We start from the raw sequence: 72,089 nt of genomic DNA, 5'->3' as shown, positions 1-72,089 counted from the left end.
TGGGTGTTATACCCAAACAATGAAGTGTGGAACACTATATCAAAAACCTAATGGAGCATCGAACTTTACATCGGAATCTGGGGGTGTACTGTATGGTGACTAACATAATATAATAAAAAATCATTTAAGAAAAAAAAAGAAAAAATATTTGCAAGCCTTATATCTGATTAACTATTAATATCCAGAATATGAAAGGATTTATATAACTTAATCGCAAAAAACCCCCAAATACCCTGATTTTTAAATTGGAAAAGTACCTGAATGGACATATTTCTAGAAAAGAAATACTAACGGCCAGCTGGCATATAAAAGGTGCTCAACATCACTAATCACCAGGGAAAGTTCAAGATTACAATGAGATAGCATCTCATACCTGTTTGGATGGCTTTTACCAAAAGACAACAGATAAGTGTTGGTTAGAAATTAGAGAAAAAGGAACATTTGTACACTGTTGGTTGAAATATAAAGTGGTACAGCCACTATGGATTACAGTGTGGATATTTCTCAAGAAATTAAAAATTGAACCACTATATGATTCAGCAGTCCCATCTCTGAGTATATAACCTAAGAAATCAAAATCAGTATCCTGAAGAGATATCTGCACTACCATGCTCATTGTAACTGCAGCATTATTTACAATAGCCAAGATATGGAAACAACCTAAGTGTCCACTGATGGAACAATGGTTAAAATAGATGTGAGATATTTTTTAGACATCTACTTGGATGGATAGATAGATAGATAGACAGACAGTGACATATAGTGGAATATTATTCAGCCATGAGAAGGAAGGAAATCCTGCCATTTGCAAAAACATGGTTTTATCTAGAAGATATTATGCTAAGTGAAATTAGCCAGAGAAAAGCAAATACCGTAATGATCTCACTTATGTGTGAGATTAACAACAACAACAACAACAACAACTCCAATTCTCCAAAGCAGAATAAAGTGGAGGTTACTAAGGACTAGGTTGGAGGAGATAGGGATATGCTGGTCAAAGGGCACAGGCCTTTGGTTATAGATGAATAAACTCTGGGAGTCTAATGTACATCATGATGATTATAGTTAATCATGCTGTGTTATGTACTTGAAATTTGCTGAAAGAGTAGACCTTGGGGCGCCTGGGTGGCTCAGTTGCTTAAGCATCTGCCTTTGGCTCAGGGTCCTGGGATGGAGCCTTGCCTTGGGCTCCCTGCTCAGCAGGGAGTGTACTTCTCCCTCTCCCTCTGCCCCTCCTCCTTCTCATGCTCTCTCCCTCTCTCTCTCTCAAATAAATAAAATCTTTTTCTTTTATTTTTCTTTTAAAGATTTTATTTATTTATTTGACAGAGATAGAGACAGCCAGCGAGAGAGGGAACACAAGCAGGGGGAGTGGGAGAGGAAGAAGCAGACTCCTAGCGGAGGAGCCTGATGTGCGGCTCGATCCCAGAACGCCAGGATCATGCCCTGAGCCGAAGGCAGATGCTTAGGGACTGCGCCACCCAGGCGCCCCAATAAAATCTTTTTCCTAAAAAGAGAAGTAGACCTTAAGTGTTCACACACACACACACACACAAAATAACCATGTGAGTTGATGGATGTGTTAATTAACCCAATTGTGGTGATCATTTCACAAAGTATACATATGTCAAATCATCATATTGTATACTTTATTTTTTTTTAAGATTTTATTTATTTATTCAACAGAGATAGAGACAGCCAGCAAGAGAGGGAACACAAGCAGGGGGAGTGGGAGAGGAAGAAGCAGGCTCATAGCGGAGGAGTCTGATGTGGGGCTCGATCCCATAATGCCGGGATCATGCCCTGAGCTGAAGGCAGACTCTTAACCACTGTTCCACCCAGGCGCCCCCATATTGTATACTTTAAACATACAATCCATTTGTCAATTATACCTGAATAAGCTGAAAAATCTGTCTTAAATAAAAGAATAATGTGCTATATGTTGGCTAATTGAATTTAAATAAAATAAATAAATAAAAAATAAAAGAATAAAAAACAACAAAAGAGAGAAGGTGCATAGGAGATACATATTTGATCCCTTGCTTCTCTAGAATCGTATTATACAACCTCACATTTGTATGAATTTTGGCTGCATAAATGACTCTAGTCAAGGGTTCATTCTCAGTATTGCAAAATTTGTTATATTTTTATTTTGTTCTGTTTCTTCATTTCAGGGCACTATTGAGAATGGCATTATGTTTCTATTTTCTGGTACCTTTCATGTGACCTGCTTTCTGATTGTTGAAAATGTCAGGATCTTCTTTATATTCTTATTATTCTAAAATTTTATCCTCTGACACCCTTCCAAGAGTTTACCAATTATAACTTGATTTTTCAAGGGGGAAAGGGAAGCATAAGGGTACTTCTCTTTACTGAGAAAATACTATATGCCAGTTAGCTGTTTAATGAGATGTTCCTCTTAATTAGATTTAGTATATTTTTATTTCTTTAATAATAATATTTTTTAAAAGATTTTATTTATTTATTCGACAGAGATAGAGACAGCCAGCGAGAGAGGGAACACAAGCAGGGGGAGTGGGAGAGGAAGAAGCAGGCTCATAGTGGAGGAGCCTGATATGGGGCTCGATCCCATAACACCGGGATCACGCCCTGAGCTGAAGGCAGATGCTTAACCGCTGTGCCACCCAGCTGCCCCTGTTTTTTATTATATTATGTTAGTCACCATACATATTTAGTATATTTTTAAAGAAGAATGGATCTTGGAATTCTCTCATTGTGCACAGGAGTTTTTTATCTGCAGGAGTTGGGTTGTGTGAAGCCTGGTCATTGATTAACATTAACTCTGGTTTTCACCCACATCACAGGTATTGAGCCCAACCTGTTTGTGCTCCATTTCTCTCCTTTCCTGTAAAACTCTCCTTTACTTCTTCTCCTTTTATGTTTGTTTTCTCTCCTTCCACCTTGAAGTCATTTATTTGCATTACACAAGTATAACTCAGGGTTTTTGTTTTAGGGATTTGTGATATTCAGAGACGTGTCTATAGACTTTTCTCAGGAAGAGTGGGAATTCCTGGACTCAACTCAAAGGAATTTGTACAAATATGTAATGTTGGAGAATTATAGCAACCTGGTCTCAGTTGGTAAGTATACCTTTCTCCAAAAAGTGTAGAGCCCTTTGGAGTATTTGCTTCCCCTGAGAAGATCTTCCCAACTCCTTTCATATATCCTATGCGTTTCTTCTCCCTATTCCTAAAGACATGGCTTGAGCTTTGTAGAGTTGAGAATGTATATCTTCATTGAGCCTAAGGCCAAGGCTACACCTTCTCTGCTTTTTTGTGTCCCTTCCAATTTATTTGCTGGTCACAGGATAGGATTTTCTTTTTTTTTTTTTTAAGATTTTATTTATTTATTTGACAGAGATAGAGACAGCCAGAGAGAGAGAGAACACAAGCAGGAGGAGTGGGAGAGGAAGAAGCAGGCTCATAGCAGAGGAGCCTGATGTGGGGCTCAATCCCATAACGCCAGGATCATGCCCTGAGCTGAAGGCAGACGCTTAACCACTGTGCCACCCAGGTGCCCCAGGATAGGATTTTCATCCTGGAACAACAACAACATAAAAAGTCTTCTTATCTTATGAGTAGGACTTTGCATTCCCAAGCCAGATGTGATCTCTTTATTGGAGCAAGGGAAGGAGCCTTGGAGTGTTTTTGACAGTGAGCTGACAAGAGGCCTGTACCTAGGTAAGTGATTGATGATTATATAAGGGAAGAGGAATGTAGGATATAAACCAGCTGCTCGGTGAGAAGACCACATCTTTGAGATGTTTGGAGGTATCTCCCCTCAAAGGCCCACAACTATTAAGAAAAGTAAACTCATCGTGAACTTCCAAATGCCCACATTTTCACGTTCAACCTAATACTATCCATGCTTCTTTTCTCTCATATTTTCTGCCTATTCCTAGTAAGTGATTCTAATGAGAAACATCTACTTTAATGTGAGATCTAATTCCCATTAGTTCTCTCTCTCTTGCCTCTTGATCTATGCATTTGTCACTCCTTTAAACATTTTGGTATTAAATATGTTCAGTTTTTAATCCACTTTATTAATGTATTCATTCTTTCAAACAACAATTCCTTTTATTCTATGTTGTGGAGAATATTTTTCTAGGAGACATAGACATTATTAAATATATCAGCTATTAAGAAACTTATAGCCTAGGTATTGAGAAAAATAAGTGATGGGGATTAAGGAGTGTACTTGCTGTGATGAACACCAGGTATTGTATGGAAGTGTTGAATTGCTATATTATTCACCTGAAATTAATATTACATTGCATGTTAACTAACTGGAATTTAAATAAAAAACTTTTAAAAAATCCATAAAAATCTTTCAAAATGTAGAATTAATTGTCATTGTAGAATTAATTAGAGTTCAAATACCACAACCAGAAAAAATGGCTAAAGATTGAAAGGTGGACAAGCCTCACAGAGCTATAATAGTTGGAGCCCTGGGAGTGATTGTAGTCACCTTGGTAGAGAGTTTTGGGTATAAAGGTTATATGTTTGCAATGGAATAGAGGTTGCAGACAAGAAGAGATTGAGGTGAGAGAGGAGGATCAAGCAATTGCATGATGCATGGAATCAGCATAAAATAGAATAGGACAGAGGGAAAGGATTATAAACATGGATGATTCAGGGTAGAAGGCACAGTAAGTACAAAAGACCTGAGGCAGGCAGGCTTATTGTGTATAAGCAGCATCGAGGTGTCCAGTACGGGGGGGGGAGAGTAAACAAAGAGGAAAGGATCTGCGATCTGTGATCAGGGAAGTGTGTGCTGGAAAGAGTCATTTTATGATGAACTTGTAAACTGTGGTTGAACTTTTTCTGAGTGAAATGGAAATAAGTAGATTTTAAGCAGAGCTATGACATGATTAGATTTTTATTTTTCAAAAATACTATTTTTTCCTATTTACAGAAGAGGAAACTGAGACAGAAAGACTTGAAGTAACTTGTCCAAGGTCAACAACTAGTAAGTGTTGGAGATAAAGTTTAAACCCAAGCTGTACATCTCTTAGCTCATAAGCTATTTTGCCTCTCCAAGTCAAATCAGGGGGAGTAGATAAGAGTGGACATGATTTCATCTGAAATGCAGATGAACAGATAGAAGTTAACTTTTTAAAATCAATTTTTAAAATAAGTTCTTACATCCCATAATAGCTAACTATAGCACACATATTACATGCATTTATGTATACATTTACACATTAGATGTGTATAAATGCATCATGAATTTTCTCTAAAACACTGTATCATATGCCTTCCTTTCTTAATAAACTTTTAGATATATTATATCAATATTATAATATAGATAAACTTACATAATGAGGTTGTCTTCCAGATTCTTCCAATTTCAATTTCTAATTGAAATTTCCTTTTTTTCTATACATTCTTTTGTAAATAAAATTTTCCCATTTTTTTATGATTGATTTTTTAAAGACAATTTTATTTTATTTTATTTTTTTTAATAAAAGGTCTTTTTCTTTTTTTTTTTTTATTTATTCGACAGAGATAGAGACAGCCAGAGAGAGGGAACATAAGCAGAGGGAGTGGGAGAGGAAGAAGCAGGCTCATAGCAGAAGAGCCTGATGTGGGGCTCGATCCCATAACGCTGGGATCACGCCCTGAGCCGAAGGCAGACGCTTAACCGCTGTGCCACCCAGGCGCCCCTAAAGACAATTTTAAAAGCTTTTTCCGGCAATGTGTATAATACATATGTTCAGTTTTATTACATCATCTTCAGGAATGTGTAACTTTTTTTTTAAAAAAAGATTTTATTTATTTATTTGAGAGAGAGAGGTAGAGATAGCAACAGAGATAGTGAGAAAGAGCACAAGTGGGGAGGAGAGGGAGAAGCAGGCTGTCCCCTGAGCTGGGAGCCTGACATGGGGCTCAATCCCAGAACCCTCATGACCTGAGCCGAGGGCAGATGCTTAACCAACTGAGCCACCCAGGTACCCCAAATTTGAACCTTTTAAAAAATAAATTATTCTGCATTGTTTTAGCCTTGGAATCAAGAACAATATTTTGCCTATTTTTTGTTGTTTTTCAAAATAAGAATATTTTTAATAGTGAAAGTCAAATTGTCCTGTAATGTTTTACATTCAGGATTTATCTAATTGTAACCCTGTGATTAGATTCACATTAAGCAATTTCGTCTGTTCTGATATTTAATTAGGGTTGTGCACTTTTTTAAAAAAAAAGGTTTATTTATTTTTGAGAGAGAGAGAGTACAAGTGGGAGGGACAGAGGGAGAGGAAGAGAGAATCTCAAGCAGTCTCTGCACTGAGCGCATAGCCCAATGGGAGACTTATCTCAGGATCCTGAGATAACAACCTGAGCCAAAACCAAGAATCAGATACTTAACCGACTGTGCCACCCAGGAACCCTTAGAGTTGTGTACTTCATCATATCAGGAGGCCAAGTCAAGTTTTCTCATTCTAGTGATGGTAATTTTGATCAGGTGATTGAAGATGACTACCAGGCCTTTCCATTGAAAAGTTACATTTTCCCCCTTATAGCTACTAAATAATCTGTGCAGTGATACTTGGAGACTGTGTAATTGTCCTCTAGAAATCTTTCACCCAAAATGTTTGGTATTCATTGGTTCTTATTCAAAACAATTATTAAATTTAGCTTTGGAAAAAGTGAAATTCTATCACTTTCTTTCTGCATTTATTAGTTGGCCTTGCTTTGTTAAAGAAAAGCTTTTCCTCTCCACTTTTGTTGAGAAACATTACAGATTCATTGATTTTTTTTAAATAGCAATATCTTATGATCCATTGTAAGCATTCTTCTTTTTGATGATTAAACTATCATTTATAGTTGGCCATTGAAAGCCCCTTTCAGCTGGCTTCTGCATCCTTTTTCATGTGTGCATGAGTCTTTAATGACCTTCTTGTTTTCTTGCACAAAAATATGTTCTAGTCTCATCTTGTATTTTTCTTTCTCCAAACTTGGAATTAGCCAGCTCATTAAGAAGCTTTAGTTTCTTTTAATAGGGAATGGTGTTCATTGACCAATATCAGTGTTCAGTGTACTCTTTACTACTGGATTGTCATTGCTTTTATATCCATTAAGTAGAAAGAGACAGAGAACGTATATTTTATAACTGAATCATACTATTAACTCTAATTGAAGTCCAAAAGACAAGATTCTGTCTCACTTTTCTGCATTTCAATTTTGTAACTTTCTTGAGCAGTGGAAAACCCTATTTCCCACAACTTGAGTATATTTATTCAAGTCTTCTGTTCCAAATGCCACTGAATAGTTTCAAAATTAGAATACCAAAACACCTACCAACTGAAAAACCTATCTGAAGTTGTATTTAAGATTTATTACAGTTTTCTTTTCCTTTTTCCCTTAGAATATGTTACAATAAGGATTTCCAGTTAGAGTACAGTTTGTAAAGTTGCTAGATTAATTCTTTCTTGTGCATTTTCAACTTAATATACCATATATCTTAACTGTTAGGTTTAGATTTTTTAGTTTATAATTGGAATATATAAAACATTTGTATGCTTCAAAAGTCATTATAAAAATATACTTAGAGAAGCTATGTTTGCAACCCTATCTGCTTCATTCATTGCCACCCTCACTGTAGGTAACATTTTGGGGAGGGGGGTTGGAGGTAATCTGATTAATCATTTCTGCCTTTATTTTTTTCAGAAATACAGCATGTTCATATTTATAGTCCCAGTTCTCTTTCCCTCTTTTACATTGGATATTATTCTCTCTGCAGTCTTTTTTTTACTGTCCTGGTTTTTTTCTTTTTTGATTGAGAGAAAGAGAGTGGGTGCAAGTTGGGGGAGGGACAGAGAGGGAGAGAGAATCTTAAGCAGGCTCCAACGTGGAGCCTGATGCTGGGCTCCATCTCATAACCCTGAGATCATGACCTGAGCAAAAATCAAGAGTCGGACACTCAACTGACTGAGTCACCCAGGCACCCTGCCCTAGTTTTCTTATTAAGTTGTTGTGGAAATCATTCCATATAGATACATTGGCAAAAATAAAAAAGGTATATAAAATTGACTTATCTTTCTTGGTGTTATATGTTGATTTTTGCCATCACTCATTAATTATTGGAATTAATAATTCCAATAGTAGAGTTTCCATGAAGACAGTCAAAAAATTTGTAATTTTTTTTCAGTTTTGTTTCTTGCTTTCCTATGCTTGTAACTTTGATACTCCTTTCTAGTCTTATCACTGTGGCTACACCTGTCAGGAAGTGTTCAAAAGAAATAGCACTACTATGTGTTTTCATCTTTTTTCATGATTTTTATGGGCATGACTTTTTCATTCTCTTTTCAAAAAATGTTTAAATTTTTAAATAATTCTATATTTACCAAAAAAGTTGCAAAAATAGTATAGAGAGGTCCCATATTCCTCACCTAATATCAATTTCATTTACATATTTGTGATATATTTGAATTTACCCCATCCCCATTGTTTTCATTCCCTCCATCATAGTATATCTTTCATAAACTTCATGATTTATCCTTTCTTTGTTTTAATGTGAGCACCTATGTGTATATCTTCATATATCCCCTTTCTTATATAAATGATAGCAGCATATACTATCCAGTTTACTCCACTTTGTTCTTTTACTTTAAAAAGTCATGAAAATCATTCAGTAGGAATATATAGATACTTCTCATTTCTTTATACAGTTATGTAGAACTCTACTGTGTTCATATACTATACTGAGTTCAGGTAATAGTAAGTTGGTGGCTATTTGGATTCATTATAGTCATTTGCTTTTACAAATAGTTCTGTAGTGGATAACCTTCTGCATAAATCTCTTCAGATTCTTTCCAGAAAGTATATGTTTGGGTTTCTAGAATTGGGATTGCTTGGTCAAGGGATAAATACTTATGTAATTTTGCTAGAAACTGGTAAATATCCCCAAATGGTAGTTATATCATTTCTATTTGCTACACTGAATGTGTGAGAGAGGTTACGTACCTATAACCTTCAAACAGACTAGGTTATCAGACTTTTGGGTTTTTGCCAAAGTATACTTTGAATTTATTCCAGAATTTAAGAATCATTGACTTCATATTTTTCTGATCCCTTCCCCCATGCCTTTCCTATATCACTTTCCTATTTCTATACTTCATCTCTCAAATTGCATCACCATATAAGAACCATAAATCCTATTTACATTATAAACATTAATGTCAATGTAATTATGTCTTTTCTAAGTTTTGTGCCTTCTCCCTCCCAAAAAAGTGAATGTTTTTATTTGTGCTTTCTTTCAGAATATAAATATAGGTGGGAGAACAAGAAATTATCTCTGAAAAAGGATAACTATAAAATAGATTCATCCCAATGGGTTATAATGGAAGGATTTACAAAGCATGGACTTAAACAGGGATCTCAGGAAAGACATTTTAGCCAAGTCTCATGTACCTCTGAAGACATATCCCCTTTCATTCAGGATACATCTCTGCCTCTGCATCAAACATTTAATACCAAAGAGAAATCTTATGAATGCCAAAAATATAAAAATGCCTATGGACAGGACTCAAAAATTACTACACATCAAGAAGGTCATACTGGCAAGAAATTCTATGACTATAAGGAACATGGGAAGGCCCTTAGTAGAACTTCAAAACTTAGTTCATATCATTTAGTGCGTATTGGTATGAGACCCTATGAATGTGAGGAATGTAGGAAGTCTTTGAACAGTGACTCAGACTTTATGCAACATCAGATAATTTTTACTAGGGAGAAATCTAATGAATTTAAGGAAAGTGAGGAAAATGCCTCACAGTTTTTTCTACATCATAGCATTCATACAAGTGAGAAGTCCTTTAAATGTAAGGAGTGTGTTAGAGAATTTAGTAATGGTACAGCACTTATTCGTCATCAGAGGATTCATACTGGTGAAAGACCCTATGAGTGTAATGAATGTGGAAAGGCTTTTAGTACTAGTTCAATATTTAGAGTACATCAGAGGATTCACACAGGTGAGAAACCCAATGAATGTAAAGAATGTGGAAAAGCCTTTCGTCATTCTTCATATCTTACTCAACATCAAAGAATTCATACTGGTGAGAAACCTTATAAATGTAAGTATTGTGTCAGGGCATTTACTAATGTTTCAGCCTTTATTCGTCATCAGAGGATTCATACTGGTGAGAAACCCTACAAATGTAAGGAATGTGGAAGGGCCTTTAGTACTGGCTCAATACTTGCAGCACATCAGAGAATTCACTCAGGTGAGAAACCCTATTTATGTAAGGAATGTGGGAAGGCCTTTCGTCAGTCTTCAGACCTTACTCAACACCAGAGAATTCATACTGGTGAGAAACCCTATGAGTGTAAGAAATGTGGAAGGGCCTTTCGTCGTTCATCAGAACTTTCTCGACACAAGTTAATTCATGCTGATGAGAAACTGTATGAATGTAAGGAATGTGGAAAGATCTTGAGTAGAGATTCAATACTTATACAACATCAGAAAATTCACACTGGTGAGAAAGCCTGGGAATGTAATGAATGTGGGAGAGTTTTTACTTGTGCAACATATCTGACCCGGCATCAGCGAATTCATACTGGTGATAAACCATATACTTGTAACAAATGTGGAAAAGCCTTTCTTCGTTCTTCAGACCTTATTCTGCATCAAAGAATTCATACTGGTGAGAAACCCTACGAGTGTAAGAAATGTGGGAAGGCTTTTGCAAGAGGTTCAAATCTTAATCGCCATCAAAAAGTTCATAATGGTAAAAAATAGTATGAAAGGAAGCTTTGTAAGACCTTTAAGCATGTCTTTCAGGTAACATGACATGAAAGAGAAACCCTAGAAATGTAATAGGAGAAATCCTAAGAATTTATTGGTAAGAAAATATAGAAATATAATTAATATGAGAATGCCTTATGTGTTTCACGTTTAACTACTATAAGAATAAAATGAATATTGGAAGACCTCTAGCAATAGCTTATTCCTTTCTAAATTTTAAAAACTTTCTGATCATGAGTGGAGAAAAGTGAAAAATCTTTTTTGTTGCTTTTTTCATATTTTAAAATACTTTGAATCCACTTTATTTTTTAGATAGCTGTAAGTAGTTTGGTTTATACATAGCTAAAATAGTCTATTATTATAAGTTGTACATTAAATTTTTGAATTTATTTTGTCCTCACCGAAATTCTTATTCCAGTACAACTTATTTAGTAACTATTCACTAATGTTATGTATGTACTTTTGTGACATTTTATATTTTTAGTGTTATAAGCTTGAAATTAATGACAACCTTTTTGTATCCCAACATCCAATTTGGGAACTCTTCAATTGATCTTTTTATAATAAATTTTTATCTGCATATCTTTGCATCTCTACTATTTTATTTAAAATATCATTACTTTAAGGGGTGCCTGACTGGCTGTCAGGGGAGCATGCAACTCTTGATCTTGGGGCTGTGAGTTTGAGCCCCAAGCTGGGTGAAGAGATTACTTAAAAATAAAATCTTTTAAAAATAATATATCATTACTTCAAGATATATATTTTAATATTGATAAAGTGATCAAATTATTTGTATATATAAATTAATATTTTATTTCATAAATGTGATATTTTATTGTAATAATTTTCTCTAAATTTTTAAATTTTACAAAGAAGCCAACAAAGATAGCTTTCATTCCCTGAAGGGGCTGTAACTATTGTCAAATTGTTGGAACAAATCCTTTTATAAATTTTTTAAAGCAAATGTAATAACATTATTAAAATTGTCTCATAAATTCCCTTTTCAATGACAAGATTGTCACATGGGACATTCCATGTGATTAAGCGTATTATTAGTGTTAATACACATGACTGTACCATTATTTTTTACCAAACATCTATGGTCAAATAATGTGATTGACTCCACTTTGTGTTTATAAGGAATGCCATGTTTAGCATCCTACTTGGCACACTGTATTTGCTTGTCTTCTTTTCATTGTTTTTGAAATAATCTATGCATACCTTTTAACATGTACATATTTTGAACATGACAAATTAAACTGGCTTTCCTTTTGACCATACTGTGCTATGTCATTCTTCTCTCCTTCCCTCCATGTTACTTATTCTTGCAGAGTTTTTCCTAATGATTTTGCCCAAATATAATGTAGGGACATTTAATTTTTTTAAAAAATAATTCATTTCCTTTTTTTAATATATAATGAGTTTATTATTGTCATTTAAAAACAAATTAGTAAATCTCAGTTTTAATATCTAATATATAAACACTGATTGATACAACTCATAAACAAAAGCTCTTTGGGACTCTCAATAAATTTTAAGGGTATAAACGGATCCTGAAACCCAAAGAGCCTTCTTGGGCATGCCTTCATCACTGTATGCCATGGAAGGGACACGCTGCCCGCTTTCTTTTTTTGGCTATCTTCTCTTCACAGAGCTCTCATGTATTTGTTATGTCTGTACATTAAGAGCTGTGCAATAACTTTGCACACCCACCAGTTTTCTGGCTGAACGACTGGGAAAGTTTTCTTCATACAATGTTATGTGGTATCTTTGGCCTCGATTTGTTTATGTATTACATATATCTCTATTCTTTCTTCCTGTGGTTGTGATAAGTCACATAGCATTATCTGGCCCCAATACTATCTACTGCCATGCCCATCGAGACAATGAAATCATGTTATGGTATTCAGTGGCTGTCCAGGTGACCCAGAATCTGCAAACACTGATATTATTTTATTAATTAATTAATTAATTAATTTTTTATTTCACTCATATGTGGAATTTTTTTAATTTAATGTTTTTTTATTATGTTAGTCACATACAGTACATCCCTGGTTTCTGATGTAAAGTTCGAAGATTCATTAGTTCCGTATAACACCCAAGACATAATGCAATACGAGCCCTCCTTACTACCCATCACCAGTCTGTCCCATTCCCCCAACCCCCTCCCCTCTGACCGTCAGTTTGTTTCTCAGAGTCCATAGTCTCTCATGCTTCATTCCCCCTTCTGATTACCCCCCTTTCTTTATCCCTTTCTTTCCCATACAGATCTTCCTAGTTCTTAATGTTCCATAGATGAGGGAAATCATATGATAATTGTCTTTCTCTGCTTGACTTATTTCACTTAGCATTATCTCCTCCAGTACCGTCCATGTTGCAGCAAATGTTGAGAATTCGTTCTTTCTGATAGCTGAGTAATATTCCATTGTATATATGGACCACAGCTTCTTAATCCAGTCATCTGTTGAAGGGCATCTCGGCTCCTTCCATCAGTTAGCTATTGTGGACAATGCTGCTATGATCATTGGGGTGCATATGGCCCTTCTCTTCACTACGTCTGTATCTTTGGGGTAAACACCCAGTAGTGCAATGGCTGGGTCATAGGGTAGTTCAATTTTTAACTTTTTAAGGGACCTCCACACTGTTTTCCAGAGTGGCTGTACCAACTTGCATTCCCACCAACAATGTAGGAGGGATCCCCTTTCTCCACATCCTCTCCAACAATTGTTGTTTCTTGCCTTGTCTATCTTTGCCATTCTAACTGGCGTAAGGTGGTATCTCAGTGTGGTTTTTATTTGAATTTCCCTGACGGCTACTGATTTTGAACATTTTTTCATGTGTCTGTTAGCCATCTGTATGTCATCATTGGAAAAATGTCTGATCATATCTTCTGCCCATTTTATGATTTGTTAATTTGTGTCTTACATATTGAGTTTGAGAAGTCCTTTGTGGATCTTGGATACCAGTCTTTTATCTGTAGCATCATTTGCAAATATCTTCTCCCATTCTGTGTGCTGCCTCTTAGTTTTTGTGACTGTTTCCTTGGCTGTGCAGAAGGTTTTTATATTGATGAGGTACAACAAGTTCATTTTATCTTTTGTTTCTCTTGCCTTTGGAGATGTGTCATGAAAAAGGATGCTTTGGCCGATGTCATAGAAGTTGTTGCCTATGTTCTCCTCTAGAATTTTGATGGATTCCTGTCTCACATCGACGTCTTTCATCCACTTGGAGTTTATTTTTGTGTATGGTGTGAGAGAGTGGTCAAGTTTCATTCTTTTGCATTTAGCTGACCAATTTTCCCAGCACCATTTCTTGAAGAGACTGTCTTTTTTCCACCAGATGTTTTTTCCTGCTTTATCAAAGATTAGTTGCCCAAAGAGCCGAGGGTCCATTTCTGGGTTCTCTATTCTGTTCCATTGGTCGATGTGTCTGTTTTTGTGCCAGTACCATGCTGTCTTTGTGATCACAGCTTTGTAGTACAGCTCGAAATCCGGCATTGTGATGCCCCCAGCTTTGTTTTTCCTTTTCAACAGTTCCTTGGAGATTCGGGGCCTTTTCTGGTTCCATACAAATNAAATTCCTTGGCGATTCAGGGCCTTTTCATTTTCCACACAAATTTAAGGACAATTTGTTCCAGCTCCTTGAAAAATGTCCTCGGTATTTTGATTGGGATAGCATTGAAAGTGTAGATTGCTCTGGGTAGCATGGACATTTTAACTATGTTAATTCTTCCAATCCATGAGCATGGAATATTTTTCCATCTTTTTATGTCTTCCTCAATATCTTTCAAAAGTGATCTATAGTTTCTAGGATATAGGTCCTTTACGTCTCTGGTTAAGTTAATTCCAANCAGAATATAGATCCTTGACGACTCCAGTTAAGTTAATTCTAAGGTAACGTATGGTTTTTGGTGCTAGTGTAAATGGGATGGTTTCCCTAATTTCTCTTTCTTCAGTCTCATTATTCGTGTATAGAAATGCAACTGATCTCTGAGCATTGATTTTGTATCCTGCCACCTTACTGAATTGTTCTATAACTTCTAATAGTTTGGGAGTGGATTCCTTTGGGTTTTCCATATAGAGTATCATGTCATCTGCAAAGAGAGACAGTTTGACTTCTTCTTTGCCGATTTGGATACCTTTGATCCCTTTTTGTCTTCTGATTGCTGTTGCAAGGACTTCTAGTACTATGTTGAATAATAGTGGCGAGAGTGGGCATCCTTGTCGTGTTCCTGATCTTAAGGGAAAGGCTTCCAGCTTTTCCCCATTGAGAATAATGCTTGCAGTAGGCTTTTCATAGATGGCTTTTATGAGATTGAGAAATGTCTTCATCTGCAAAGAGAGATATTTTGACTTCTTTGCCAATTTGGATACATTTTATCCCTTTTTGTCGTCTGATTGCTGTTGCAAGGACTTCTAGTACTATGTTGAATAATAGTGGCGAGAGTGGGCATCCTTGTCGTGTTCCTGATCTTAAGGGAAAGGCTTCCAGCTTTTCCCCATTGAGAATAATGCTTGCAGTAGGCTTTTCATAGATGGCTTTTATGAGATTGAGAAATGTACCCTCTATTCCTACACTCTGAAGGGTTTTAATCAGGAAAGGATGCTGTATATTTTCAAATGCTTTTTCTGCATCATTTGAGAGGATCATAGGTTTCCTGAGTCTTTTTTTGTTGTTGTTGATATGATGTATCAGGCTGATGGTTTTGCAAATGTTGAAACACCCTTGCATCCCAGGGATGAATCCCACTTGGTCATGATGGATAATCCTTTCAATGTACTGTTGGATTCTATTAGCAAGGATCTTGTTGAGGATTTTGGCATCCATATTCATTAGAGAAATCGGTCTGTAATTCTCCTTTTTGNTTTTTGATGGGGTCTTTGCCTGGTTTGGGGATCAAGGTAATTTTGGCCTCATAGAATGAGTTTGGAAGCTTTCTTTCTGTTTCTATTTTTTGAAATAGCTTTAGGAGAATAGGTATTATTTCTTCTTTTAATGTTTGGTAGAATTCCCCCAGGAAAACTGTCCTGGCCTGGTGTTTTGTTATTTAGAAGGTTGTTTATCACTGACTCAATCTCTTCATAATTAATTGGCCTGTTTAAAAAATCATTTTCTCCTCTTTCAGTCTTGGTAGATCATAGGTTTCCAGGAAGGCCTGCATCTCTTCCAATTGCTTAAGTTATTGGCATAAAGCTGTTGATAAAAGTTTCTAATAATCCTTCCAATTTCATTGGTGTTCGTTGTGAACTCTTCATTTTCATTCATAATTTTATTAATTTGGGTCCTTTCCCTATTCTTTTGGATAAGTATTTCCAGTGCTCTGTCAATTTTATTTTCTCTTTCAGAGAACCAGCTTCTAGTTCTGTTGATCTGCTCTACTGTGCTCCTGGTTTCTAATACATTTATTTCTGCCTTAATCTTGATCAACAGCTTTCTCGTGTGAGGATTAAGTCTGTTCCTCTGTTGCTGTTCCAGCTTCTTGAGGTGAAAATATAAAAACTGCCTTTTATTTTTTCTGTTCTTTTGAGTGAGACTTGGATGACTATGAATTTTCCCCTTAGGACTGCCTTTGCAGTATCCCATAGGTTTTGCACCGTTGTGTTTCATTCTCGTTGGTCTCCGTAAATTGTTTAAATTGATTTTTGATTTCCTGGTTTATCGAATTATTCTTGAGCAGGATGGTCCTTAGTCTCCAAGTGTTTGAGTTTCTTCCAAATTTTTCCTTGTGGTTGAGTTCCATTTTCAAAGCATTGTGGTCTGAGAATATGCAGGGAATAATTTCAGTCTTTTGGTATTGGTTGAGACCTGTTTTGTGACCCACAACATTGTCTATTCTTCAGAATGTTCCATGGGCATTAGAATAGAATGAGTATTCTTTGGTTCTTGGGTGCAGTGTTCTATATATATCTGTGAGGTCCAACTCTTCGGGTATGGCATTCAGAGCTCTTGTTTCTTTGCTGGTTTTCTCCTCCGGTGCTCTGTCTATTTCTGATAGTGGAGGGTTGAGGTCCCCTACTATTTTTGCCGATATATCTCTTTATTGTGGTTAAGAGTTGTCTTGTGTATCTTGCTGCTCCCCTCTTGGGGGCATGTATATTTATAATTGTCATATCCCCTTGTTGGATACATCCTTTAAGAATACGATAGTGCCCTCTTGTGTCTCTAACTATAGTGTTTAGTTTAAAATCCAATCTGTCTGATATGAGAATTGCTGCTCCAGCTTTCTTTTGAGGTCCATTGGCATGAAAGATTGTATTCCATCCCTTTACTTTCAGTCTGAATGTATCTTTAGGTTCAAAATGAGTCTCTTGTAGACAGCAGATGGATGGGTCATGTCTTTTTATCCAATCTGCAACCCTATGGTGCTTTACGGGAGCATTTAGGACATTTACATTGAGACTGACTATTGAGAGATATGATTTTAATGAGACCATGTTGCCAGTAAAGTCTTTGTTTCTATAGATTGTCACTTTCTGTTCTGTATCACTCTTGGGGCCTTTTTACTTTTTTAGAACCCCCCTTAACATCTCCTGTAAGGCTGGTTTTATGGTAACGAAATTGTTCGATGACTGGCTATTTTGGAAGGTCTTTATTTCTCCATCAATTCTGAATGACATCCTTGCTGGATAAAGGATCCTTTGTTGAATGTTTTTCTCTGAAAGAGCTTTAAAAATGCCCCCCGAACACTTTCTCTCATTCCAGGTCTTTGTAGACAGGTCTGACGTAATTCTGATACCTTTGCTTTGGTACCTAAGAAATTTCTTTGCCCTGGCCGCTTTCAATACTGTATCCTTGGATATAATATTTGCGAATTGCACTATGATATGACGTGACGTGGCGTAGGTTTGTCATGGTTGAGCTTGGAAGGGGTCCTCTCTGCCTCTTGGACATGAATGTTTGTTTCCCTTGCTAGATTAGGGAAATTGTCAGCTACAATTTGTTCAAATACCTCTTCTAGACCTCTTTTTTTCCCCACCCCCTTGGTGATGCCGATTATTCTGACATTGGAACATTTCATTGATTCAGTGACTCCCGTAACCTCCATTCATGTGTGTGGATTTTTTTGAGTCCAGATTCTATTTTAGTTTTTTCTTCTACTAACCCATCCTCCAATTCGCTGATACGTTCTACTGCCTCATTCACCCTGGCTGTCAGAACCTTTAGGTTTTGACTGCATTTGGCTCACAGAATTTTTAATTTCTGCCAACTTCGTTCTCATTTCCGCCCTTAGGGATTCTATATTCTCATTACATTTTCATTAATACTTTTTTCAGGCCTACACTCTTTTTCACCATTGTTACTCTGAATTCCATTTCTGATAATATGGTTATATCCATATCCGTAAGTTCTGTCTCAGAGGCCACAGACTCATTGTCTTTTCTTTGCTGGGGGGGATTTCTCCTTCTCATCATTCTGATGAGGAGAGGGTGCAGGGTTGTCCACAGCCCAAATGATTGACCAGGATGCAGGCCGTGTGCCCTTATTTTATAGGGATATTAGGGATGTAGGTTTCTTGATTTTTCAGCCTGCCTTCTGGGGGAGGAGCCTGCCACACCAATACTCAGGCAACCCTGTTTGGGTAGAGTCTCCGTGTCCCCTGCGAGGGGGGGATGGGGATGGGCACCCTGTGAGCCAGTTTTTCCAGGCTTTTGTTGTCTGGTGGCTTTTCCTGGTGGTTTGCTGTGCCTCTTCTGAGAATCAGAGCAGCAGTGGCCGAATCTCAGTGTCTGTCTCAGAACAGAGGGATCGTGGACCATTCTCCACTGATGTTCTGGCCACGTTAACTCTGTTTCTGTTGGTGCTGCTCAACCCTGCAGCGTCCTGGGATGTGCGCCCCACACCCGGCATCCCAGCCCTCACTTCCAGAGCCGGCGTGTCTCTGTCCTTTGTGTTTCTAATGCCGTCAGCCACCAGCCGCCCGTCGCCAGCCGCCCCCGCACGCTCCCAGTCCTAGCCTGGTTCCAGTGAGCACACCGGAGCTCCATTTCAGTCTGGTGTTGTGTGTTCCCCAGCTCACGGTCTCAGTCTGCTCTCTCACGGGTGCCGGTCCTTGAGTCTGCCCGCTCCCCCATGCAGGTGGCTACCGCTTCCCGATGCCAGAACACGGTGGCTCCCTCCCCTTCCATTTATCTTCCGATATCTGTGCGAGGTTTCACGGTTCTCTGCTTCATACCCCAATACTCAGCACTGGAGATGTTCATTTGTAAAGATCGAGATGTATCTTCCTGTGTCACTGGCTGATTGTGTGGATGTTCAGGCTGGTCTGGTACCTATCCAACTCTACTCGGGACCGGCTGAAAAAGGTGTCCCCTACTCCTCCACCATCTTAACTCCCTATCGAGAGTGTGTATTGTAACAGTTGACGGGAATAAAGGTTTCTTTTGTGCTTTCTGAAATTCCCTTAAAAAATTTAAAAAAATGTTAATATTAAAAGGAACTCTCTTCAAATTTTTGGAGAGGATGTGGAGAAAAGGGATCCCTCTAAATTGTTGGTGGGAACGCAAGTTGGTACAGCCACTCTGGAAAACAGTGTGGAGGTCCCTTAAAGAGTTAAAAATTAAGCTACTCTATGACCCAGCCATTGCACTACTGGGTATTTACCCAAAGATACAGATGTAGTGAAAAGAAGGGCCATATGCACCCCAATGTTCATAGCAGCATTGTCCACAATAGCTAAATCATGGAAGGAACCAAGATGCCCTTCAACAGATGACTGGATTAAGAAGTTGTGGTCCATATATACAATGGAATATTACTCAGCTATCAGAAAGAACGAGTTCTCAACATTTGCTGCCACACAGACGGCACCGGAGGAGATAATGCTAAGTGAAATAAGTCAAGCAGAGAGAGACAATTATCATATGATTTCTCTCATCTATGGAACATAACAACTAGGATGATCGGTAGCGGAAGAAAGGGATAAAGAAAGGGGGGTAATCAGAAGGGGGAATGAAGCATGAGAGACTATGGACTCTGGGAAACAAACTGAGGGCTTCAGAGGGGAGGGGGATGAGGGAGTGGGATAGGCTGGTGATGGGTAGTAAGGAGGGCACGTATTGCATGGTGCACTAGGTGTTATACCCAACTAATGAATCATCGAACATTACATCAGAAACCAGGGATATACTGTACGGTGACTAACATAATATAATAAAAAAAATTAAAATAAAAAAAGGAACTCTCTCCAAAAAGCAGTACAATAATATTTGTATTTAGACTGCAAAAAGTAGGGTAAGATGTCGGAGGAGTAGGGGTCCCTTTTTTCAGCTGGTCCCCTGAGTCAAGCAGGATAGTAACCAGACCATCGTGAACATCCATGGAATCAGCCTGAGATGCAGGAGGATACATCTGGATCTCTACAAATGAACATCTACAGCGATGAGTATTGAGGTACGAAGCAGGGAGCCGTGAAGGCACACAGAGATATCAGAAGATAAAGGGAAGGGGGAGGGAGCTGCTGTGCTTGGGTCCCGGGAAGCGGTAACCACCTGCACTGGGGAGCGGTCTGACTCTCGGACCGGTACCTGCAAGACAGCAGACTGAGACCATCAGCTGGGGAGCACACATGACCAGTCTGAAAACTGGAGTTCTGCGTGTGTGTGAACCACACTGAAACAGAGCTCCAGAGCACACGGGGGCGGTGGCAGTGGCAGTTGGCGGTGTTACAAACAAAAAGGACAGGAATGAGTTAAGATGGCGGAGCAGTAGGGGGCCCCTTTTTCAGCCTGTCCCCTGAGTCAAGTTGGATAGGTACCATACCAGCCTGAGCATCCACACAATCAGCCTGAGACACAGGAAGATACATCTGGATCTCTACAAATGAACATCTCCAACTCTGAGTATTGAGGTACAAAGTGGGGAACCCTGGAACTGCACACAGATATCGGAAAATAAATGGAAGGGGGAGGGAGCCGCCGCATTCGGGCGCTGGGAAGCGGTAGCCACCTACACGGAGGAGCAGCCGACTAGCGGACCAGCACCTGCGAGAAAGGAGACTGAGACCGTGAGCCAGGGAACACGTGACCCCAGACTGAAACAGAGCTCCAGTGACTCACTGGAATGAGACTGAGGCTGGGAGCTCCGGGAGCGCAGGAGCAGCTGGCAACTGGCAGCTGGCAGCGTTATTAACACAAAGGACAGCAACGCGCTGGCCCTGGAAGTGATGGCTGGGACTCCGGGTGTGGGGCACGCATCCCGGGACACTGCAGGGTTGAGCAGCACCAACAGAAACAGAGTTAAAGTGGCCAGAACATCAGTGGAGAATGGTCTGCGATCCCTCTGTTCTGAGACAGACGCTGAGATTCGGCCACTGCTGCTCTGATTCTCAGAAGAGGCACAGCAAACCGCCAGGGAAAGCCACCAGAGAACAAAAGCCTGGAAAAACCGGCTCACAGGGTGCCCATCCCCATCCTCCTTCGCAGGGCACATGGAGACTCTACCCAAACAGGGTTGCCTGAGTATCAGTGCAGCAGACCCCTCCCCGAGAAGGCAGGTTGAAGAATCAAGAAGCCCATGTCCCTAATATCCCTATAAAACAAGGGCGCACGGACTGGGTCCCAGTCAATAATTTGGGCTGTGGGCACCACCGCACCCTCTCCTCATCAGAATGATGAGAAGGAGAAATCCCCCCAGCAAAGAAAAGACAATGAGTCTGTGGCCTCTGCCACAGAACTAATGGATATGGATATAACCAAATTATCAGAAATGGAATTCAGAGTAACAATAGTCAAGATGATGTGTAGACTTGAAAAAAGTCTTAACGAAATGTTAATGAGAATATAGGATCTCTAAGGGCGGAAATGAGAGCGAACTTGGCAGAAATTAAAAATTCTATGAGCCAAATGCAGTCGAAACTAAAGGCTCTGATGGCCAGGGTGAATGAGGCAGAAGAACGTATCAGCACAATGGCAGATGTTTTAGTAGAAAAAAAAGCTAAAATAGAACCTGGACTCAAAAAAATCCATGCTCAGGAATGTAGGTTACAGGAGATTACTGACTCAATGAAACGTTCCAAATTCAGAATCAATGGCACCACCAACGGGGTGAGAAAAACGGAGGCCTAGAAGAGATATATAAACAAATTGTAGCTGAAAACTTCTCTAATCTAGGGAGGGAAAAAAACATTCATGTCCAAGAGGCAGAGAGGACCCCTCCCAAGCTCAACCACGACAAACCTACACCACGTCACATCATACTGCAATTCAAAAATATCAGATGCAAAGATACAGTATTGAAAGCGGCCAGGGCAAAGAAATTTCTCACACACCACAGCAAGGGTATCAGACTTACGTCAGACCTGCCTACACAGACCTGGAATGACAGAAAGTGTTGGGGGGCCATTTTAAAGCTTTTCAGAGAAAAACATGCAGCCAAGTATCCTTTATCTGGCAAGGCTGTCATTCAGAATTGATGGAGAAATAAAGACCTTCCAGAATCACCAGTCATTGACCAATTTCGTAACCACGAACCAGCCCTACAGGAGATGTTAAGGGGGATTCTATAAAAGTAGAGGGCCGCAAGAGTGATACAGAACAGATAGTCACAATCTATAGAAAAAAAGACTACTAGCAACATGGCTTCATTAAAATCATATCTCTCAATACTCAGTCTCAAAGTAAATGGCCTAAATGCTCCCATAAAATGACACAGGGTTGCAGATTGGGAAAAAGGCCATGACCCATCCATTTTCTGTCTATAAGAGACTGATTTTGAACCTAAAGATACATTCAGACTGAAAGTAAAGGGATGGAATGCCATCTTTCACGCCAGTGGACCTCAAAAGAAAGCTGGGGTAGCAATTCTCATATCAGACAGATTGGATTTTAAACTAAAGACTATAGTTACAGACACAGAAGGGCACTATATTATTCCTAAAGGATGTATCCAACAAGTGCATATGACAATTATAAATATACATGCCCACAACAGGGGATCAGCAAGATACACAAGCCAATTCTTAACCAGAATAAAGAGACATATAGATAAAAATACATTAATAGTAGGGGACCTCAACACTCCACTATCAGAAATAGAACACCCTGGCAAAAAATAAGCAAAGAATCAAAAGCTTTGAATGCCATACTCGACGAGTTGGACCTTATAGATATATATAGAACACTACACCCCAGAATCAAAGAATACTCATTCTATGCTAATACCCATGGAACATTCTCAAGATAGACATGTTCTGGGTCACAAAACAGGTCTCAACTGATACCAAAAGATTGCAATTATTCCCTGCATATTTTCAGACCACAAGGCTCTGAAATTGGAACTCAACCACAAGGAAAAATTTGGAAGAAACCCAAACACTTGGAGACTAAGAACCATCCTGCTCAGGAAGGACTTGATAAACCAGGAAATCAAAAATCAATTTAAACAATTTATGGAGACCAACGAGAATGAAACACAACGGTCCAAAACCTATGGGATACTGCAAAGGCAGCCCTAAGGGGGAAATACATAGCTATCCAAGCCTCACTCAAAAGAATAGAAAAATCTAAAATGCAGTTTCTATATTCTCACCTCAAGAAACTGGAAGAAGCTGGAGCAGCAACAGAGGGACAGGCCTAATCCACTCACGAGGACGCAGTTGACCAGGATTAGAGCAGAAATAAATGAATTAGAAACCAGGAGCACAGTAGAGCAGATCAACAGAACTAGAAGCTGGTTCTTTGAAAGAGTAAGTAAAATTGACGGACCACTGGCAAGACTTATCCAAAAGAATAGGGAAAAGACCCTAATTAATAAAATTATGAATGAAAAATGAGAGGTCACATCCAACACCAATGAAATTGGAAGGATTATTAGAAACGTTTATCAACAGCTATATGCCAATAAATTAAGCCATCTGGAAGAGATGCAGGCCTTCCTGGAAACCTATAAACTACTAAGACTGAAGCAGGAGAAAATTGATTTTTTAAACAGGCCAATTAATTATGAAGAGATTGAGTCAGTGATAAACAACCTTCCAAAAAACAAAGCTTCAGGCCTACGGTTTTCCTGGGGAATTGTACCAAACATTCAAAGAAGAAATAATACCTATTCTCCTAAAGCTATTTCAAAAAATAGAAACAGAAGGAAAGCTACCAAACTCATTCTATGAGGCCAATATTACCTTAATCCCCAAACCAGGCAAAGACCCCTTCAAAAAGGAGAATAACAGACCGAATTGCCTAATGAATATGGAGGCCAACATCCTCAACAAGATCCTGGCTAATGGAATCCAACAGTACATTGAAAGGATTATCCATCAGGACCACGTGGGATTCATCCCTGGGATGCAAGCGTGGTTCAACATTCGCAAATCGATCGGGGTCTTAGATTTTATCCTGAAAGAAACATTCAGAAATCATATGATTCTCTCAATAGATGCAGAAAAAGCATTTGAGAAAATACAGCATCCTTTTCCTGATTAAAACCCTTCAGAGTGTAGGAATAGAGGGTACATTCCTCAATCTCATAAAAACCATCTATGAAAAGCCTATAGCAAATATCATTCTCAATGGGGAAAAGCTGGAAGCCTTTCCCTTAAGATCAGGAACACGACAAGGATGCCCACTCTCACCAGTATTATTCAACATAGTACTAGAAGTCCTTGCAACAGCAATCAGACAACAAAAAGGGATAAAAGGTATCCAAATCAGCAAAGAAGAAGTCAAAATGTCTCTCTTTGTAGATGACATGATACTCTATATGGAAAACCCAAAAGAATCCACTCCCAAACTATTAGAAGTTATAGAGCAAATCAGTAATGTGGTGAGATACAAAATCAATGCTCAGAAATCAGTTGCATTTCTATACACGAATAATGAAACTGAAGAAAAAGAAATTAGGGAATCCATCCCATTTACAATAGCACCAAAACCATACGTTACCTTGGAATTAACTTAGCCAGAGACGTAAAGGATCTATATTCTAGAAAGTATAAATCGCTCTTGAAAGACATTGAGGAAGACACAAAAAGATGGAAAAATATTCCATGCTCATGGAGTGGAAGAATTCACATATTTAAAATGTCCATGCTACCAGAGCAATCTACACTTTCAATGCTATCCCAATCAAAATACCGAGGACAGTTTTCAAAGAACTGGAACAAATAGTCCTTAAAATTGAGGAAGACACAAAAAGATGGAAAAATATTCCATGCTCATGGAGTGGAAGAATTCACATATTTAAAATGTCCATGCTACCAGAGCAATCTACACTTTCAATGCTATCCCAATCAAAATACCGAGGACAGTTTTCAAAGAACCACATAGACCAATGGAACAGAATAGAGAACCCAGAAATGGACCCTCGGCTCTTTGGGCAACTAATCTTTGATAAAGCTGGGAAAAAAATCCAGTGGAACAAAGACAATCTCTTCAATAAATGGTGCTGGGAAAATTGGACAGCTACATGCAAAAGAATGAATCTTGACAGCACTCTCACACAGCATACACAAAGGTAAACTCCAAATGGACGAAAGACCTTGATGTGAGACAGGAATGCATCAAAATCCTAGAGGAGAACATAGCACCCTCTACGACATCGGCCAAAGCAACCTTTTTCAAGACACATCTCCAAAGGCAAGAGAAACAAAAGACAAAATGAACTTGTGGGACTTCATCTCGATAAAAACCTTCTGCACAGCCAAGGAAACAGTCAAAAAAACTAAGAGGCAGCCCACGGAATGGGAGAAGAGATTTGCAAATGATGCTACAGATAAAAGAGTGGTATCCAAGATCTACAAAGAACTTCTCAAACTCAATACACAAGAAACAAATAAACAAATTGTAAAATGGGCAGAAGATATGAACAGACACTTTTCCAATGATGACATACAAATGGCTAACAGACACATGAAAAAATGTTCAAAATCATTAGCCATCAGGGAAATTCAAATCAAAACCACACTGAGATACCACCTTACGCCAGTTAGAATGGCAAAGATAGACAAGGCAAGAAACAACAATTGTTGGAGAGGATGTGGAGAAAGGGGATCCCTCCTACATTGTTGGTGGGAATGCACGTTGGCACAGCCACTCTGGAAAACAGTGTGGAGGTCCCTTATAAAGATAAAAATTGAGCTACCCTATGACCCAGCCATTGCACTACTGGGTGTTTACCCCAAAGATACAGACGTAGTAAAGAGAAGGGCCATATGCACCCCAATGTTCATAGCTGCATTGTCCACAATAGCCAAATCATGGAAGGAGCCGAGATGCCCTTCAACAGATGACTGGATTAAGAAGCTGTGGTCCATATATACAATGGAATATTACTCAGCTATCAGAAAGAACGAATTCTCAACATTTGCTGCAACATGGACGGCACTGGAGGAGATAATGCTAAGTGAAATAAGTCAAGCAGAGAAAGACAATTATCATATGATTTCTCTCATCTATGGAACATAAGAACTAGGAGGATCGGTAGGGGAAGAAAGGGATAAAGAAAAGGGGGGTAATCAAGGGGGAATGAAACATGAGAGACTATGGACTATGAGAAACAAACTGAGGGCCTCAGAGGGGAGGGGTTTGGTGGAATGGGATAGACCAGTGATGAGTAGTAAGGAGGGTACGCATTGCAGGGTGCACTGGGTGTTATACACAACTAATGAATCATCGGAAACCGGGGATGTACTGTATGGTGACTAACATAATATAATAAAAAATCATTTAAAAAAAAGTTTCCTTTAGCATTAATTTAGTTCAGGTATCCTGTCAGTCAATTATTTCCGCTTTTCTTTGTCAAAATAAGTACTTTATCATAATTTTTGTAAGACATATTTGGGGCATAAAATTCTACGTTGATGGAATATATATATATATAATCTCCTATTGGTTCTGTTTTACTGGAGGACCCTGTTTTACATCCAGGCTGTAAACATCTTTGTGGGGACATAATCTTGCCTTCCACATGCTGAAAATTTTGCAACGTGGCTGTACCATGTTGCATTCCCTCTAGCAATGTAGGAGAATTCTATTTGGTTCACATCCTCATCGACATTGATATTGTCTTTTCAATTTTATTAATTTTACCTTTTTTTAAAAAAAGAATTTATTTACTTATTTCAGAGAGAGAGAGCAACACTGGGGGGAAGGGGCAGAGGGAGAGGGAGAAGCAGACTCCCCGCAGAGCAGGGAGCCTGACACAGGGCTCAATCCCAGGACCCTGGGATCATGACCTGAGCTGAAGGCAGATAGTTAACTGACTGAGCCACCCCGGCGCCCCGTCTTTTCAGTTTTAACTATTTTACTAGGTATGTAGTAGATTAAATTGCAGTTTTAATTTGCATTTCTCTGAGAAATACTGACTTTTAGCATCCTTTCCTATATCATTTAAATACACCCTTTGGTGAAGTGTCTGTGCAAGCTTGTTGCCCATTTTTATTGGGTTGTCACCTTTTCCTTATTGATTTGTAGGAGAGTTTTTATATTTATGATACAATTCCATAATGTATTACAAAGGCCTTTTTCAAATCTGTGGTTTATCTTTTCACTTTCTTCATTGTGTCTTTTGATGAATGATATTTCTTAATTTTAATGAAGTCCTACTTACTTTTTCTTTTATGGTTTTCCATAAAAGGGCATACTTATGTCCTGTTTAATAAATCTTTCCTTTTCCAAACAACATGAAGATGTTTTTCTACATACGTATTCTTTTAAAGTTATATTATCTTAATTTTACAGCTAAGTGAAAATTTCACATTAGGCATTTTGTCAAAGAAAATCTTGCATTAATTTTGTGTACTATGTAAGGTAAGGATAAAGATTCTCTTTTTTTCCCTTGCAGATGTCTAATTGTTCCAGCACCATTACTGAAAAGACTATCCTTTCTCCACTGAGTTGATGTGGAATTTTTCTAAAAAGTGACTATCTTTTGATTTTTTTATTGTATTCCCTTTGTCTATGTTTTATCCTTGTACAAATACGACACTGTTCTGATTACTGTAGCCGTAGTAGGTAGAATTCTAAGAAGGCCCCCATGATATACAATCTTTGCTGTTACTATTGGGACAATGTTATAATACATGGCAAAAGAGATTTTGTGACTGTATTTAAAGTGACTAATCAGAGGCCTTAAGGTAGTTCATTTGGGTTGGCGTCACCTAATCTAACGTGAGCCCTTTAAAAATAGTGTTTTCTCTGACTATTAGCAAAAAAGGAAGTCAGAGAGATGTGTTCTAGCTGGCCTGAAAGAAAGCAATCATACATGTGAATTGCCTGTGGAAGCCATTTGGAAAATACCTGCAAATAGTCTCCAGCTGACAGCCAGTAAGGAAATAGGGACTTCAGTCATGCAACACAAGGAACTGAAATCTGCCAACGAGAATGAACTTGGAAGTAGATTTCTCTCCAGATCCACTAAATGACAACTCAGGCCACCTAACAGCTTGATTAAGCCAAAGGGGCCAGGTGACTGCAATGGGTTATTCCTGATTGCGGAGGAGTCAGTCTTAGGCTACAGCTAAGCAGTTCAATATTTTTATAATAATTTTTGTTTTGTTTCAGCTCTATTCTGAGGGGTGGAGGCTGGGCAGAAAGCCCATATTTCACCAGAACCTGGATGGTGATGAGAAACTATCACAAAAAGAGTCTCCCAAGGTCTGACAGAGAGAGGCAAGTGGGAGATGGTCTTGTAGCAGCTCCTTAATGGCCTCCCATTCTCTTGTGTTTGGGGAGAATCAGAAGACATTCTGCCAAGACTCAAATAAGCTATATTTCAAGTCTTTGCCAGCATGGGTACATGCAAGGTGGCCATGTTGGCATGGTGGGGCTATTCCCTACAACTCTACCCTCTGACCTTTCAGTATCCAACTGAACTTTCTCAGGTTTGCAGGCTACCCCAGGGACTCCTCTAATTAATTTTACAGATAGGGGCTTGGACCAAATATGTTCCATTGTCTTAAGCAACATAGTGACCACAACTACAACTTCCAATCTGGAGCCAAGTCAGCTAAATATGTCCCAACTGCTATCAGGTTGAACCTTAGAGAGCCACATTACTTTCTAAAGTGAAAATGGGTTGCTCTGTTTTTCCTTATTCATTGATCAACTGTATCAAGAAATGTTAGAAATTGCTTATGTATCGCCTGTACTGGCCAGCAAGAAGTCCAGGGTAATACAACCGTCATTACCACTCATCTTAGAGAGTTTAGAACCATCAATAATCTGAAAAACAAGAAAAGAGTCTGAGAAGAGGTTAAAGAAAATCATGTTAGTGTCCAAAATGATAGTCTTTTTCTGTCATCTCAATCAGAGGCTCTTACTTTCTGAAGTCAGTAGTTGTTGGAAGGTTTATCACTTGTTGGTCAACACTTAAGTTGAGATGTTGGTGGCAGTTTGGCCAGATGCCAGGCAGGGATAAGAGCTGAGAGAGATTGCTGGATCCTTACTTCTACCCAGAACTCAAAGGGTCTAAAGTGCTTTCTACCCAATAAGATTTGTTCTTTTTCTTCTACAACCATATGGTTGGTCCCCCACCAACTCTGCAGCAATTACTTCATTCTTTTTTCCAATCTTCCCCATGTCTTAATGACACAATATGGCATAACTGGTCCCTGGGTGCCTCTGCAGTTTCTTCTTATACCTTGGACCGTCCTAGAACCCTGATGTGTATGCTATGCCAACATTACCTTAGGAGTCATTGCCTCATATTCGTGATCACTGTCATCAATATCCATAATAGCCAAATCCAGCAAGGACAGCCAGGAGACAAAAGAAGTACTAGGTTAAAGTTTCCCAACCCCCTGTTCTCCAGGGGTAAGTCTAGGAGGAAAAAAAATGTAGAGTGTCAAGTTAGTTATGTGAATTGGGTTTCTTACAACCAGCTCAGCCTCTTCCCTCCTCTAGCTCATAATTAAACATTTTATTTATTTATTTATTTATTTATTTATTTATTTATTTAAAATTCAATTAGGTGGGGTGCCTGGGTGGCTCAGTCGTTAAGCGTCTGCCTTCGGCTCAGAGAGTGATCCTGGAGTTCTGGGATCAAGCCCTGCATCAGGCTCATCTGCTGGGAGCCTGCTTCTTCCTCTCCCACTCGCCCGCTTGTGTTCCCTCTCTCACTGGCTGTCTCTCTCTCTCTCTGTCAAATAAATAAATAAAATCTTCAAAAAAAAAAAAAGAAATTAAAAAAAAAAAGGTCAAGGCCATCAGCCCACATGGTTTCCAAGAAGCTTACCTGCATGTTTAGCCCCAGTATTGCTGGGATGTTATTCTTCCAGCTCTGGTTCAGATATTGACTCAACTCATGAAAAGTAGTCTACATGCTGTCTTTAGCCCTTTCAGTCAGAATAATGCCATCAACATGATGGTACCAGGACACCGCTGGTGAAATTTCAGCCTTTTTTAGGTCTAAGCCTATCTACAAGTGATAAATTATGGAGAGTTTAGGATAGCCTGTGACAATATGATAAAGGTAATTAGAACCTGTGAAGGCAAATCTAATCTTCAGGAGGCAATGGGATGTTGAGAAGGCATTAGCAACATCTACAACTGCAAAATGGACACCTTCAGTCTGCATTATGGATTCCGTGATTGTTAAATCTGGAACAGCACATGCCAGCGTATTACTGCCACATTGAGCTTGTGGTAGTCCATGACGAGGTGCCAAATAATATTGGCTTTTCCCCTGGTCACTGAGGGCTATTATGTGATATAGTTTCTTTAAACACCTCTGCCTTCATTTGCTATTCGATCATTATAGTGACCTCTGACCTCCCCTACTCCCCTGATCCTCTTCCCTGGTCTCCTGTACTGCTTCACAGTAACTACGTGACTACACTGGAAATGTCTTGTTGGTTCTGGGTTGGTATTTGTGCCACAGCCATTATTCTAATTGTGGCATTTCCTTACTGGGAACATCCCTTATGGTCAAGAGAATTATTACCTATCATTTACACATCTATTTCCACAATCCATTCAGCAATAACAGTTACAACCACCTGAGTTGATACTGGCCCAAAAGAACCCACCTATAAGGTTACACTGTCCAATTGGAAAATTATTTCTAAGTCCATTTCAAGTAATTTTTCTGACCATGACCAAGGGCATTTCCTGGCATCACAGTAACTTAAGTTCCGAGGTCCAACTTTTTTTTTTTTTTTTACTAAAAAAAAAATCGTAAAACAATCTCAGGCACAGCAAAGGACCACACCGAGATCACAAATCGAAGCAAACGCTCTCACACCAGCACTAAAACGTCACTCTCCCTCTCTCTCCTTCCCCACAAGCCTGGCTGCAGTTAGGGCCCAAGCATTTCTCTTGACGTCAGACCCGTATCTCCCCCCCCACCCCGCAGGTCTTCCAGACTCAGCCAGCTCCAAGCTGAGGCGGAGGGTTCATCACCGCCCCGCTCCGCGCTCCGGAACTCCTAGGCCACACTACAAGTCCCAGAAGTCCCCGGGGCGGAAATGAATTTCCCTCTAAACGCGAGTTGGGCGCCGGGTGCGCCGCCGGGACTGCACGGTCGCAGGGTTTCGAGGTAGAGAGTGGAAGAGCAGCCGGTCGCGGGTTAGGGCCTGGAGAGGATTACTCTGGTCGAAAGCTCTCTGAGGTGTTTCGTGTTCTGGACTATACTTTCCAGAGGCCTCCGGTCGTAACGTCCCTTCCTTCTAAGGTGGTAAGCCCCGTTGTGCTGGAGCAAGCTGCACAGGGCCCCGGCGGAAGAAGCTTGGCCAGTGGGTTCGTTTTGGTCCGGCGGGACATGAGCCTGACGCCGGGTAAGCTGAAGGTGAGGCTTGTCTTATCCCGGGGACCGAGACCGGCCGTGTGTGGAGCCTCAGGTCTTAACACGTCAGTGTGTGAGTGTGTGACCTAATGTGCTTGTGGGACTGCATGATTATGTGTGACCACATGAAGGAGTGGCAGTTGTGTCTCAAGTTGTGAGAGTGCCGGTGTAAAGCTGTGAGATTGACTCCTTTAATTATGTCATTGACTTTCTGTGAGTCGGCTCCCCACCTCCAGCTGTGCCTAGCCGGGAACCGAATGGGGGGGGGCAGTGATAGAGAAATGGTCACCCTGAGGCCATTTGTGGGTTTGAGGGTTTCTGGAAGTTTGTGGTTGTGGGATCTCTGTGGCTGGCTGCGTTGCGGGAACCCAAATTGGGCTGCCGGTGGCTGGAGAGACGAATATTGGCTGGAAAGGGGTCAAATTCTTTTTGAGGAAGGCCGGCCGCTCGGGGAGAAGGCCGACTCTTGTCCAAAGGCCAACTCAGGTTTCTTCCTGAGATTTTTATTTTTATTTTTTATTTGTTTTTTGTTTCTGTTTTTTATTTTGTTTTGTTTTTTTTATTTTTGGCTCAGAGATTTTTTTTTTTTAGAGATTTTATTTATTTGACAGAGAGACAGCCAGTGAGAGAGGGAACACAAGCAGGGGGAGTGGGAGAGGAAGAAGCAGGCTCATAGCGGAGGAGCCCGATGTGGGGCTCGATCCCAGCTCGCCGGAATCACGCCCTGAGCCGAAGGCAGACGCCCAACGACTGCGCCACCCAGGCACCCCTGGCTCAGAGATTTTTAAAGGGGTTTAATCAGTTAAGGGAGTGCAGCGGTCTGTGACATTTCTTGATCACATGCAGACTTGATGCCAGCTATGGAGTTATCTCCGACCTTGGAGGTTGTGCAAGAAATTCTGCTTTCTTGGGGCGCCTGGGTGGCACAGCGGTTAAGCGTCTGCCTTTGGCTCAGGGCGTGATCCCGGCGTTATGGGATCGAGCCCCACATCAGGCTCTTCTGCTGTGAGCCTGCTTCTTCCTCTCCCACTCCCCCTGCTTGTGTTCCCTATCTCGCTGGCTGCCTCTATCTCTGTTGAATAAATAAATAAAATTTAAAAAAAAAAAAAGAAATTCTGCTTTCTTGGTGCTTGGGGTTTCGGTGGGTTGTGCAAGAAGGTCTGGTTCCTTCGTACCCAGGGAGTTGTGCAAGAGTACTCTTGATTTTTCTGAAAAGGAGGGCAAAGTCTACAGATGCCCAAAGGGAGGTCAGTAAAATCATTTTTGTGACCTTAAAAGAGAAAAACATTTTGCGAAAAGATTGCTTGGCAATCAGAAAGCTAAAGGGACTTAAAAAACACTTGCTGGCATCTGTGGCCTGGGAAAGTTCTGGTCCTTTATTTCTGAAGGCCACTGGTCTGTGTCTCTCGAAGAAAACAAACTAGTTTTGTCACAGATCAGGGAACTTAAGTCAGCAAGCAAGGAATGTGCTAACTTGAAGCAAGTTAACCATTAAGACTGGCTGGAGTGCTGTTACAGCTGCCCCCTCTCCTTGTAGCCATTGGGGCCCAAGTTCCCTGGGAATGTCCCTGTCTGATGTGGGAAGATAGGTGAGTCCCAGATTAAAGATTCTAAATAAAGAAATTTATCTCCAAGTCACAAACCTGATTTTAGATTGAGACTTTAAGAGCCAGAAACAGCCCCAAGTTGGGAGGAGAGGCTGAGAAAAGGGGAGGAAAAAAGCTGGGGTTGTAAGATTCCAATCTCTTCCCTCAGGAAATCACCCGGGGGAGACTTGTGGGGATTCTCCACCTCCACTCTAAAGATTTTTTTTTTTTATATATATTTATTTGACAGAGATAGAGACAGCCAGCCAGAGAGGGAACACAAGCAGGGGGAGTGGGAGAGGAAGAAGCAGGCTCCATAGCATAGGAGCCTGATGTGGGGCTCTCCCATAACGCCGGGATCACGCCCTGAGCCGAAGGCAGACGCTTAACCGCTGTGCCACCCAGGCGCCCCTCCACCTCCACTCTGGTTCTCAAAGAGGGCAGCATTGTTCAAGTCTCTCTCTGACCTTCCTCTGAATGTTTATTTGGTTCAAGGTGGGTAGAGGAGGGGGGAAAGCAGTTGCTTGTTTCTAATAAGTCAGTCTGGGTTCAAAGAAAGGCTTGGTGTCTCATGATTCTTTATCCCTTACCAATTAATGGACTTGTCTTACACAGGTGACCAGAGACTGAGGGAAGAGACCCTGTTGGACAACTGAGAGTTTTATCCAAGGTAAGTTGTTATTCCTTTTTTTTGTCTCTGAAGTGTTTTCTGGTTTTTCACAATATGGGAACATTTGCTTGCTTTCTTTTGAAACCCTGGAACAAGGATCGTTTTAGTATTCTGGTCTTTGAGCCTGGCTATTCCAAGGAATAATGGGTCCAGAAGGAATGGACCCAAAGAGGTTACTCCATTCCATTTTGCTCCTTATGACCTGAGGTACACATATTCACCAGGCAAATATTTGAAATCCACTTTTATAGTCTTTTTCTAAGATCTTTGAAGGAATGGAATACACCTCTTAGAGTGAAATTTGAAAGCCTTGACTTTGAGTATTTTCTTTTCAATTTTATTGTTTAAGAGATCATCCTCTAAGTTTAAAAGGTTCAGAAGAGTATACAGTGAATTCTCCTTTCTAACTCTGCTCCTAGTCACGAGCTTTTCCTACTTAGAAGGGAACCAGTGTGCCTAGTTTCTTGAGTACTTCCAGGGGAATTCTATACATCCATTAGTACATGAAGGACTTCTTCACTTTATGGCTGCACAGTATTACATAATTCCATAATTTTAAGAACTCTTATTAGATGGCTATTAATCTTTCGCTGCTGTAACAATGGTGGGATAAATATCCTTGAATATATATCATTTAGCCTATCAATGAGTTTGTTGGTAGAATGAATGCTAGTTTCTCAGACAACATTTATGTGGACTTTAACTTTTAATAGTTTTTGCTCTGTTGTCTCTTGTATTACCACTTTTCTAACCAATATTTTCTGATTTTATGTTTTATTCAAGGTATTTTGCTGGTTGTTGGAAAGTTTAAGAAAATAATATACTGTTATAGGGTTTTTCAAGCTATGGGGTTGTTACCTGATTTTTGTGTGTGGTAAAATCAGTTTACTAAGCCCTGATGACAATTTCCCTAACTCTTCATTGTAAAAAATTCAAACCTGTACAAAACCAGACAAAACAGGAATGAACGTCTATGCACCACTTTGCTCAGCTACAGTAATAACTGACTCATGACCCATCTTGTTTAATTTGTACCTCTACCTACCTAGGATTATTTTGAAGCACATCCCAGAAGTTGTATCGTTCCATCCATAAATGTCTATATAAATGATAGTCTTTTAAAAACTTAGACACCATTATTCTCCCTAAAAAAATAAATAATATTTCCTTAATATCGGATTTCCAGTTAGAGTTTAGATTTCCCCACAGGGCAAATAACTTTGTTTTTAATTTTAAGATTTCTTTGAATCTGGGCCCAAATAAGATCCATGCATTGTGATTGGTTCATAAGTCTTTTAATAAAGTCTTTTTAAAAATCTATAGTTTCTTATTTATTTATTTATTCGAGAGAGAGTGAACATGTGAGTGGGGGGAGGGGCAGAGGGAGAGGGAGACAGAATCTGAAGCAGACTCCCAGCTGAGCATGGATTGGGATGCTGGGCTCGATCTTGATCCCATGATTCCCTGTATGAACTGATTGATTATCTTGAGGTACACATTCCTCAAGGGAGGCAAGACAGATTTTTTTCTCCTAACTTACCAGTTTTCAAAATGAGGAAATAATGAACCATAATGAAATGATGGTTTGCCGGCATTCTCTCCTGGGACCAGTGATTGTTATTTTTTACTATTGTTATAAAAGTGTGGATTTTGATATGCTAACGTTTCAATCTATTGCAATTATTTTATTTATGTATATTTAAATTAGTATTGTGCCATATTTACCATTTGGAGCCTATTCAGTTTGGCTCACAGGTCCTTTTGACTTGATTTTAGTAGTCTTTGCTAGCTTTCTTGGTTTTCAGTAGATCTTCTCAGTCAGGAATTGACAAACTTTCTGCAAAGGGTGATCTACTTGATGTTTTAGGTTTATGGGTCATACATTCTCAGTTGCAACTCCTCAACTTTGTTGTAGAGTGAAAGCAGCCATATATAATACATAAACAAGAGGATGCGGCTAAGTTCCAATGAAACTATTTCCGAAATCAGACAAGTGGTGTACTGAATAGGAGCAGAGTTTAGAAGGTTTAATTCAATGTCTGATTTAGTGAACGCTGAAAGACATGATTTCATTTTTACAGAGGGTAGGCGCCAGCTGCAATTTTTAAGCCAACACTGCCCACATACATACCTTCTAAACACACACACTTAATGGAAGTCATATTTCCTGTAACACGCATGAAAGAGAAATGCTATTACTTTGTTTTCAAGCAGTTGTCAGATTTCTAGTAATATTTCAAATCGAAACCTCACCTTTTATATGAAAAGGCCTCTTCTAGACTTGATAGCTTGTTCAGGAAAAATAAATGGATAGATGGAATTTATTGGAGTTAAGTTTGAGAGAAGAGGAAAAACAGAAGACTCACATTAATATGTGTTATTTTATTCTTGTGCATTTCTACCCTCTGTTTCTGAGCGCTTTGGCTGAATAATGCCCCAAATAGGACTTATCCCATGGCAGGGATCCAGAGTACTTGAATTGTATTGAATTAAATTTAATTGAAATAAATTGTAAACAAAGCCAAAAATCAAGCATTATTACCCTGTTCTAGGTTCTTGTTCGTTTCCTGATTCAAGCCTCCTTCATATTAATGGGAAATGGCATTTCAAGACTATATTCTAGGTGCTAGGATATTGACTGCTACTGGGTTGATCATTGTTTCTGTGGCTTTACAAAGCTAGTATATACGTATCTTAAAAGATTTAAAAATAAATGTCACAACCCCAAGGAGCCTAGAAATATGATGAGTTAATGTAATGTATTCTGGATGGGATCATGGAACAGCAAAAGGACAGTTCTTTATTCCACACTTTATAAAATTTGGAATAAATACTATGATTCTTTATAAAGAACACTCAAAATAATAATAGTGATCTTATTATTGAAAATAGTCCTCCATTTTTATTTGTTTCTTTGTTTATTATAATCTTCTTGTTCTTTAGGGTATATTCCACTGGGGATATGGAATCAAATTACTGTCATTTGGAATGGTTCCTCTTTTTTTTTTTTTTTTTAATTTTATTTATTTATTTGACAGAGATAGACACAGCCAGCGAGAGAGGGAACACAAGCAGGGGGAGTGGGAGAGGAAGAAGCAGGCTCACTGCAGAAGAGCCCGATGTGGGGCTCGATCCCACAACGCCGGGACCACGCCCCGAGCCGAAGGCAGACGCCTAACCGCTGTGCCACCCAGGCGCCCCTGGAATGGTTCCTCTTGAGATGTTATGCCACAAATTGGAGTCACAGATTTGTTTGTTTTACTTTTAATTTTTAGAGACTGCTCTTTTAAAATTTAATTTTTTCCTATAATTTTATAAAGTATGTGGCCCCAACGTCAAATCTGCAAATCAAGGTTTAATTTCATCTCTTCCTTCACAGTTGTACTTTCTAACTAGTCACTTTTTTCTATCTTATAGTTTATTCCATCTTTTAAAATATACTGTAAGAAAGCACAGTAGTGTGCTTTAGATGTACTTATATATATATGTATACCACAAGCAACAAAAAAAAAAGTAGATAAATGGACTTCATCAAAATTAAAAACTTTTGTGCTTCAAACAACACTCGTGAAGAAAGTCAAAGACAACCCACACATATTATGGGACAGATGTCTTGTAAATCATTTTTCTGATGAGGGAATTGTGTCCAGCATATATAAAGATATATTACAGCCTAATAATAAAAAGTTAACCCAGGGGCGCCTGGGTGGCTCAGTTGTTAAGCGTCTGCCTTCGGCTCAGGGCGTGATCCCGGCATTCTGGGTTTGAGCCCCACATCAGGCCCCTTCGCTGGAAGCCTGCTTCTTCCTCTCCCGCTCCCCCTGCTTGTGTTCCCTCTCTCGCTGGCTGTCTCTATCTCTGTCAAATGAATAAATAAAATCTTTAAAAAAAAAAGTTAAACAACCCAATTAAAAATGGCCTAAGTGTCTGAATAGCATTTCTCCAAGAAGATATATAAATTGCTCTTAAGCACATGACAAGATCCTCAACATCGTTAGCCATCAGGGAAAATACAAATCAAAACCACAGTGCAATATCACTCACACTGACTAGAATGGCTATAATAGAAAAGACAGATTGTAACAAGTGTTAAGAAGTATGTGAAGAGGGGCCCCTGGGTGGCATAGTCGACTCTGACTTCCATTCAGCTCATGATCTCAGGGTCGAGAAATCAAGCCCTGAGCTTGGAATCTGCTTAAGATTCTTTCTCTCCCCACCCCCACTCCTGCTCACACGCATGTGCTTTCTCTCTCTAAAAAAAAAAAAAAAAAAAAAAAGAAGAAATTAGAACCCTCCTACACAACTGTTGAGAATATAAAATATAAAGAATATAAATATAAAGAGAGAATATAAAATGGTGTGGCTGCTTTGGAAAATAGTCTGGAGGAATGATGACTAATGGTTGCAAGCTTTCTTTTGGGACAATAAAAATGTTCTAAAACTGATTGTAGTAATGGATCCTGTGAATATACTAAAAACCATTGACTCATACACTTAAAAATGTGAATTGTAAGGCATGTGAATTAAATCTCAACAAAGCTGTTTAAAAATGTAAGCCCTTAAGTAAAAATCAGGAAAAAGGAGTGATGTCCCTACTTCTGTTCAACATTTATTTGAGCTTGTAGGCACTGCACTAAGACTAGAGAAAAAAAAGTAAAAAGTCTAACCATTGAAAAGCAACAAAAAATTGATTAGCAGATAATATGATTGTCACAGGGAAACAATAAAATGTGGAAGTATTCTAAAAGTTATTAAAAGGAAATCAACAAAATATATAAATAAAAAACAAAGTTCAGCAGCATTTACCTTTTGGAATGTTGCTAGCTTTGTTTTATTTTTTCCTTAAAAAAAAAAAAGATTATTTAGAGGGAGAGAGTGCATGTGAGTGGGGGGAAGGGCAGAAAGGGAGGGAGAGAGAATCTCAAGCAGACGCTGAGTGAGGATCCTGATGTGGGGCTTGATCTCATGACCCTGAGATCATGACCTGAGCTGAAATCAAGTCAGATGCTTAACTGACTGAGCCATCCAGGTGCCCTGCTAGCTTATCTTTGAAAGGAATTATTAGGAGTAGGACAACTAGATCACTGGTTAAATGCTTCTGTAATTTTCTGGTTATTGCTAAATTCCCCGCCTTTGAGGTGGTACATTTACTCAGTCAGCATTTTACTACTGGTTTCCCCATAGGTCGTCCAACAGAATATACCAGCAAACTTTTGGATATTTTCCAATGACATTGGTCTCTCAGTGTAAGTTTAATTAACATTTCTGTTATAGTGAACAAAGTTGAGCATCTCCTTATATATTTTAGTGTATTTGCATTTGTTTATGAACTATTTCTATTGTCCATTTTTCTAAGGAGTATTGTTCCTTTTCTGCTTTTAAAGCTATTTTATATATTATTTGTTAACCTTTTCTCTGTAATATAAATTCCAGATGCCTTTTCCCAGATTGTTATTTATCTTTTCTTTTGCTAGTGGTGTTTTCCCAATTAAAATAACTTTTTGTAGTTAAATATCTTTCCCTTATTACCTATAGATTTGGCTTATGACTGGGTAAGTTTCTCTAACTCCTGAATTTTAGAAAATCCAGGTGTTGTTTCTTCTTACATGATTTCAATTTTTACGTTTCTTTTTTTCTCTTTTTTTTTATTTTATTTATTTATATGAGAGAGAGAGAGAGACAGAGAGCACAAGCGGGGAAGAGAGGGAGAAGCAGGCTCCTGGCTGAGCAGAGAACCGGACAAGGGGCTTGATCCCAGGACCCTGGGGTCATGACCTGAGCCAAAGGCAGACACTTAACCAACTGAGCCACCCAGGCACCCCTTAATTTTTACATTTCACAAGCAGCTTGATCTGGAGCTTATTCTGATACACTTTTTCTGGAGTATCCAGTTTTTTCATTTTTCAAATGATTACTTATTCCATCACCACCTTTTTAAAGGTCCATATATTCCCCACTGATATAAGATGCCACCTTATCAAATATGAAATTTCCAAGTATTTGGGTCAGTTTTTATATCTCACAATTTTCACTGGATTTTCTCTCTATAATTTTGAAAGATTTGAAAGAAATTAGGAGGGCTTATATCTCCCCAAATATCCCTTAAAAGCCATATGAATCAACAAGGAAAACAATTAAAACTGCATATAAAGGCTATGCCTACAGCCTTATTCAGAGCATGAGGTTACACTATAAACTTCAGTTTCTATGTAAGTGGAGAAATACATACCCCAAACAGGCAGATCAACTCCAGTGTCCATCCTAGACTGAAGAGTTAGGGAGAGAAAAGTGAGGGATACATTGCAGTGTTGGAAAATGAATAACTTAATCCCATGAATATAGAGGTCCATCTTGAGTGGGAAAATACTGACAACATGGCTAATTCTGTTAAGACTAGAGCATTGCCTTTTGACTGAAAGGAATATTTTTGAAAATGGTGAGATGAAAGGTGGCACTCTTAGGAAATGCCCACTCCTTGAGAGGGAAAGCAACATAAAAAGAAAAGGCATGCCTTCAAGGATGATGGTGAAAGGAAAAAAAGAATCAAGTGTTGGAAACTAAATGCTTTTCAGAACCAAAAGAATGCCGCAGATTCAGAAGTGACAGAATTTATGTAGCGAAGAGTTTGGCCTTGCCAAAGAGAGGTCTGGTTTTTTTACTGCTTTTGGGAGGTAATCTCTGGGCCCTTGAAATGTGATGCCTGAGTCTTTGCTTGGAAGCCTTAGTATAATCTAACAATGTGATGTAGGGTGGGGACTGGCCACACCTTTTTAGTGTTAGGGTAATTGTTGGCCATGTGAGAAAGGACAACAATGTGACCAAGAATGGGGGCTTTGGGTCACACTGATATCAATTGACCTGGAGACAGATCAATGACATGGTCAATTAATGAGCCCTTCCCACAAATCCTGAGCTCTCATAAAAACTGAAAAGTTGAGGCTCAGGTGACTTTCCATGGCTGGTAATGCTCCATGCCTTTTATCACACATTGATGTCAGGAGAGTAACACATCTTGACTCCATGGAAAAAGACATGGAAGCTACATGTTTGGTATTTCTCCTGAACTTGGCCCTATATGTTCCTTCTCTAAGTTGATTTTAATTTGTATCTTTTTTCTTATAATAAACTGTAACTGTGAGTATAACTTTAAGTGAGTTTTAGGAGTACTAGTGAATTTTGAACTTGAGAGTGGTTTTAAACTCTCATTAGTGTCAGTTGGCCTTAGTTGGTTTGGGGAGCTTATAGTTTGTGTCAGAGTTGAGGGTAGTCTTGGAGGGATTGTGCTAACTTTGTAATTGGTCAAAACTCTTACAAAATCCTACTCCCAAAGAAGAGTCTATGACTAAGAACATTGCACGTCACAGTATCAAAGAAGAAAATGCCCTTGAACTGGAATTTCTATTAAAGTTATCCCAAATCTCACATCTTTCTCTAATGACATGTTTATACTGGTATGGAAAAAAATCTAAGAATTAGAAAAAGTAACAAATAGTAGGAAAAAATATATATGCAAAGTAGTCCGACAACAAAAAGAAATAAAAGGCATCCAAATTGGCAAAGAAAATGTCAAATTTTCACCCTTTGCAGACAACATGATACTCTATGTAGAAAACCCAAAAGACTCCACCAAAAAATCACTAGAACTGACAGAGGAATTAAGTAAAGTTGCAGGATATAAAATCAACACACAGAAGTCTGTTACATTTCTATACACTAACAGTGGAGCAGCAGAAAGAGAAATCAAGGAATCGATCCCGTTTACAATTGCATCAAAAACCATAAGATACCAAGAAATAAGACTAACCAAAGAGGTAAAAGATCTGTACTCTGAAAACTATAGAACACTTATGAAAGAAATTGAAGAAGACCCAAAGAGATGGAAAAACATCCCATGCTGATGGATTGGAAGAACAAATATTGTTAAAGTGTCTATTCTACCCAAAGCAATCTACACATTTAATACAATCCCTATCAAAATATCATCAGCATATGTCACAGAGCTGGAACAAACAATCCTAAAATTTGTATGGAACCAGAAAAGATCCCAAAGAGCCAAAGTAATGCGGGAAAAGAAAACCAGATCTGGAGGCATCGTAATTCTGGACTTCAAGCTGTATTACAAGGCTGTAATCATCAAGGCAGTATGGTAGTGGCACAAAAACAGACACTTAGACCATTGGACAGAATAGAGAACCCAGAAATGGAACCTCAACTCTATGGTCAACTAATCTTTGACAAAGCAGGAAAGAATTTCCAATGGAAAAAAGTCCCTTCAACAAATGGTGTTGGGAAAATTGGGCAGTCATATGCAGAAGAATGAAACTGGACCACTTTTTTACACCATACACAAAAATAAAATCAAAATGGTTGAAAGACAAGAATGTGAGACAAGAACCCACCAAAATCCTAGAGGAGAACACAGGGAGTAACCTTTTGGACATTGTCTGTAGCAATTTCTTGCCAGATATGTCTCCTGAGGCAAAGGAAACAAAAGCATAAGTGAACTATTGGGACTTCATCAAAATAAAACTTCTGCACAGCAAAGGAAACAATCAACAGAAGTAAAAGGCAGCTTATGGAACAGGAGAAGATATTTGCAAATGACATTTCTAGGGTTAGTATCCCAAATCTATGAAGAACTTATCAAACTCAACACCCAAAAAATAATCCAGTTAAGAAATGGGCAGAAGACATGAATAGACAATTTTCCAAAGAAGACATCCCAATGGCTAATAGACACATGAAAGATGCTCAACATCACTCATCATCAGGGAAATACAAATTGAAACTACAATGAGATATCACCTCACACCAGTTGGAATGGCTAAAATCAACAACATAAGAAACAACAGGTTTGGGGCAAGGATGTGAAAAAAGGGGAACCCTCTAACACTGTTGGTGGGAATGCAAACTGGTATAGCCACTCTGGAAAATAGTATGGAGATTCCTCAAAAAGTTAAAAATAGAGCTACTCTACAGACCCAGCAATTGTGCTACTAGGTATTTACCCAAAGGATACAAAAATACTGATTCAAAGGAAGGGATATATGCATCCTGGTGTTTTTAGCAGCATTATCAACAATAACCGAATTATGGAAAGAGCCCAAATGTCCATCGATTGATGAATGAATAAAGATGTATATATATCCAATGAAATCTTGCCATTTACAACAAAAATGGAGCTAGATGGTATTAGGCTAATTGAAATAAGTCAGTCAGAGAAAGATACCATATGTTTCACTCATATGTGGAATTTAAGGAACAAAGCAGATGAACAGGAGAAAAAATTTTAAAAAGGGGCTAACCAGAAAACAGATTGTTCACTATAGAGAACAAACTGATGGTTACTGGAGGGAAGATAGGTGGGGGGATGTTTTAGATGGGTGATGGGTATTAAGGAGGTCACTTGTGATGAGCACTGGGTATTGTATGTAAGTTATGAATTAACCAAATTCTATACCTGAAACTAATATTACACTGTTGTTAACGAATTTAAATAAAAACTTAAGGAAAAAAAAAAGCTAAAACCTTAAAACTCTTAAAAGGAAACAAAGGAGATTTCCATTACCTAGGTTAGATAATGGTTTCTTTTATATGACACCAAAAGGACAAGCAACCAAAGGAACAAAAATTATATAAATAGGATTTTAGCAAATTTAAAAACTTCTGAACTTCAAAAGACACTGTGAAATAAGTGAGAATATGGCACAAAATGGGACCAAAACTTGCAAATTGTATGTTCAATAAAGGAATTGTATCTTAGAATATATGAGGAATTATTACAAGGCATCAATAAAAAGAAAACCAGATTTTTTAAATGAGCAAATAATTTGAAAACATATTTTTCCAGAGAAGGGATAGAAATGGTCAATATCATCAGGGAAATGCAAATCAAAATCACAGTGACATACCACTTCAAATTCACAAGAATGACTATAACTCCAAAAGGTGGTAAGGATGTGTAATAATTGGAACTTTAACAGATTTTTGTTGGAATTGTAAGATGATGCAGTTGTTTTGGAACAGAATCTGGCAGTTCCTGATGATTTTAAACATAGAGTTACTGCATGACCCCAAAAATCCATTTCTAGGGATATCTAAGAGAAATGAAATATTTGTCCACACAAAAACATGTAGCTAAATGTTCTTAATAACATTATTTATAATAACAAAAGATGAAAACAATGCAAACGTCTGTCAACTCATGAATAGGGAAAAAGATGCTCTGTCCATGCATCGGAATGTTATTTGGCAATATATAGGCATGAAGTTCTGGTCCATGCTGAAACATAGATGAACCTTGAAACATTATAGTATGTGAAAGAAGTCAGTCACAAAAGACACATATTGTATAGTTTCATTTATACAAAATGTCTATCTAGAATTGGCAAATCTATAGATACAAAGAATAGATAGTGGCTGCCAGGATCTGGGGAAATGAGAATGGAAGTGATTGCTAATGTGTATGGGTTTTATTTATTTTTAAAAAGATTTTATTTATTTATTTGACAGAGGCGGCGAAAGAGAGAACACAAGCAGGGGGGAGCTAGAGAGGGAGAAGCAGGCTCCCCATTGAGCAGGGAGCCCAATGCAGTCTCGATCCCAGGACACTGGGGTCATGACCTAAGCCAAAGGCAAACACTTAACGACTGAGCCACCCAGCACCCCTGGGTTTTACTTTTGGATAATGAAAATATTCTAAAATTTGATACTGGTTATTGGTTGCACATCTCTGTGAATATGTTAAAACCCATTNGATTCCAGGACACTGGGGTCATGACCTGAGCCAAAGGCAAACACTTAACGACTGAGCCACCCAGCACCCCTGGGTTTTACTTTTGGATAATGAAAATATTCTAAAATTTGATACTGGTTATGGTTGCACATCTCTGTGAATATGTTAAAACCCATTCACTTGTATTTTTAAGAGTATGAATTTATGAAATGTGAATTATATGTCAGTAAAGCTATTAGAAAAATATAAGGCGGGGCGCCTGGGTGGCACAGCGGTTAAGCGTCTGCCTTCGGCTCAGGGCGTGATCTCGGCGTTGTGGGATCGAGCCCCATATCAGGCTCTTTGGCTATGAGCCTGCTTCTTCCTCTCCCACTCCCCCTGCTTGTGTTCCCTCTCTCGCTGGCTGTCTCTATCTCTGTCGAATAAAAAAAAAAAAAAAAAAAAAGAAAAAAAAAAAAGAAAAATATAAGGAAGATGCTAGAGCTGGTGGGGGTGGAGAATGGTGGTGGTGGTGGTTAAATTCACAGACCTGTTTGCTGATCAATTAAATGTTAATGTGTAGAAGGCATTGAGCACCTGGTATGTGCTTGGTGGAAATTATTTCTTGTACAGCCACTGTCTTATACCATCTTTAGCCTGACATTTAGAGACAGAATGATGTTAAGCAGGATTACAGGGAGGTACTGCCTCCAGAGTTCGTGAATTAAACTAAGGCCATGATTCAATGCAGTAGGCAGTTGTTTTCTGTTAGAGAGTGCTTTGGATTTGTTCCTTGGTTACTGGGTGAGTGAAGTGAGACTTTATGTGGCCTAGAAGAAGCCTGTGCTTTGCATTCAGCATGCTTGCTTGCATTGGAACGTGAGAACTAGCCAGGGAAGCACCTGAAGTATATAGTATGTTGAGACTGGGGGAAAGAGGCAGATCTTAGTCACGGAAAGTGTTTTTGGAGGAAAGTGTAGGAATTGGCCTACATAGATACAGACGATTTCAAAGCCTGAGGACCCAATCAGTGCCCTCGAGTGGGTAGTACTTAGATAAATTTGGATCAGGGTCCCCTAGGTTATAAAAGATGAACTGCTAAGGCCAGGTGAGGGAACCCTAACAACATCATGGGGATTGGGTACTGCTTTAGTGTAAATTATTTCTTCTACATCTCTGTTTTCTGGAATTGGGGAAGGGGTGAGATTGTTTAGGCTTCTGCAGATCTTCTCAGTATATATTTTGGGGTGTGGAAGGATGCAGGCACCATGAAAAGGGGAGGAAATACCTAGTCATTTATAAGTAGGCCTCTTTTCATGGTTTCCTTTTTCTTCCCTGTCTTCTCAGGACTACACTTCTCCATGAGGAGAAGCCAGAGGAGGACTCATAAGTTGCAATTCTAAGCCATGCCTTGTGTGAGTTCATGTTTCTTCTTCCCCTTTATATCAAAGTCATTGTTTCCTAGGATATGAATATTCAGTATTCTTATCTCCAGGCTTTCTGCTTCACCAAGTGTTTGTTCTGCTCACTCTCATTATCGTGAATGATGGGAATGAGTCCCAGGTCGTTCTCAGCTGCCCTTCTCTTTTCTAACAATGTTTAGGGATCCATTTGCAAATCACGAAATGTGTTTGAGGGAAGTTATAGAACCTCTTCTGTCAGAATGTGGTTTGATGAGATGGTACTACACATGAAAAACTTGGCTTTTCTCATTGACCTGGATTTTCTCATGAATTAAGATGGAAACTGATGTTAGTCTTAGAACGTGGTAACATCTGCTCTGTGAAGCTTTTAAGATTGGAAATGTGATCAAATGCAGGATTGAGAACAGAGAGATAGAAAATTGTGTCAGGGATTAATACAGTGACAAGGTCCATTTTGAATTTGAATAGTATGTACAGGTCAAGGGCCGCATCTGTGTGAGTGTAGCTTATCCTTCATTAGCTTTCTGTTGCTCATAATAAGCAGAAGTGTACAGTGAGCAGTGATAAGTGGTCATATGATCAGCCAGATTAAATGGTTGAGGATTTTAGAAACAGCTGTGAAGGATGTTAGAGGAGGAGTGCAAACTACTGCAAAATAAGAAAATGATTACAATCATAATATGGAATATTATGTAGTTTCTAAAAACGATATCTGTGAAAGGATTTGCCAGGACTAGGAAGAAAGAATATTATTACTAAATTATTCCGAGACTTAACTTGGAAAGAAATTCTGAAATTATATGTAAATCTTATTTTCTAAGATAAACATTTAATTTTTTTTATTTTTATAAAAGATTTTATTTATTTATTTGAGAGAGAGAGACAGCGAGCGAGAGACGGAACACAGGCAGGGGGAGTGGAGAGGAAGAAGCAGGCTCCCAGCTGAGCAGGGAGCTTGATGTGGGGCTCGATCCCAGAACACTGGGATCATGCCCTGAGCCGAAGGTAGACGCTTAACGACTGAGCCACCCAGGCACCCCTAAGATAAATATTTTATTTTATTTTATTTTTATTTTATTTTTTTAAAAAGATTTTATTTATTTATTTGACAGAGATAGAGACAGCCAGCAAGAGAGGGAACACAAGCAGGGGGAGTGGGAGAGGAAGAAGCAGGCTCATAGTGGAGAAGCCTGATGTGGGGCTCGATCCCGTAACGCCGGGATCACGCCCTGAGCCGAAGGCAGATGCTTAACCGCTGTGCCACCCAGGCACCCCAAGATAAATATTTTAAAAGATATTTTGGAATGTGCCCATGAGGTTTATTTTTTTCTTTTCTCTTCCTCCCTCTCACCTTCTAGCCCTCCTTTTTTTCCTCCCCCCCCTTTCTTTTCCTATTTTCAGTTCTTTAAAGGGACAGGAGAGGAAGGAACTTTCAATTTATTTGAGGATTTGGATGTGTTGTGTGCTAGCACACATTATTTCATTTAATCACAAAACTACACTTACCTGGCTTTTGTTCATTCCCATTGCTGTTCCCAAGAGGCTATGTGATAGAGTAATAGAAATGTTCAGGAATTGTTTAGGTGCTCTGTATTTCCCACTCACTACCCTTCTGTTACTTACCCACATTGCAGGCTTCCGACTTCAACATATTTATTCACTGTTTTGGCCCCTTTATGTAATAGTTTTGTCCACCTCTTATTACTTTGTGTGTGTGTGTGTGTGTGTGTGTGTGTGTGTGTGTGCGTGTTCCTCTCATTACTTCTAAAAAATATTTCTTTATTTTGCCTTTAACACTTGGGCTTGTCATTTCAGAGGTTGGTGTTGTTCAAGGATGTGGCTGTAGACTTCTCTCAGGAGGAGTGGGAGTGCCTGGACTTGGAACAGAAGGATTTGTACAGAGATGTGATGTTGGAAAACTATAGCAACCTGGTCTCACTGGGTAGGTTCGTCTGGTCCCAATAATTCGACTTCAGTCTTTGTGAAATTTGGGAAATATTTCAAGTACTTAGCTAAATTTCAGACCCCTAGTCCCAACTAAGTTATTTGTGGCTTACAGACTTTAAAATAGACAGCTCCATTGAGTACTTTTATCTTCTCTATTCTTCAGATATCCTTCCTCTGAATCTTTTTTTTTAAGGATTATCTATTTATTTATCTGAGATTGAGAGAGCAACAGAGAGAGAGTGGGGGGGGGGCAAAGGATTGAGGGAGAAGCAGACTCCCCACTAAGTAAGGAGCCCAGTGCAGGGCTCAGTCCCAGCACTCTGATATCATGACCCCAGCCAAAGGTCGACACTTAACCTACTGAGCCACCCAGGTGCCCCCCCCAGCCGACCCCGCCAAATCTTTCTGTAATTGACCCTCTTGATGAACAATGGACTCAATTTTAATTCTGGGCAAGCAGAGTATAATCATATCTTTTTCCATTCTTATAAGCAGGATTTTCCATTTCTAAAGCAGATGTGCTTTCCTTATTGAAGCAAGGGAAAGAGCCCTGGAAGGTTGTGCAGGATGTGACAAGAAGTCAGAATTCAGGTGAGTAAGAGATGGTGAAACAAGGGGAGGCCATTGTGAAGAACAGTCAAATTGATAATTTGTTGGCTACAACTTTGAGTTATTAGCTGAGAATGAGAAGTTCTCCTCAAGACCAAACCAAGGCCTGTGGAGTAGAAGCTTGAATACTAGAAAGCAAAATGGTATTAGCATAAGTACCAAAGGAAACCCCTTCTTCACCCCAGTTACCACTTGTTTTTCTTTCACATTCCCTTGTATTTTCAAACAGGGAATAGCCCTCCTTCTCCAGTGATAACAACTTTACAAATATTTTTCATCCAGTGAGTGAGGGAGAATGAAAGTTGAAAATGAGGTCAGAAAGGAGGTAGGGCTAGGTCATGTAGGGACCTGTATGCCATGACAAAGAATTGGGATTACATTGAAACTACGATAATGATTGGCTCATTTCAAGCAGGAGAGTGACGTGATTAAACTTGTTATTTTCAAAGACTACTCTGGATACTGTATAGAAAACAAATGGGAGGAAGAGTGAAGCAGAAAGACCAGTTGGAAAGCCATCTTTTAGTCCAGATTAGGTGACATGAAGGAGTCAGATTCCGATCAGATTTTAAAAGTGGTACCTCTTGGTGATTAGTTGGAAGTGGTGTGTGATGAAAGAGAAATCCAGGTTTATGCCTGAGCGTGTGTGTGTGTATATATATGTATAATATGTATAATGTATAATGTATAATATGTATAATATGTATAATATATATATGTATATATATATGTGTATATATATGTATATATGTATATATATGTATATATATGTATATGTATATATATGTATAATATGTATAATGTATAATATGTATAATATGTATAATATGTATAATGTATATATATATACACACACACAAACTATGGAGAGAGCCCAAAATGATGTCCATCCACTGTTGAATGGATAAAGAAGATGTGCCATGTATATATATATACACATATATATACACATACATATATATATATATATATGTATACACGGCACATCTTCTTTATCCATTCAACAGTGGATGGACATCATTCGGGCTCTCTCCATAGTTGGTTTTTATTGATAATGCTGCTATAAACATTGGGGAGCATGTACCCCTTCGAATCTGTATTTTTGTACCCTTTAGGTAAATACCTAATAATGAATGCAATTGCTGGATCATAGGGTAGTTCTATTAACTTTTTGAGGAACCTCCAAACTGTTCTCCAGAGTGGTTTCACCAGTTTGCATTCCCACCAACAGTGCAAAAGCGTTCCCCTTTCTCTGCATACTCACCAACACCTGTTGTTCCTTGTGTTGTTAATTTTAGCCATTCTGAAAGGTATGAGGTAGTATTTCATCATGGTTTTGATTTGTATTTCCCTGATGATGAGTGATGTTAAGCAACTTTTCATGTGTCAGCCATCTGGATGTCTTCTTTGGAAAAGTGTCTATTCGTATCTTCTGCCCATTTCTTTACTGGATTATTTGTTTTTTGCTTGAGTTTGATAAGTGCTTTGTAGATTTTAGATACTAACCCTTTATCAGATATGTCATTTGCAAATATCTTCTCCCATTCCATGGGCTGCCTTTTAGTTTTGTTGATTGTTTCCTTCGCTGTGCCAAAGCAATTCTGAAAAAGAAAAACAAAACTGGAGGCATCACAGTTCTGGATTTCAAGCTATCTTACAAAGCTTTAGTCATCTAGAGATACAGTACTGGCACAGACACAGACACATAGATCAGTGGAACAAAATAGAGAACCCAGAAATGGGCCCACAGCTATATTGTCAGCTAATTGTAAGCTTATTATTTAACCTTTTTTAAAGATCTTAACTCTGTATACATTTTCTCCCATGCCAAGAGTCCTGGTTATTATGAACACTAAAAATGATAGGATTGGAATATCGTAATTACTTATTTTATTCTACATTATACATACTACTCTAAAATAAGATGAACATTACTACCAACAGTATGATTGAGTTTGAGACAATTGTTTTGGCAATTATTTTTTCCCCCTCTTGTAGGGTGTATTTCACAGTCAAATTACTATGTTTGAAAGTTACTTGAAATAGTTTCCTTGTATGGTTATTCCAATAATTGTAAACACTGTTATTTTTTTTAATTCAGTATTTTCCATTTTAAGCTGTGCTTTTTATAATTTGTTTTATAATTACAGAAAATATTTATATACCTCCAAAGTCAAATTTACAAAACAAGTTGTATCAAAAGAAGTCTGATTTCTATCCCTGCCCCTCCAACTATTCCTTCCCTACCCTAAAATCCATTCTCCCTTTAAAAAATAAAAATAAATGTATCTGATATGCATACTTCCTCTTCCACCTCTCCTTCCTAAGATAAAAGGCATAACTATACATACTTTTGTCCACGTTTCCTCACAATTAACAATATATTTTTTTAAAGATTTTATTTTTTTATTTATTTGGGAGAGAGAACAAGTGGAGGGGAGGGGCAAAGGGAGAGGGAGAAGCAGCCTCCCTGCTGAGCAGGGAGCCTGATGCAGGGCTCGATTCCAGGACCCCGGGATCATGACCTGAGCTGAAGGCAGACACTTAACCGACTGAGCCACCCAGGTGCCTCTATATTCCCTTTTCTAACTGCTGCATAGTACTCTGTAATGTGGATGTACCATGAATTACTTCCATCAGCCACCTACTAATGGACAATTGGGTAATTTTTAATCTTTTGCTGTAACACATTATGCTTCAGTGAAACCCTTCTGCATCAGACTTTTGACATTTTGCTAGTGCAATTTTGGGACTGATTTCACAGAAGTGGAGTTGTTAGATCAAAACATGTATGTAATTGTGCTAAATACCACCATATTTCCTTTCATTGGGTTTCTTTCATTCATATTCTTACTCGCAATGTATGTAAGTACCAATTTCCTTACAGCCTTGCTAACAGTATTCAATGTCACATTTGGAAATTCCCTATTCTAAGAGGTGAGAAATAGCATGTCAATGTAATTTTTAAAACTACTTTATTGAGATATATTTTACATGACATGCAGTTTACCCATGTATAGTAAACAATGATGATTTTTACTATATTCACAGTCTCATACAACCATCACCACAATTTTAGAATATTTTTATCACCCCAGAAAGAAATCCAATATCCAGTAGTAGCCATTCCCCATGTTTCTCTGTCCACCCTGTAGCCCTGTGCAGCTATCGCTCTTTCTGTCTGTATGAATTTGCCTCTTCTGGACAATTCATAGAAAAGGAATCACCTATAATATGTGGCCTTTTGTGACTGGCTTCTTTCACGAAGCTTAACATTTTCAAAGTTCATTCATGTTGTAACATGTCAGTATTTTTATTGCCAAACATTCTGTTTTAAGGATATACCATATTTTATTTATCCATCCATCAATTAATGGATGTTCGAGTTGTTTCCACCATATGCTTATTATGAATAATATTCTGAGCATTGTATTCAAGTTTTTATATAGATATGTGTTTTCGGTTCTCTTGGCTCTGTACCTATGAGTGGGATTTCTGGATTATGTGGTAACTCTATGTTGGACACTTCTGTTGGGTATATAACTTGGAGTGAAATTATGGGGTAATATGGCAACTGTATGTTAACTTTTCAAGGAAGTGCAAAACTGTTTTACAAAGCAGCTGTACCATTTTGTATTCCCATCAGCAAGCTATGAGAGTTACAATTTCTCCATATCCTCACTTCTGTGTAGCTTTGATTTGCATTTATCTTTTGAGCAAATTTGAGTATATTTTCATATGGTTAAAAGCCGTTTATATTACTTTTCTATCAACTGTCCATTTTCCTAATCCATTTTTATATAGTGCTGATGTCCAGTTTTATATAGTAGTCTTTTTCTTTTTAGTCTAATTTTAGAAACTGTTTATATATTAGGTGTATGATAGGCATATTGCAACTTTGCAAATATTTGTCATTTTACTTACCCTATCCTGTTTTTGACAGGCCTACTTTTTGTTTTCTTTATATATTGTGGTCACTTTTATCAAATAATGATTAGGAAAATTTTCCCCATTCCTACTTTATAGAAGAAATCACCCAAGTTTTATTCTAATTATTTATGTTTTCATTTCTGTAAATATGGACATCTGATCCATTTGGAATTTGTCCAGCTGTGTGATATGAGGAATTAATGCAGTTTTATCTTTTTTCTATATGTCTACCCATATGTTTATCAATTTCATTTATTAAAAAGAGTTCATGTTTTTCCTACTGATTTGAGCTGCCAGCTTTATTGTATACTAAATTTGCACTTATAATTGTCTGTTTCTGGATTTTTCTTTTCTACTCCGTTGGTTCCATTGACATCTTATGAGTATAATATTCAGTTTGAGTCTACTATTACTACTTTAGAGGTTTTATTTTTCAAGGAATATGAAAATAACATTTACTTTCTTGTTATCTTACAGACTGGGAATCCAAGTGTGAGACCAAAAAGCTGTCCTCAAAGAGAGGAATTTATGAAATAGAATCATCTCAATGGGAAATAATAGAACAGCTTACAAGACATAAGTGTGAGTGTAAAAGTTTTCAAGATGATAGGGAATCCAAAGACCAGATTGAAAGCCAATTAGGAAATAAAGAGGGACTTTTCAGGCAAGTATTAATTACTTGTAAAGAAATTCCCAATTTTAGCCAGACCACATCCCTTACATTAAAACGAAGAATTCATTTTCCTGAGAAATCCAATGAATGTAAAGCATGCAGAAAATATTTTATCCATGGCTTTCAACTTACAGAACATCAGAAAGTACATTCCGATGAAAAATTCTATGAATGTAAAGAATGTGGAAAGGCCTTTATTCAGGGCTCAGAACTTATTTGCCATCAGAGAGTTCATGTTAAGAAACGCTATGAATGTAAGGAATGTGGAAAAGGCTTTATTTGTGCCTCACAGCTTACTTATCATCAAAGAATTCATACTGGGGAGAAACCTTATAAATGTAAAGAGTGTGGGAAGGCCTTTATTCGTGGTTCTCATCTTACCCAGCATCAAAGAATTCATACTGGTGAAAGACCCTATGAATGTAATGAATGTGGTAAGTCCTTTTTTCGTGGCTCTCAACTTACTTACCATCAGAGAGTTCATACTGCAGAGAAACCCTATCAATGTAAAGAATGTGGAAAGGCCTTTATTCGGGGCTCCCAACTTACTGAACATCAGAGAATTCATACAGGTGAGAAACCCTATGAATGTAAGAAATGTGGGAAAGCCTTTAGTTATGGCTCACAGCTTACCCTACATCACAGACTTCATACTGGTGAAAAACCCTATAAATGTAAAGATTGTGAGATGTCCTTTATTCGTGGCTCACAACTTACTGAACATCAGAGGATTCATACAGGTAGGAAACCACATGAATGTAAGCAGTGTGGAAAGGCCTTTAACTATGGCTCACAGCTTGTTCGACATCAGAGGATTCATACTGGTGAGAAACCCTATGAATGTCAAGAATGTGGGAAATCATTTATTCGTGGCTCACAACTTACTGAACATCAAAAAATTCACACTGGTGAAAAACCTTTTGAATGTAAGGAATGTGGGAAAGCCTTTATTCGTGGCTCACATCTTATTCAACATCAGAGGATTCATACTGGTGAAAAACCCTATGAATGTAAAGAGTGTGGGAAGGCCTTTATTTATAGCTCACAACTGACTCAACATCAGAGAATTCATACAGGTGAGAATCCCTGTGAATGTAAGCAGTGTGGGAAGATCTTTATTTGTGCCTCACAACTTACTCTACATCAGATTTCTCATTCTGGTAGGAAACCATATGAATGTGAGGAATGTGGTAAGGCTTTTATTCGTGGCTCACAGCTAACTTACCATCAAAGAGTTCATACTGGTGAGAAGCCCTATGAGTGTAATGAATGTGGGAAAGCCTTTATTCGTGGTTCACATCTTACTCAGCACCAGAGAATTCATACTGGTGAGAAACCATACAAATGTAATGAATGTGGGAAGGCCTTTAATCGTGGCTCACAACTTACTCAACATCAGAGAATTCATTCTGGTGAAAAGCCTTATAAATGTAATGAATGTGGTAAGGACTTTAGACGTCACTCACACCTTACTCAACATCATAAACTTCATAATTGAGAAAAACTTTATGAAAATACAAATTTATTAAATCTTTTGTCTGCCCGTTGGCAGTCAGCTTTGGAATATCAGATACTTCAGATTATGAAAATGGGAATCCTTCTTTACTTTCAGTCATAGGTAACTGACTATCAGAAAATTCAAACAATGAAAGACTAGATTAATATAATGGAGAATCAGTTTCCATCATATTTCAGTCTTTGTTAGACATCAGTGAGTTCATATGAGAGCACAACCATAAAATGTAGGGTTTTCTTGTTTGGCTTCGTTCTCTTGTTTAGCGTGTTCTGAGCCCTACTGTTTATTACTACACGTGTATTGCTTTGGGAAAGTTAGTTAACCTCTGTTGCTTTAGTTTTTTTTAATTTATAAAACAATATCATTCTCATTATAATGATTTAAAGATATAAATACATATAAAGCCCTGAAGCAGTGTGTAATAAATAATTATACTTAATAAACATTAGTTATTATTAAAATTTTATTTTTATTTAGTATTTTAAAAATTTTTGTTTCCTTCTGGGCTCAAGAGTAATTTTTTTTTTTTCAATTGAAGTGTAGCCATAGTGATTTGACCATTCTGTACCTTAATACTGNTTGACATACAATGCTGTATTAGTTTCAGGTGTATGCCATAGTGATTTGACCATTCTGTACCTTAATACTGACCACAATATGTGTCGTTATACAACATTGTTACAATATTATTATTGACTATGTTCTATTAACTATGCTGTACTTTTCATCCCTGTGATTTGCTTATTTTAAAACTGGAAGGTTGTACTTCTTATTCCTCTTCACCTATACACCTACCCCCCAAACCCCCTCCCCTCTGGCAACCATCAGTTCTATGTATTTATGATTCTGTTTCTGTTTTGTGTTTTAGATTCCAGATATAAGTGAAATCAGATGGTATTTGTCTTTCCCTGTTTGACTTATTCCACTTAGCCTGATTTCCTCTAAGTCCATCCATGTTGTTGCAAATAGCAAGATCTCATTCTTTTTTTATGGCTAATATTCCACTGTATATACATACTATGTCTTCTTTATTTATTCATCTATTGATGGACACAGGTTGCTTCCATGTCTTAGCTATTGTAAATAATGCTGCAGTAAACAATATATATCTTTTCAAATTAGTATTTTCATTTTCTTTGGGTAAATACCCAGTAGTGGAATTACTGTCTAGTATGGTAATTCTATTTTTAATTTTTGGAGGAAACTTCATACTGTTTTCCACAGTGGTTGCATCAGTTTACATTCCCACCAACAGTGCATGGGGGTTTCCTTTTTTCAGTATTTTAATTGTATAATATTATAAAATTCAAATGAGAGGAAGACTTTACAAATTTAGTACATAAGGTAACACTTTAATCAGTCTTACTAATCATCAGATAAATGACTTTGGAACAGAACATCCAAATATAATTGTGAGGTTATTCCTTGTTCTGAACATTAAAATTCTTATTAGAAGGAAACCCTAAGGAAAATAATAAGTGGCTGTTACAAATAAAGCTACTTACAAACAATTGTTTATATGTTTTCTGAATATAATTTACATTTCCCTGGTGTAAATGCCTAAGATTGCAATTTCTGGGTCTTATGGTAAATTCGTGTTTTCTTTAATAAGAAATGGTCAACTTATTTTTCAAAATGGCTTTACCATTTTACATTCACACCAGGAGCATATGAGTGACTTTCTCAGCATTTGGTGTAGTCATCACTTTTTGTTTTAGCCCTTGTGATAGGTGTGTAGTAATGTCTCTTTGAGGTCTTAATTTGCATTCCCCTAATGGCTAATGATGTTGAATACCTTTTCATGTGCTTGTCATCTGTATATCCATTTTGGTGAAATGCCTGTGTCTTTTACTCATTTTTGAATTGTTTTATTTTTTATTGTTGGGTTTTGAAAGAACTTTCTATATTCTAGATGATACTAGTCCTTTGTTATGTGGTTGTAAGTATTTTTTCCTGATGTGTAGCTTATATTTTTAACCTTTTAATAGGGTCTTTTGAAGAGCAAAAGTTTTCAATTTTGATATGGTCTACTTTATCAACTTTTCCTTTTATGGGTTTTGCTTTGGTGTCAAATTTAAGGACCCCTTGCCTAGCCCAGATTCCAAAAATTTTTCCTATGTTTTTGCATAATTTTTTAAATGATTTTACACATTATACACAGAAGTCTGTAATCTCTTTTAATTTTTCATGTATGTTGTATGCTTTAGCTTATGTTCTTTCTTTGTTTTGGCTAATGGATGTCCATTTGCTGAAGCATCATTTTTTGAAAAAATTGTCTTTCCTCCATTAAATTGATTTTGTACCTCTGTCAAAAATCTATTAAATATATTTTTGTATATCTTAAAGGTTTTCTATTTCCTTCTATTGATCTATGTGTCTGTCCCTCTGCCAATATCATACTGCCTTGATCACTGTCATTTTGTAGGATGTCTTAATAGATCTCTCCTACTTTATTCTTTTTCAAGCTGATTTACCTATTCTTAGTTTTTGCCATTTTATATAAATATTAGGATAAGCTTACCTGTATCTACAAAATCTTGCTGAGGTTTTAATGGAAATTCTGTTTAGAAACGATATACATCTTTAGTAAGTCTTTTAATCCATGAATCAAGTATGTCTCTCCATTTTTAGGTTATTATTGTTAGTGTTTGCCAAAATATTCAGGTAATAACTCCCAGTACTTGTGAGTGTGACCTAATTTGGAAATAGGTTCTTTGCTGATGTATTCAAGTTAAGATGGAAATCATATTGGATTAGAGTGGGCACTACTGTAATGGCAGATGTCCTGATAAGAAGAGGGTAATATGGACACACACACCCAGGGAAAGCCATGTGAAATCAGAGACAGATTGGAATGATGCATCTACAAGCCAAGGAACACCAAGAATTACTAGTAACTACTAGAAACTAGAGGGGAAAGAAAGGATCCTCCCCCTGCCTTCAGAGAGAGCATGGCCCTGCCAGTACCTTAATTTTGGACTTCTGTTCCCCAAAACTATAATAGATTTTTTACTGTTTGAAAACACTAAGCTTGTGGTAATTTGTTAGGGCAGCCCTAGGAAACTTATCATTTTAAAATTTTTTATTAGGATGTGTAATTTTTGGCATATAGATCTTATATATGATTTGTAAGTGTATATACTTAAGTGTCTCACTTTCTTTGGAAAAGTTCCACCTGGTGTTGTGTTTTTAATTTCAATTTTTACCTATTCATTAGTATATACAAATTATATAAATGTATATCTGTATGTGGATCTGGTAAGCTGTGACCTTGCAGAACTCACCAATTCATTTTAGAAGGTTTTGTTTCATTTTTTAGTAAATTCCTTGGGGTTTTCTACATAGACAAGCATGTCATCTATCAACAGCGACAGTTCTGTTTCTTCCTTTCTAGTCTGTGTCTCTCTTTTTGTCTGTGTCTTTTCTTTTGTTTGCCTTATTATGCTGGCTGTATCTTTTAGTGCTATGTTGAATAGGTGAGAGGAGACGTCCTTGCATTTTTCCAGATCTTAGGGGAAAACATTCAGTCTACCATGAAGCACAATGTAAGCTGTATGTAGGCTTTATGTAGATGCTCTTTTTTAAATTGAAGAAGTTCCCCTCTGCTCCTAATTTGAGAGGCTTTTTAAAAAATCACGAATGCACATTGGATTTTATCCAGACACATGATATGATTAGATTTTTTTTCTTCAACCTGTTTATATGGCGGATTACATGGATTAATTTTTTTAATGTTTTTTTATTATGTTAGTCACCATACAGTACATCCCTGGTTTCTGATGTAAAGTTCGATGATTCATTAGTTGCGTATAACACCCAGTGCACCATGCAATACGTGCCCTCCTTACTACCCATCACCAGCCTATCCCATTCCCCCATCCCCCTCCCCTCTGAAGCCCTCAGTTTGTTTCTCAGAGTCCACAGTCTCATGCTTCATTCCCCCTTCTGATTACCCCCCTTTCTTTATCCCTTTCTTCCCCTACCGATCTTCCTAGGTCTTATGTTCCATAGATGAGAGAAATCATATGATAATTGTCTTTCTCTGCTTGACTTATTTCACTTAGCATTATCTCTTCCAGTGCCGTCCATGTTGCAGCAAATGTTGAGAAATCGTTCTTTCTGATAGCTGAGTAATATTACATGGATTAATTTTTGAATGTAAAACCAATCCTTGTATACTTGTAGTAAATCCCACGTAGTCATATATATAATTTCTTGTTGGAATTGATATGCTAACATTTTGTTGAGGATTTTTCTAAGATTTTTCTAAGATTATGAAAGATATCCTGTCATATTCTGTCATTTTCTTCTTCCCTCCCTCCTTCCCTCCCTTCCTTCCTTTTCCTAGTCTTTATCTCATTTTGTATTGTATAATATTGACCTCATAAAATTACTTGGGAAGTGTTTCTTTTCTGTTTTCTGAAAGAAGTTGTATAAAATTTATTCATTTTTTAGACGTTTTTGAAAATTTGCAAGTGAAGCCATTTGGGCCTGAGGATTTTTAGGTAGCTTTACAATTATAAATTCAGTTTCTTTAATGGTTATTCAGTTATATGGCTAATTGGGATATCTGTTTCATCATAGTGGAGATTTGGTAGCTTGTGGTTTTTGAGAAATTTAGGCTAAGTAGTCTTACACTTAAAATTTTCCAGCCTCCTCCTGCAATAAAATTTTTGAAGGCCATTCTCTGAGGCTGGTAGCATAGCCATAGTGTCAAACAAGACCAGATTTCCTTAAAATGATAGATATAAATATTCTAAATAAAATATAAGTAATATCTACCAGACAATTAAAAGAATACAAAGGAATACCACTCTTCAAGAATGTCCAAGATATAATCTGTTCCAGATTAATTACATTTCAAGAGTTTAGAAATTATATTTCCGAGAAATGATTATGATGAAAAAATTATTGGAATCAGCCTCAAGTCATTTTAATTCTCTCAGAGAATGGGTTTGAAATTGTAAATATGTTTTTCAAGGTTCCTTGAGGGTGGCCGAATTGAAAAAACAATTTACATGACCTTATGTACAAAGTTTAAATTAAATTCATATAGTATTAGTACCTGCAAAAGTTCACTGAAAACACATTTTGGCTGAATGCATCATAGCCAAGTTTTAAAATTAATATTTGCTTTAATTAATATTGCATTTAAGACCAAGCATAGAATCTACTTCTGGCATTCAGAAAATTTCAATTTAAAACTTTTTATGATGGACTTTGTTAAATGATTTCAGGGATTTTTTTTATCATGGAATTTTGAGGTGTTTTATTTAATATTTTGCTTTTATTTCTTACAGTATGACAGTTCCCAAATAGGACTTACTGTTGAAATGATTAGCCAAGGTGAAATTAAAGTAACATTAAGAATTTTGATTTTTTTTAGATGTTCAAATTATCAATGCTAGTGTCCCAATAGTTCTACAAAGGTTTTAATTATGATCTAATTTATTAATTTGCCTTTTTGTTATTTGAATTATAAATTCATTGACTCTGAAACAGTATGAAGTTCTTCCTAAAGTTGTCTAGCAAAGACACATTTCTCCTAATATTTTTATTGTTGTCTTATTAACAAATTTTAAACTATTGATACCTACAACTTAAATGCACTGTTTATGTGCAACTTGTCAAATTAAGAGTTCAAAGGTTAGTCATTACATACCAAATAAATATTAGAGAATCATAATTCTTGCGTTATTTAGCAATATTTTTTTAAAGATTTTATTTATTTATTTATTTGACAGAGATAGAGACAGCCAGCGAGAGAGGGAACACAAGCAGGGAGAGTGGGAGAGAAGAAGCAGGCTCATAGCAGAGGAGCCTGATGTGGGGCTCGATCCCATAACGCCAGGATCACGCCCTGAGCCGAAGGCAGACGCTTAACCGCTGTGCCGCCCAGGCGCCCCAACAATATTGCTATGGAGTCACAACAGCCCTTCATTGTTACCTGTACCACCAGCCTGTTTTGCTCAGGTTTTGTAATTTATTACAGCATAAGTAAACCGTTCACCACTCAGTGGATTGCATGATTGTCACATATGAAAAATGTTTTTATAGTGATGTAATAGTAATGTACCATGTGCTACCTTAAAATTATTTGTTTTGAATTCTTTTACTTAGGACCGTATCTCTGTGTTACTTGAATGCCACAGAATATGTTAGCCTAAAATTTCCTGTAGTACATTTCAAATAATACTGTGATTCAGATGATATTAGAAAAAAAGCTTCTGTGGTCAAACAAGCCTGTTATTCATGGCATATTTCACATCACTTTTTGGAGCAATAAGTTATTTTATTTCATCAGGGCTATAATAAATAATTGTAGTAAAACAGTTTTTAAAACTTTAACCCATCATGTCCCAAACTTACTTGACCATGAATCCCTTCTTATAATGCCTGTTAATCTTTTTGCATGTGAACTGTTTTTATAAATGCTGCTCTAGCTAATAGAAATAACCTCAGAGGTGGAAACTCTAAAACATTATAGGTGGAGGCCAACTAATTTTATGAGAGGACAAGTTGCTTTCTCTGTAAACCAGCCCCATTCTTTTTCTACATATAGGACCCTTGTCCTCTTACAAAGGAGAAATTCTGTTGTAACAATCTTCCTTCACAGTCCCTTCTTACTCTTCCCTCTACCCCAATTCTTAGTTCAACTTGAGATATTAAAAACAAAACAAAGCAAAAAATAAGAAAACAGGTATGTGGAATTTTAAAGGCATGGTAGTGAAATAAATGACTTTATCATTGATATATTTAGTCCATAAATTAGGTTCTAGAATTGGGGATTCTTTTCTAAGATGAATTTTATAGCAAACAGAAGAATAAAGATGGTCAAATGGGCCATTATGCCATTACTTTGTTTTCTAACAGTTTGTTACTTATTCTCAAAAGTTAGGATTTAAACGTATTTTATGTATTTTCTTTTCATATTTGAATTGCCCTTCTGAAATTACATAATGCATTTACCTGTAAAACAAATTATAACAAACAGAAAAGGAAATCTGGCTTCCTGGGGTTCCTGGGTGGCTCAGTTGGTTCAGTGTCTGCCTTAGGCTTATGTCATGATCCCAGGGTCCTGGGATCAAGCCCTGTGTCCCTCAGGGTCCCTGCACAGTGGGGAACCTGCTTCTCCCTCTCCCTCTCCCTCTGCAGCTCCCCGTGCTTGTGTTTTCTGTCAAATAAATGTCAAATAAATGAAATCTTTTTAAAAAAATTAGAAAATCTGACTTTAACATGTTAAAAGCCTCATGAGTACTGTTCTGTAGCTTTCTTTATGTTTAAATGTACATGTTTATATGGTTTTTTTTGGTTGTTTGTGAATATTTATATATTTAAACAGGATCACTATATGGACATCAATCTGCAACTTTCATGTAACATACATCATGGACATCTTTCCAGGTACATATAAATCTAACTCATTTTAGTGTTAGGAGGTGCAGAATACTACATATGGAGAGGTATTAAATGTTCAAATTGTTTCTCTGTTGATGAACATTCATGTTGTTTTCACTTCCTTGCTGTTTCAAAAAATCGTCAACAAATATCTTTAAAACATAAATACTTGTATTTTTTTATTTCTGTAAGATTCTTACATCAGGTTCATGGAACAAAGAATATGTATTTTTTAAAAAGATTCATTTGAGAGACCAGGGGGAGGGGCAGAGGGAGAGAGAATCCTCAAGCAGGCTCCCCACTGATTGGGGAACCACATGTGAAGCTCAATCCCAGGATCCTGGGATCATGACCTGAGTCAAAACCAAGAGTCAGACACTGGTGGAGGAGTTAAGAGGGCGGAGGAGTAGGGGACCCCTTTTTCAGCCGGTCACCTGAGTCAAGTTGGATAGGTACCAGACCAGCCTGAACATCCACAAAATCAGCCTGAGACGCAGGATGATACATCTGGATCTCTACATATGAACATCTCCAGTGTGAGTATTGAAGTACGAAGTGGGGAGCCGTGAAACCACGCACAGCTATGGGAAGATAACGGAAGGGGGAGGAAGCCGCCACGTTCGGGAGCCGGGAAGTGGTAGCCACGTGCATGGGGGAGCGGGCAGACTCGTGGACCGGCACCCGCGAGGGAGCAGACTGAGACCGTAAGCCGGGGAACGTGTGCCACCAGACTGAAACGGAGCTCCGGTGTGCTCACTGGATCCAGACTGAGACCAGGAGCTCCGGGAGCATGCGGAGGCGGCGGGCAGCTGGCAGCTGGCAGTGTTAGAAACACAAAGGACAGAGATGCGCCTGCCATGGAAGTAAGGGCTGGGACACTGGGTGTGGGTGCACATACAGGGATGCTGCACGGTTGAGCAACACCAACAGAGTTAAAGTGGCCAGAACATCAGTGGAGAACGGTCCACGATCCCTCTGTTCTGAGACAGATGCTGAGATTCGGCCACTGCTGCTCTGACTTAGAAGAGGCACAGCAAACCACCAGGGAAAGCCACCAGAGAACAAAAGCCTGGAAACACCAGCTCACAGTGTGCCCATCCCCATCCCCCCCCCACAGGGGACATGGAGACACTACCCAAACAGGGTTGCCTGAGTATCGGTGTGGCAAGCCCCTCTCCCAGAAGGCAGCTGAAAAATCAAGAAGTCCATATCCCTAAGATCCCTATAAAACAAGGGCACATGGCCTGGGTCCAGGTCAATAATTTGGGCTCTGGACAACCCTGCACCCTCTGTTCATCATAATGACGAGAAGGAGAAATCCCCCCCCCAGCAAAGAAAAGACAATGAGTCTGTGGCCTCTGCCACAGAACTAATGGATATGGATATAACCAAATTATCAGAAATGGAATTCAGAGTAACAATGGTCAAGATGATGTGTAGACTTGAAAAATGTCTTAACGAAAATGTTAATGAGAATATAGAATCTCTAAGGGCGGAAATGAAAACGAATCTGACAGAAATTGAAAATTTTATGAGCCAAATGCAGTCAAAACTAGAGGCTCTGACGGCCAGGGTGAATGAGGCAGAAGAACGTATCAGCGAATTGGAGGATAGGTTAGTAGAAGAGAAAGCTAAAATAGAATCTGGACTCAAAAAAATCCACGCTCATGAATGTAGGTTATGGGAGATAGTTACTGACTCAATGAAACGTTCCAATGTCAGAATCATCGCCATCTCAATGTAACTGACCCAAATGCTCCCGTAAAGTGCCATAGGGTTGCAGATTGGATAAAAAGACATGACCCATCGATTTGCTGTCTACAGGAGAATCATTTTGATCCTAAAGATACATTCAGACTGAAAGTAAAGGGATGGAATACCATCTTTCATGCCAGTGGACCTCAAAAGAAAGCTGGGGTAGCAATTCTCATATCAGAGTGGATTTTATTTTATTTTTAAATTTTTTTTTAGATTTTTTAAAAATGTATGTGACACAGAGACAGCCAGCAAGAGAGGGAACACAGCAGGGGAAATGGGAGAGGAAGAAGTAGGCTCCCAGTGGAAGAGGCCGATGTGGGACTTGATCCCGGCATGCTGGGATCACGCCCTGAGCCGAAGGAAGATGCTTAACGACTGCACTACCCAGGCGCCCCCAGACAGTGGTTTTTAAACTAAAGACTATAGTTAGAGACACAGAAGGGCACTATATTATTCTTAAAGGATGTATCCAACAAGTGGATATGACAAATATAAATATATATGCCCCCACAGGGAAGCAGCAAGATAAACAAGCGAACTCTTAACCAGAATAAAGAGACATATAGACAAAAATACGTTAATAGTAGGGGACCTCAACACTCCACTATCAGAAATAGACAGAACACCCTGGCAAAAAATCGACAAAGAAACAAGGGCTTTGAATGCCATACTCGATGCGTTGGACCTCATAGATATATATAGACCACTACACCCCAGAACCAAATAATACTCATTCTGTTTTAATGCCCATGGAACATTCTCAAGAATAGACCATGTTCTGGGACACAAAACAGGTCTCAACTGATACCAAAAGACTGAAATTATTCCCTGCATATTCTCAGACCACAATGCTCTGAAATTGGAACTCAACCACAAGGAAAAATTTGGAAGAAACTCAAACACTTGGAAACTAAGAACCATTCTGCTCAGGAATGATTCAATAAACCAGGAAATCAAAAATCAATTTAAACAATTTATGGAGACCAACGAGAATGAAAACACAATGGTCCAAAACCTATGGGATACTGCAAAGGCCGTCCTAAGGTCGAAATACATAGCCATCCAAGCCTCATTCTAAAGAATAGAAAAATCTAAAATGCAGTTTTTATATTCTTACTTCAAGAAGCTGGAACACCAGCAGCAGGACAGGCCTAATCCATGCACGAGGAAGCAGTTGACCAAGATTAGAGCAGAAATCAATGAATTAGAAACGAGGAGCACAGTAGAGCAGATCAACAGAACTAGAAGCTGGTTCCTTGAGAATATTAATAAAATTGACAGACCACTGGCAATATTTATGCAAAAGAATAGAGAAAGGACCCAAATTAATAAAATTATGAATGAAAAAGGAGAGGTCACAGCCAACACCAATGAAATTGGAAGGATTATTAGAAACTTTTATCAACAGCTTTATGCCAATAAAGTAAGCAATCTGGAAGAGATGGAGGCCTTCCTGGAAACCTATAAACTACCAAGACTGAAACAGGAGAAAATTGATTTTTAAACAGGCCAATTAATTATGAAGAGATTGAGTCAGTGATAAACAACCTTCCAAATAACAAAACTCCAGGGCCGGACAGTTTTCCTGGGGAATTCTACCAAACATTCAAAGAAGAAATAATACCTATTCTCCTAAAGCTATTTCAAAAAATAGAAACAGAAGGAAAGCTACCAAACTCATTCTATGAGGCCAATATTACCTTGATCCCCAAACCAGGCAAAGACCCCATCAAAAAGGAGAATTACAGACGAATTTCCCTAATGAATATGGACGCCAAAATCCTCAACAAGATCCTGGCTAATAGAATCCACAGTACATTGAAAGGATTATCCATCATGACCAAGTGGGATTCATCCCTGGGATGCAAGGGTGGTTCAACTTTTGTAAATCTATCAGTGTCTTAGATTTTATCCAGAATGAAAAATTCAAAAATCATATGATCCTCTCAATACATGCAGTAAAAGATTTTGACAAAATACAGCATCCTTTTCCTGATTAAAACCCTTCAGAGTGTAGGGATAGAGGGTACATTCTTCAATCTCATAAAAACCATCTATGAAAAGCCTACAGCAAATATTCTCAATGGGGAAAAGCTGGAAGGCATTCCCTTAAGATCAGGAACACGACAAGAATGCCCACTCTCGCCATTATTATTCAACATAGTACTAGAAGTCCTTGCAACAGCAATCGGACAGCAAAAAGGGATAAAAGGTATTCAAATTGGCAAAGAAGTCAAAATGTCTCTCTTCGCAGATGACATGATACTCTATATGGAAAACCCAAAAGAATCCACTCCCAAACTATTAGAAGTTATAGAGCAATTCAGTAATGTGGCGGGATACCATATCAATGCTCAGAAATCAGTTGAATTTCTATACACGAATAATAAGACTGAAAAAAGAGAAATTAGGGAATTCATTCCATTTACAATACCACCAAAAACCATACATTACCTTGGAATTAACCAGAGACATAAAGGATCTACATTGTAGAAATTATAAATCACTCTTGAAAGACATTGAAGAAGACACAAAAGATGGAAAAATATTTCATGCTCATGTATCGGAAGAATTAACATAGTTAAAATGTCCATGCTACCCAGAGCAATCTACTCTTTCAATGCTATCCTGATCAAAATACCGAGGACATTTTTCAAGGAACTGGAACAAAGAGTCCTTAAATGGTATAGAACCAGAAAAGGCCCCGAATCTCCAAGGAACTGTTGAAAATGAAAAACAAAGCTGGGGACATCACAATGCTGGATTTCGAGCTGTACTACAAAGCTGTGATCACAAAGACAGCATGGTACTGGCACAAAAACAGACACATAGACCAACGGAACAGAATAGAGAACCCAGAAATGGACCCTTGGCTCTTTGAGCAACTAATCTTTGATAAAGCAGGGAAAAACATCCCTTGGAACAAAGACAATCTCTTCAATAAATGGTGCTGGGAAAATTGGACAGCTACATGCTAAAGAATGAAACGTGACCACTCTCTCACACCATACACAAAGATACACTCCAAGTGGATGAAAGACCTCGATGTGAGACAGGAATGCATCAAAATCTTAGAGGAGAGCATAGGCAGCAATCTCTACAACATCAGCCAAAGAAACCTCTTTCATGACACATTTCCAAAGGCAAGAGAAACAAAAGATAAAATGAACTTGTGGGACTTTATCAAGATAAAAAGCTTCTGCAGAGCCAAGGAAATAGTCAAAAACACTAAGAGGCAGCCCACGGAATGGGAGAAGATATTTGCAAATGATGCTACAGATAAAAGACTGGTATCCAAGATCTACAAAGAACTTCTCAAACTCAATACGCAAGACACAAATAAACAAATCAAAAAATGGGCAGAAGATATGAACAGACACTTTTCCAATGATGACATACAAGTGGCTAACAGACACATGAGAAATGTTCAAAATCATTAGCCATCAGGGAAATTCAAATCAAAACCACACTGAGATACCACCTTACACCAGTTAGAATGGCCTTGTGGGACTTTATCAAGATAAAAAATTGCTGGAGAGGATGTGGAGAAAGGGAATCCCTCCTACATTGTTGGTGGGAATGCAAGTTGGTACAGCCACTCTGGAAAAACAGTGAGGAGGTCACTTAAAAAGTTAAAAATTGAGCTACCCTATGACCCAGCCATTGCACTCCTGGGTATTTACCCCAAAGATATAGGCGTAGTGAAAAGAAGGGCCATATGCACCCCAATGATCATAGCAGCATTGTCCACAATAGCCAATTGATGGAAGGAACTGAGATGCCCTTCAACAGATGACTGGATTAAGAAGTTGTGGTCCAGGGGCACCTGGGTGGCACATCGGTTTAGCATCTGCCTTTAGCTCAGGGCGTGATCCCGGCATTCTTGGATTGAGCCACACATCAGGTTCCTCCACTGGGAGCCTGCTTCTTCCTCTCCCACTCCCCCCGCTTGTGTTCCCTCTCTCACTGGCTGTCTCTATCTCTGTCAAATAAAGGAATAAAAAATCTTAAAAAAGAAGTTGTGGTCCATATATACAATGGAAAATTAGTCAGCTATCAGAAGGAACGATATCTCAACATTTCCTGCCACACGGACAGCACTGGAGGAGATAATGCTAAGTGAAATAAGTCAAGCAGAGAAAGACAATTATATGATTTCTCTCATCTATGGAACATAAGAACTAGGAAGATCGGTAGGGGAAGAAAAGGATAAATAAGGGAGGGTAATCAGAAGGGGGAATGAAGCATGAGAGACTGTGGACTCAGAAACAAACTGAGGACTTCAGAGGGGAGGTGGGTGGGGAATGGGATAGGCTGGTGATGGGTAGTAAGGAGGGCATGTATTGCATGGTGCACTGGGTGTTATACACAACTAATGAATCATCAAACTTTACATCAGAAACCAGGGTTGTACTGTATGGTGACTAAGATAATATATATAAAAAAAAAGTCAGACACTTAACGGGCTGAACCACTCAGGCACCTTTTTATTTTTTTTTTTACTGTAATCGTTTGTAACATTACTTTCCATTAAAGCACATTGAGTCCCATCGACAGTGTTTGAATTGCACATTTTCCTAGAATTTAACAGCACTGGGTGCTCTGTCAATCTTTCCAATGAAAAAATATGTCATTGCTTTAATCTGAATTTATTTAAATATTGGGTAGACTGAGCATGCTTTCATTTGCTTTCTGGCCCTCTGAATTTTCTGTAAATTACTTGTCAATAGTGCACAATTTCTGGTATTTTTCTCTTTCATTAATTTGTAGATGTTTTTTGTGTTTATGGCTATTATCTTTATCATATGGGTTACAAAAATAATTTCTTATTCTTTTATTTTTGTATACCCTTTTTTATTTGTATAGAATTAAATATAATCCATATAGTTTCCTATACCCCTACATGTTCACATTTCCTAAATATTTTTCCTAAAATATTTTTTTGTATTTTAAAGTGTTTTTAAGCTAAATTTTCCCACCAACTTTTTGTCCTGAAGATTTCTAAAACCAGAGGAAAGCTAATTTAGTAGTGAAATAAACATCTATCACATCCTAGGCTGAGTCGTTAACATCCTGCCACAGTTTTTTATTAACGTTACATTTCATTCCTAAATACTTAGGAATGTGCATATCGTAAAAACAAGGAGATTGTCTTAATTATGAAGTATGGCATTAGAAAAATGAAAAATAATTTCCCAAAGCATCTCATAACTGGCTTATAAAATGTTTCTGTAAATAAGGATCTGATCAAGGCTCTCATTTTATAGTCTCTTAACTGAGAACAGTCAGCACCACCACTTTTTTGGTAATTTTTTTTGATACTACCAATTTTAGAATCTAGGTTTTGTAGAATTTCAAACTTTTAGGATTTGTCTGTTTCCTCATGAATAAATACAGAAGTAGTTTTGGTAAAAAAAAATGATACATACTTATTATAGCATTCTTTCCTCTCTTTATATAGATAATAGCAAATCTTCTTTATCCATTTATCAGCTGATGAACACTTGGGCTGCTTCCATTATTAGCTATTGTAAATAATGGTGCCATAAACATAGGAGTGCATGTATTTCTTTGAGTTTTTTGGTATTCTTTGGGGAAATACCCAGTAGCACAATTGCTAGATCATAAGGTAGTTCTATTTTTAACTTTTTGAGCAACCTCCATACTGTTTCCTTTCTCCACATCTTCGCCAGCACCTGTTGTTTCTTGTATTGTTGATTTTACCCATTCTGACAGGTGTGAGGTGATCTCTTATTATACTTTTGATTTGCATTTCCCTGATAAATGATGATAAGCATCTTTTCATGTGTCTTTGGCCATCTGTATGCCTTCTTTGGAGAAATGTCCATGTCTTCTGCCCATTTAAAAAAAGGTTTTTTTAAAGATTTTATTTATTTATTTGACAGAGAGACAGCCAGCAAGAGAGGGAACACAAGCAGGGGGAGTGGGAGAGGAAGAAGCAGGCTTCCAGCAGAGGAGCCTGATGTGGGGCTCGATCCCATAACACTGGGATCACGCCCTGACACAAAGGCAAATGCCCAATGACTGTGCTACCCAGGCACCCCCATTTTTAAAAATTTTATTTATTTGACAGCACAAGTAGGCAGAGCAGCAGGCAGAGGGAGAGGGAGAAGCAGGCTTCCTGCGGGAAGTCCGACGCAGGGGTTGATCCCAGGACCCTGGGATCATGACCTGAGCTGAAGGCAGCTGCTTAACAGACTGAGCCACCCAGGTGCCCTCTTTTACCCATTTTTAAATTGGTTTGTTTTTGGGTGTTGAGTTGTATAAATTCTTTATTGTCCATTGAATTTTACAACTTTTTTAAAAAGATTTTTATTTATTCATTTGACAGAGAGACAGCCAGCAAGAGAGGGAACACAAGCAGGGGGAGTGGGAGAGGAAGAAGCAGGCTCCCAGTGGAGGAGGCTGATGTGGTGCTCGATTCCAGGACTCTGGGATCACGCCCTGACCCAAAGGCAGGTGCTTTAACAACTGAGCCATCCAGGTGCCCCGAATTTTAGAACTTCTTCACTGTCCTTCACCCTCTCACATTCTCACTTCTCTATTTAAATTGTGGTCCATTATTTTTGCTCCTTGTGGTCCTTGATTTTTATTGCTTACTTTGAGAAAAACACATAACCATAAAAACATCATAAAATCATGCACTAGCTGCATAACCAATTAGTTTTACACAGTATATATCTCATTAAATATGTAGGAAAAATTTGACCATAATTTCTAACAAAAAGTAGTTAATCTTAAATACTCTTTAATTATTCAAAAAGGTCAATCATATTTTGATACATGTAAACACATACCTATTTATTAAGGAACTATCATACTCATTCCTTTATCAAAAAACCCTGAATTTTTAGCCATATGCTAAATTGCATTATTACAAATTGAGTCAGTAAAACCCTGCCATAAGTGGAGTCCAAAAATTACATTACATGAAATGCAGGTTTTAGCTATTGTGAGGATAATGAAATACAGCATTTTTAGTTGCCATGTATTATCTCAAAGAGCACAACATAGAGCTAATAATACTATGTACTGACAAAGTCCCAAATGATGATGAATCTATTACTTTACCTCTTTCCGCACAAAAACTTTAGCCTATTACCCTTGAAAAGGAGGCTGGATAGAAGATAGTACCAAAATGCCAATTGTTATATCCAGTGCTTCATCCTTGGACATATTAAGGTAGACTTTTGTCATAAGAAAAATCATATTTATCTCACTTTATAACTTAGAGAATCAGTAAACTATATCAGACAGCATAATTTTAATCTTGAATGCTTTCTATCTTACAAAGTGTTCTAAAATCTATTTTTTTTGTAAAATTCTTTAATACACATTACTGGAATGAAAAGTGGAACAAACTGAGGGCTTCAGAGGGGAGGCGGGTGGGGGAATGGGATAGGCTGGTGATGGGTAGTAAGGAGGGCACATATTGCATGGTGCACTGGGTGTTATATACAACTAATGAATCATCAAACTTTACATCAAAAACCAGGGATGTACTGTATGGTGACTAACATAATAAAAAATTATTATAAAAAAAAGTGGAGTTACTTGCTGTACTAGAAAATAATTTTGATTTGGCTGAGTGACTTTTTTTTTTTTAAGGAATATCTCCTTTCTCTCTCTCTCTTTTTTTAGATTTTATTTATTTGACACAGAGAGACAGCCAGTGAGAGAGGGAACAGAAGCAGGGGGAGTGGGAGAGGAAGAAGCAGGGTCCCAGCAGAGGAGCCTGATGTGGGGCTCAATCCCAGAACGCTGGGATCACGCCCTGAGCCAAAGGCAGAGGCTTAACAACTGTGCCACCCAGGTGCCCGAGTGGCTTGAAATGAGAATTTACTTGGCTCCAAGATACACAGGGGATGCTTTCCGTAAAGTGAATATGGTAAGTTGACAACTTCAAGATTTTGATGACAATCTTTTAAAAATATATGACAAAAGAATTTTAATTCAGAAATATTGAAAAGGCATAATACTTCAGTGTTCCCAAGTCTTTCTAAACAAAGTGCCTTCTAAGAGAAAGAGTTAAAAGGTATAACTGATAGTCATTTGAGAAATAGTGATGAAAGCTTTTTGGTATATTTTGCAGACACAAAACAGATGACTGGATGACACATCTTTTTGCAAGTCAGGTGGCTTCCAATTCTTTGCTCACAACAAAATTAAAGGACAACTTACTAGAGTAATCCACTGATTATTAAAAATATTTTTGATCATAGAACACTAAATGATTATTTTATATATATCCAGGAAGGAGTTGGGGGGGGAAGTGATGTTATGCTAACAAATCCCTTCTGTTGTTACCTATTTGTATGGACATGTTTTCTGGGTACTTTCAACTATAAAAACAAAAACACAGGGTTG

General features: G+C 38.2%; 2 protein-coding genes across 2 annotated transcripts in view; both read left to right on the top strand.

Moving 5' to 3' along the window:
- The window catches only part of LOC100469897 (zinc finger protein 345), a 73,605-nt gene extending 62,179 nt beyond the window's left edge, over positions 1-11,426 (top strand). The window contains exon 4 of the mRNA XM_034638386.1: positions 9,989-11,426. Coding sequence (XP_034494277.1) covers positions 9,989-10,755 — 767 coding nt within the window. The 3' untranslated portion in view covers positions 10,756-11,426. The remainder of the gene's footprint in view (positions 1-9,988) is intronic.
- A 19,750-nt stretch (positions 11,427-31,176) lies between these two features.
- On the top strand, positions 31,177-55,007 carry LOC105234354 (zinc finger protein 345). The gene is made up of 6 exons (XM_034638310.1): positions 31,177-31,479; positions 33,678-33,732; positions 45,794-45,861; positions 47,686-47,812; positions 48,310-48,408; positions 52,834-55,007. The coding sequence occupies exons 3-6, from the start codon at positions 45,853-45,855 to the stop codon at positions 54,525-54,527; spliced, it is 1,929 nt and encodes a 642-aa protein (XP_034494201.1). The 5' UTR covers positions 31,177-31,479; positions 33,678-33,732; positions 45,794-45,852; the 3' UTR covers positions 54,528-55,007.
- The last annotated feature ends 17,082 nt before the right edge of the window (positions 55,008-72,089 follow it).

This window comes from Ailuropoda melanoleuca, chromosome 12 (assembly GCF_002007445.2).
Source record: "Ailuropoda melanoleuca isolate Jingjing chromosome 12, ASM200744v2, whole genome shotgun sequence".
NCBI lineage: Eukaryota > Metazoa > Chordata > Mammalia > Carnivora > Ursidae > Ailuropoda > Ailuropoda melanoleuca.
Note: the sequence above shows the minus strand (reverse complement) of the source record. Positions and strands in the feature narration are given on the sequence as shown.

Excerpts from the sequence above, each read along its gene's own strand:
- LOC105234354 (XM_034638310.1), top strand. Across the intron at positions 47,813-48,309 it reads TAGCAACCTGGTCTCACTGG|CAGGATTTTCCATTTCTAAA; the intron begins GTAGGTTCGTCT and ends CATTCTTATAAG. Across the intron at positions 48,409-52,833 it reads GACAAGAAGTCAGAATTCAG|ACTGGGAATCCAAGTGTGAG; the intron begins GTGAGTAAGAGA and ends GTTATCTTACAG.